At 37.1% G+C, this 72,089-nt stretch overlaps 1 long non-coding RNA gene and 1 pseudogene across 2 annotated transcripts; one reads left to right on the top strand and one right to left on the bottom strand.

Annotated features, from left to right (window-relative positions):
- Positions 1-13,058: 13,058 nt before the first annotated feature.
- LOC132679248 (uncharacterized) lies at positions 13,059-34,560 on the bottom strand. 2 transcript variants are annotated; one of them, XR_009610042.3, is made up of 4 exons: positions 34,447-34,560; positions 34,267-34,353; positions 28,604-28,756; positions 13,059-13,913 (listed from the first exon to the last, which is right to left on the bottom strand). It is a non-coding gene; the product is annotated as an uncharacterized LOC132679248 (long non-coding RNA). The 2 variants fall into 2 exon arrangements; XR_009610041.3 differs by lacking the exon at positions 13,059-13,913 and having other exon boundaries at positions 26,804-28,756.
- Positions 31,343-31,439, top strand: LOC132679964 (U6 spliceosomal RNA; annotated as a pseudogene).
- Positions 34,561-72,089: the final 37,529 nt, after the last annotated feature.

The raw sequence follows: 72,089 nt of genomic DNA, 5'->3' as shown, positions 1-72,089 counted from the left end.
TTATTATAATACAAAAATGAAGGCCTGAACTAAAGGCATAAGAAAAGAGAGAACAGGCTGGATTTGACAAGTATTTCTTGGGTAAATAGTATTTGATACTTGACAGATGTGGAGAGAGAAGTTTTCTAGAATGACTCCCATGTGTCCTTCTTAGTCATTAGGCAGATAGTGATGCCATTAAGGAGACAGGGAATTAAAGAGTATATGGTGGGAGGTGGATCAATTTGGTGTTGGACATCCTGAGTATAAATTTCAGGTTGGACATAACAAGAAAGATATATGATAGGCATCTGAAAAATGATTCTGATGGCTAAGGAAAGAGGAAAGTTCCAGGAATACATACTTGGGGTCCTTAGAACATAGCTACCAGGTAATCCTATTGTGCAGAAGGGATACACTAAAAAAGCCAACTGGTCACCAAGACAAAGATTTAAAGAGTGGCTTTATATTCCCCATCACAGATCCCTGTTTTATTTTTAACTATGAAGAACCAGAAAAGTTGTTATTGCTTCACAGTTTTTAGGACCCCCCCCCCAGGAATAAATAATCTATATAAACGATATAATTGCATCCTATCATCATGGAGTATTTTTCCCTATTAAGGTCTCCTTAAAAGCAAATAATTTTATTAAATATTTACCTTTTTAATGTATAGAAAGATTTACTTGTAAGTTGAGCATGTCATCTCAATTCATGGCATGTAAAAAAGCTAAATATTTTGGAGATATAAATTTGTCTGGATGATTCACCTCCAGTATTTTCAGGAATGATGCCTTCTGTACAGACTATATACAGGTTGGGGATGGCTGGTGAAATCATAGCTCAGGGAGCGAAAGAACACCACCATAGAGCCTAAGCCCTTGGAGGTGTCCTAGAGGTATTATTTGGAGTTGGCTTTATCTTTGGACCCTAACAAAGCATTTGATGTTCTGGGATGTAGAGGGGCCAGGTAAAGTTTTGGCCCTATCCTAACAGAACCAAGGTCACAATAGCAGGTTCACAGTGGTAGGGTTGGTTTCAGCAAGATTGTCACAAATTTACCATGGGAAAGGTGTGGGGTGTGCATATGTGTGTATGGTGGGGAGGAGGCAAAAATTCACCTAAAATACATTTGAGAATGATTTCTTCTGATACCAGTTCCAAATTCCATTTCTATTTCTGGGTGGGGCTTGGTCACTGAACAGGAAACTTGAGTGACAGTCCTCAGATTCCCGAGAATCAACAGGTTCACACTCCACCCCCAACAAAAATGCCATGCATATCATTGTACTCTGTGAAATGAACAGGAATACAGATGGAAGGGAATCAAGAAGGTCCCAGGACTTCATGCTGTGGCATGGCATAGACCACTGGGCTGTGGGTGAAGGGACAACAACACAGCCTGAGGGAGCTTGGCCAGAGGGTGCGGTCAAGTCCTGGAATTTTCCATGGTAAAGTGGGTACATTGAAGAAACAGGATTGGGTTAAAACATATGACTTCCTCTTCCTATGGGAGATCTCCAGGGTGGCCTGAGGCTAGGCTCCTGGTTCTCTCCCACTTTCTCAAGGCCCCATGCCAGGCTTTGACTCATCTGGGTCAATCTCTTATCCTCAGCAGCTCTAGCAGTCCCAATGTATTTAGAAGGGTCCTTTCCAGGAAGGGCTACACTCTACATGCATGAACACTGGAGTCTGGAGAGGCCAGGGACACTTCTAGGATTGCCTCGACTACTACAATTTTTCTTTATTTTTTCTGGCAATACTTCCACACTTTATTCACTCATATACCCTTGGACAGTCTACCAGTTGCAAGATCAGCTTTGCAGGGTACAGACACCAGCTCTACCACACCTGGAATCGTGATGATAAGCAAATCATTTTTTAAAACATTACACAATGAGCATTATATCCTAGGAAGGTTCTTACAACAGCACAAATTAAAACCTGTGGTTTTCAGAACATTTTTAGACAATGTATAAGACAGATGAAAATGCAGCTTCTCTGGCTCATTGAAGGCTGAGACTGCCCAATGTGGCTATCAAGTGGTCTTCTATAAACATTTAGGTCTTACTAGAACATATTTTGGAAACAATAACGTATATGGAGGTTAACCATTCCCACCCTGCTGCCCAAAACACCTTCGTCATTACTGAACTGCTCCCGTCTTCACATTTCAGTGTTTCCTCCTCCAAGGGTGCATGAGGACTGGCTTGGACCTACCTGTGTGAGATGGTTGTGCACCTCTTCCCAATTTTGTGTTCATTTATGTCATGTTGATAGCTTGAAATTAGCCACAGTGGAAGTATTTATACCATAGAAATCAGCAAGCCCTACAAATGAGAGCTCTTCTTCCCCCAGAGCTGTTAAACAATTACTAATACCTTTCTCTCTCTTTCTCTCTTCCTCTCTCTCTGTCTCTCTCTCCTTCTCTCTTTCCTCACGCCATCACTTCTCAATTCTGGAAATATAGGACAAACGAGAAAACTTTTATCTTTGTGCCCCTGAACTGACCATATACTTTCTCTAGATTCATTTTTCCCCCTTGGGTAGTACTACCACTAAAGATTACAGTGATGCCTTTCTCTTCCTGTTTTTGACTTGTGAGAAGAGACTTTTTTTCTTCTCATTTACTGTTCCCATGAAGAAGGAACACCATCTGAGCAACACTCCTGGCTTCCTGCTCTGCCTCCTTGTCACTTATAGTGAAAGATGGAGAATGAGTTATATGACAACATAGCATCTGTTGACCCGTGTTTCTCAAAGAGGCGAAGTACTAGGAAACTTCACCTTTTTATCCTTGCTTCTCTGCTATGGACAAATGAGAGGAAGGATTTCTAGGATAGTCTGTGCTACACACCCAAACTTGAGCTCCTTGGGCTGTCCCAAAACCAAACCAGGGAAGCGGTTTGGAGGGAAGTCAGTTTGCAAGCTGTTTTGCTGCAGACCTAAAGCCAAGTTCTCCAATTGATTTATCAAGCATATAACTGACACTTAGATATTTGTCTGTCTCCGACATCTTCATTATCAAGAGAGGAAGGAAAGAATTTAAAACTTTAAATAACCCCCTAAAAGTCCAACAACTTGTACATACTTTGAGACTGCCCCACTATCACTTCCTCTGTGTGAAGACTTCCCTAGGCAGACCAGCCAAATCTTTTCTCTTCCTGTTCAACTGTTGAAGAGTTTATTTTGAATAACTCACCCAGAACTTACAATATACTACTTTATTTATGCATGCATACATCTAACCCCTTAAGTAGAAATGGATCCATTGTTTCTTCTCATGCCTCTAGAAGGGTACACAAATAACTAGTAAGAGTGGTTCTGTCACGAGAGGCTAAAGAACATTGTGGTGAGAGAGACTTATTTTCAGTATGTCTTTTGAAGATTACGGAGTTGTCTGACATTATCTTTTCAAAAACAAATGTATTAAGAGAATAAACTCTCAAACTAATAAAAAATGTAAAATAAAACTTTATTACAACCTTCTACAAGCTATTGTTTGATCATTAGAAATGGCATACCTGTATAATACCAACCCAACTCCATTTGGAATTTTCTTATGGGACCATACTTTATTATGCCTTGAAATTTTACTGAGAAACAATTTTAAAAATGAACATTAGTTACTGTATATGCCTCTGTATTTTTCTGAAGAACTGGTACTTTTTTAATAGTCCATAGGTTGAAAATTACTCATAGGGACACCTCGGTGGCTCAGTTGGTTAAGCTCCTCACTCTTGATTTTGGTTCAGGCCATGATCTCAGGATCGTGGGATCAAGCCTGGCATTGGGCTCTGCACTTAGTGTGGAGCCTGCTTAAGATTCTCTCTCTCCCTCTACCTCTGGCCCTTGCCTGTTTGCACTGTCCCTGTCTCTCAAAACAGAATTTTTTTTAAAAAAAAGAGGAAGAAAGGAAATTACTCCCACAACTCTGAATCAGAAAAAAAAATATTTCTCCTTCTGAACTATATGGTTGCTCAAGTTATGTGAGTCATTTATCACATTAAAAAAAAAAAAGCCATACAAAATGTGGTCAATCTAAAGCCTGTGCTTTATCCCAATATGGAAAACAGATGAACATTGAACTACTGTGATCGACTCAGACCTAAGAGGCCTAGGTCCTGACACTTGTCTTTAACCTTCCTTAGGGAGTACTAATTTGATATTCATTGCTCCAAACCATGAAAGTGAAGTAATCATCATGTTTCCCTTTTTCCCTTGTGAAGTGGGAGGCTCAGAACCAAGATTTGTCTTTTCTTATGTATTTCCTAGAGTGAAATCTCTTAATACACCATTTCCCCTCTCTCCTTTGTTTTCTGTAATTATTTAAAGTTAGTATATCTGTGCTTGAAGGTGCTCTGAAAACACTTTAATTCCATTAGATTGATTGTATATACATAAGCCCAGTATTTAATTTCTCAACTTGATGGAAATAGACTCTGAGTTAGTTTCCCCAACATTAGAGCCTTTCTCATCCTCCATAGCAGGTTTCCATAAAGCATATGGTAGGAAGTCAGTAGATGATGATTTAGGATAAACAGACCTCAATACATCTCTAATAGTTTCAGTTGAACTCTAAGATCCAAAATGAAAATATAGTGATGGATTATATAGTTAAAATACAAAACTGTTTGTGAATTCTGTATTTGTCAAACAAAACTGAATTGGTAATCGTGTGTCTTTAAAAAAAAATTCATTTTGAGAAAAACATTTGCCCGCACCAGTTACTATACTCAAAACCAAGAAATGATTCATATAACCTGAAGCTCATAAAACTGACAACAGCTATATCTATTTAAGACTATGAATTGTGACTCTCATACAGCTGGAGAATGATTCACTGTAACAGTTGCTAAATACAGTAGCGGCCTTTTCCATATCAACATCATAACAATTGGTAATAACTGGGTTCACAGTGAAGCATGAGCTCAGGAAACTGACAATGTCATGTTCCAAAGCTAGATTTGTAAAGGGCGCCAAAGTGGTGTCAGAGCAAATAAATGCCAACCTGGAAATTCATCTTTATGACAATCAAATCTGCAACTTTCCTATTCTCCTTAACAAGGTCTGTAAATTTGCAATAGGTACTGATTTGCAATAGGTACTGCAATAGGTACTGAGGGAAAAATATGCAAAAACAATTCTCCAGCCTTAACGAAAATTCAATTAAACTTTTTTTGTTGTTGAAAACCTAACTGTGGCTAGACACCATATTAAGACATTCAAGGTTTACGAGAGGAGTAGGACATTTAAGATAACATGTAGAGCTTCCATGGGAAGAATAAGAAAAAAAAATAAGGAAAAAGATCAGCAGAATGCCAGAATTCAGGAGCTTATGTGAGCGTTGTTCCTCAACATACTGTGATGCTGCTGCTCTTAGGACATACCTAAGGGTCAGACCTGTGGTCCTTCTCTCAGTTTCAACTGTCCTGGGCTAAGATTATTGTTATTATTTAAGCACCTGTTAAGGCACAGGTGCTAAATTCTGACCTTTATAACCTATTGTAGGAAGCAGAAGGCAACATACTTACCAAAACTTACAAGTAACAATTCTCCTTCCTAACTAGCTCAGGTCTGCTTGAAGAACCATTCATTTTCCTCTGGCTTTCAGCTGTGGGATATGGAAAACATTGAAGCATGCTAACCAATCAAAATTCAAGAACTAAAATTCAAGAACCAGGTACCCCTATTAGATTTATCATGATCCTTGATTCACTTTCTTGATGCTTTCTTCATCAGTCCTTGCAATTTAGTTGATAGAAAAAGTATTGGTCATTCCTCTGTCAGATCAATGGTGTCATATAAACAGGGGACAGCCCCTGTGGGTTTGAACTCTGCCTTCCACACATGTGAATTTAGAGTAGTATAACCAACTGTCCCTTTTTGCCTTGGACTGTCCCACTAGCACTGCAAGTCCTGTGTCAGGTGAAACTAACTCTCTGGCAAAGCAGGAAAGCGGGGCACTCTAAATCCTGTCCTAAATGGCCCCCAATAATTCATTTTTTTTAACTCAGCCAAAACCTGCAACTAACATCCAATCACAGTATTACTGGGTTCTCGTAGGTGCCAGATTGTAACCGTTTGAGGAAGATACTATTATTAACCCCACTTTACTAATGAAGAAACTATGCATTGAGAATTTAAGTAACTGGTCCAGGTCTCCCAACTAGGATAAATTCCAGTGCTTACATCCTTAAGCAATTCTAGGGCCTAGACACAAATTAAATAACATATCAGTATATTCCTTGGTATGCCCATTTTTTTCACCGGCAAAACAAAAATGTATGCTGGGTATTGTGCTGTTAGACTGAAATAGAATGTGCTTTTCTAAGGCTAACAGAATATTTAGCATAAGTAACATTCTCAGGAAAATGACCATATCTAAATTTTCATTATTTGTTTAATATAGCCCATTTTTAAGCTATAATAAGTATTATTTTTCCAGCTATCTCATAGAACAAGGAAACAAAAAATTACTCGAAATACAATGTTCTGGGTTTTAATAATCTTTGCTTCTGTTAGGATCTAAGGTTCTAGAAGGAAGCAATCATTTCCATATTGGGACTAGTTTGTTCTAATTTTATAGCTTGAATCTTGTTTGCTTTTGCTCAGATAAAAGACCATTATCTTATACCTTTAAATGTATTTTGCACATACTGAGACAGCTTGCCATCCTGTACTTCTTGAAGGGGTGATCTGTTCATCGAGACTGTAAACTCCCTCAGGGAGAGGATCCTATATGCTGTGCTCAGTATGTTACTATCAGTGTCTAGCACAGAGTTTAGTTTAGACTGGACTCCTGGGGCACCTGGGTGGCTCAGTTCGTTAAGCGTCCGACTTCGGCTCAGGTCATGATCTCACAGTTCGTGGGTCCGAGCCCCACATTGGGCTCGGTGCTGACAGCTCAGAGCCTGGAGCCTGTTTCAGATTCTGTGTCTCCCTCTCTCTCTGCCCCTCCCCCACTTGTGCTCTGTCTCCCTCTGTCTCAAAAATAAATCAACATTAAAAAAAATTTTTTTAGACTGGGCTCCCAATAAATATGGGTTGAATAACAGAATGCCTGAGAAACTGAATAAATGGACAAACGTATAGAAGCTTTATAAACTTTGAGTCAGAAATGAAAAATAGGGCTGCTAAGAAGGGAAAAAAAAGAATTTTAAGTTGTAGAAATAAAAGTGAACATAGTAAAATAGTGTTGTAACATAAAATTAATGTTATTATTGCAGTTAACATTTATTGGGTGCTTACTATGTGCCAAACACTGTACTGAGTGTTTTTAAAAATTTAATCCTCGTAACAAATCTGTGAAGCAGCTGTTATTATTGGCCGCAATTTTACCTATGAGGAAATGAGCCTTTGAGAGCTTAAGTAACTTTCTTATGATCTCATTGCCAACAGGTAGTGGAACTGAGGTGGTAATATTAATACCACATGCTTCCACAGAATGTTGGACTTCCTTTATCATGATACTCCAGAAATTTCTTCATAACTGCCTAGTTTGTATCTGTCTTCCCCACTCTGTGAAGGCAGAGTCTGGTCTATGATACTAAACATTTTCTTCTCAGAACCAAAGAACCTGACACCCAGTAGCAGTGGCTCCATCCTATAAGTCAAATGAATGAAACCATAGTTGAAGAATCAACAAACTTCTGGAACAAGAGGACTTAAAAATTATAGAGAAAAACAATAGACTACTAACTTTCTTCAAGGGTTACAGTTTAGATGCCTATTCCCTGAGATGGTTACCCACACTTGGCGTTTAAAAAAGATCTCAGCTGTAAAATCCAGAGTGATATGTATATATGGCACAGCAAATGGCCTCGCTAAGTAGAGCAGCCAAGGGCTATGCTGTTAGAGCATGAAGGCAAGTAGCTGGCAAAAGCTAAAAATGACAACGAGAGATGTTGAGGTAATAGTTCTTATAAGCGAGGATGACCTTGGCATCAGGACATTATTAAATAAACTATCATGGTGGGGTGATGTTTTTCCCCACCCAGTCCTCGTGGAGTTTCTTCCCACCCAAATAAGAACAAAGGATAGGCTGATTTCTGCTGTACTGATCCCACCCTTTTGTAACAGAGAAGTTAGGTTCCTGGTACCTAATTAGAGTGAAGTCTGGCTAAAGGCAGGTGAGGACCAGCAGTTCTACCAAGTGGAGCTGCTCAATAGCCTCAGGAACACTTAATACACTTAGTTCAGCGAAAAGTGGCACTGAAGTTTCTTTGTACAGACCATTTAAAATTAGGTTTGTCACGAACAAGGTTAACTGAGATGTGATGGCGGGTAGGTGGATGGATGGATTCAGGTGATGACAGCAGGTAGAGAAATGAAAGCATTCGCTAAGAAAACACAAAAGAGTCTCCTGGGTGGCTCAGTCTGTTAAGTGATCGACTTGTGGTTTCGACTCAGGTCATGATCTCAGGGTTCTGGGTTGGAGCCCCACATCAGGCTCTGCACTGCTCCTGATTCCTTCTCTCTCTCTGCCTTTCCCCTGCTCACTCTCTCTGTCTCTCAAAATAAATATTTTTCAAAAAAAGTAGTTTTTAAAAAAGAAAACACAATAATCAAAGCAATTCCGTAATTCCTCAAATATGTTTTTAATGGAGGAACAAAAATAACTATGTTTGAAGTGCAAAAGCTTAGACAATTTTAGTTTTATTTCTTTTGAATGGTGTATTGGAAAGGGCTGCAATTTAGTTAGGGGGATGATGAGTTTGGTTTTAGATATAATAAATTAGGATGTGGCAAGATCTCAGAGAAGAACGGCTGGAATCACAAGATTAGAATGCTCATTAGAGACCAAGATGTGGGGTTATCACATGGATGTGATCATGAGGCCATCCACTTAGGTAAATTGGTCTCAGGAGGAGAGCAAGAAAACCAGTTAGCCTTAGGAATACCCACTGAAAATGGACCAAAGGATGAAGTGTAATTAGAGGGGTGGTCAGGGGTGGTCAGGGGTGGTCAGGAAGTTTGTTGTTTTAGGATTATGGATTCGAGTGATGAAAGAGTTTTAAGAAGGGCAATAGTCAAACTTGTTTAATATGACAAAGGAATCAAGAAGGAGAAGATTAAGAAAAGACATTTCAATTTGTCGAGAAGCAAAGTCCCTGAAACACCGAATGTGTATTGCTTTATGGAAAGCTGCCAAAAAGCAAATTAAGGGGTGAGAGGTAAAGGGAGACGGTCTGCGCACACTACTCATGTAAGGGCTTTGGGTATGAAAGGAAGGAAAGAAGTATAATGGTGGGAAATGTTAAGGGCATTAGGTTAACAAAATAAAAGGGCACTGATATAATAAAGACGAATCTAATCTTCCTGAATTCTAAGCTACTCCCTCAAAGTAAATTAGTAGCCTTGAGAGGCTCATTAACTCTGTGAGGGCACCAGGGTATTGTTCCCTGCATTGTATTGCAGTGCCTGACAAAGCAGAGAGGTTATTATTCATAGCTTTAGGACAAGCACTTCCTGTCACACTGGAGAGACTCCCTAGGAAATAAAGATACCATTATAAGAAACAGAAGCAGCAGTGTCTGCTTTTCTAGAAGGAAGATAAATTTAAAGATAACTGTCAAATCCTTTAGCAAAAAATTAATCTAGCACTATCAGGTTTTAGAACACTAGACTACTCCTGTGTCATCGTCATGCCCAGTTTCTTCACCTATAAAACAAGGAATTTGGAGTTGATAATCTATTCAAAAAAACAACAACAAACTTTTGGCTTTCAAATTCTATGTTCTTTAATTTATTTCCTCCTCAGACACCATTACCTATAAGGAAAGAAAGGGTATCCATAATGCAAAATGCCATAATTAAGAAAGAACACAGGAAGCTTCTCTCTTCTTTTTCTCTTATCTCCATTTCCCTTTCATTTTGCCCCCTTCGACTTAAAAAAGTGCATCCTGAAAACGTCATGCATTATGGATCTTATAAATATTAAAAGGTATGAAAATTTCTACAAAGCCATCATTGACTTTATACATTTTACCTATCATGTGGCTCCTAGAATTCTTGTAAATAGTATTACTATCAGCCATATGTCAGAAAAGTTGTAATAATAAAACTTGCCCTTGTGATGTTAATTTCTTTGTCCTAATTAAATTCTGAGAACAGAATGTGTATTATTAAAATAGATTTTCTCATCTGTAGGCTTCTAACTTACTCACTTACAGAGAATTCTACCTCCCCCTCCACCCCAGGAGATCCCTGTATTGTGCAAACTTCTAAGGATGCATATTATAAATGTTGGAGCCTAAAATATGCCATGTTTCCAATTCATGGCACATTTGTTAAGGGCCTATTGCCGTGAGATTTTGGAGATATCAAAATGAAGTTGGGGTAGTTAGGTATAGGAGCTAAGTATCTAACAGGAAAGAATGGCCATCTTTATTACTTCCATCCAGATGCCATCTTACAGATTAAAATGTGCTTTCACCGTATTACCCTGTATTACCCTGACCACTCTGTAAGGTAAGCATCCATCTTAGTTTCCTATCTTGCAGTTGATGCATCAAGGAAAAGAGAGTGAAAGGAACTTGCCCCAAGTCAATGACATTAGTGACTGACGGATTGAAACCTACATCTTCCCTTTCAAAATATCAAGCTCTTTCTCCTGTATATGAAAGTAGTTGGATACAAAAAAATGTTTGGACTAGATTTATGGGGGTGAAACAGCAGGGGGCATTACTGCAGGATATAATGCCAGAAAGCTAGGCAGGAACCACTTATTAGAGGACTTTACATCTCAATCCTAAGATGTTAAGTGTTGTTATTTATGTGTTGGGAGCTAACTGAAGGATTTTGAGCAGGGGAAAGACAAGGTCAGATCTCTGTTTAGGAAAAGAGCTTGATGACCACAGGTAGGCTACTGAGAGGTATGAAAGCATTGAAACCAGGCGGCAGCTCTCACCACTTGATCCAGGAGGGGGCCTAGGAGGTCTGTGACCAGTGCAGAGGCAGTGGGACTGAAAAGGAGGTTAATGATTTTAGACACGGTTTCTGTAATAGAAGGCATGCTCAACTTTGGATTTACAGGGATACTATTAGGTCTAGATTCATGTCATACATCATAGTACCCACTTTCCAGTCTCTAAAAAAATATTTAGTCCTTCAAAATATTAACGTATATGGTAGGGCACTTACAGATCACTGTTGCTAGCATCTTCCTAATGATTTCATGTAATTAATTTGTTCAGCAAGCTTTAGTACGACTGCAGTCTTAATTTTCTTCCTCTGACAATCTTCCTAAGCTCTCTCTATACCAAGTCAGGGTATGAAACCAGTGTTTTGGCTGGTGCACCGTGAGTTTCACTAAACTAAAAATCAAGACATCAGCAGGGCTGCACTCATTTCTGGAACTTCTGGAGGCTGTCCACATTCTGCAGTTCATGGCCCCCTTCCTCCATCATTAAAGCCAGCGATGGTGGATCAAACGCTTTGGATTTCTATAATTGTAGTCTCATCACAGTTTTCTGGTTCCTTGAAAGCAGAAGTGGTATTTGAGAATCCACTATCCATATGATGTCCTCTATCCATATCAGTACAACATTCCAAATATTCCATTCCAGAGTCTGTAATAAAGATGCACATTTTACCAGGCAAAGTAACCCTCCTGTGTCTCAGACACTATAACCAATATCTACACTTTCCTACATTGTGGACCACAAAATAAATTTAGATTTTCATTAAACACCTGGACAAGAGTTGCTTAAATAAATGTCCATTGGTTGAATGTAGGAAGTTAGCAGCCCAACCCTGACACCCCATTCCCAAGTATTCCCCCAAATCCCAAGGATACATTTATATGTACTAAAAATTATCCTTCATCTTCTCCCACCCTGAACTTTCTCCTAGTGAAAATGTCCTTCACTGGTTGCAGCTACCATCACTCTAGTCTTGGCTAGTACTCTCCTTTTGGCTTTCTGTGAAGATGGCCAGACTGGCCCTCTGCTGACACCTGACACAAGACTGAGATGCTGAGCAAAAAGGATCAGAGATGATGGGAGAGAAAAATGTATACTTTATAACTATTGCTTCCATACATAGCCTTGCTCAGGTACCCATCAGGTCCAGACTCCATTACAAACACAGTTCACCCCACTTCTAGGAAGTCCCCAGATGAGTTTCACTAATGATGGGACAAATTCAAACTGACAGATGTTTAGAACAGGAACAGGGAGATAGAGTGTGAATTTATCTTTTAAGAAGTTTGGCTTTCACCCTATGACTTGTAAAACATCAAAAGGTCTCCTATTTTTCTGCTGTGTGCCAAAGCATGCCTCACCCTGACAGTTTTCTCAGTAACTTCAGAAAAGTGTACATGAAAGCTCAGACAGATACCAGTAACTGAGAAAAAGTCTGTCAAAATGAAAGGAAATTGAGGAGGAGTTTTCTCCTTTCTTGGCTCCAAGAACATGTGGCCCAAGAGAGTTGTGTCATTATCATGAACTTCTCTTATTTAGTTTTATTTTCTCTTTTTTTAATGTGGGGTGTGGGGAAGGTTGGTGTACTAGTTTTCTACTGCTGCTGTATCAAATTACCACTTCCAATACCTTAAAAAATACAAACATAATAACTTATAGTTCTATAGGTTAGAAGTGCACCTTGGGTTTCACGGGGCTAAAAATGAAGGCATCAGCAGGGCCATATTCATTTCTGGAACTTCTGGAGGCTGTTCATGTACTTCAGTTCATGGCCCCCGTCTCCATCACTAAAGCCAGCAATGGCAGGTCAACCCCTTTTGAAGTAGAATCTTTCTAGCACTTCTTTCATCATCATTTCTCTCTTTGTGATTTAAAGCCAGGAAAGGTTCTCTGCTAAGGACTATAAGTAGACTGGGTCTACCCAAACAATACAAAATAATCTCCCTATTTTAAAATCAGCTGAGAAGTGACCTTAATTCCATCTGTAACCATAATTCCCTTCTACCTTGTAACATAATATATTCATAGCTTCCAGGAATTAGGACTAGGACATCTTTGGGAGTCATTGTTGTGTCTACTATGGTTGGTTAAAGACAAGGAGCTAAGAATCAGGAAGACATAGGCATTATAGTGAAAACTGGACCAAAAAAGCGCCCCACCCCTGCCCAAAAAAGGCAACAGGTTCTTGATACCATTAATCAAAAGGAAAGTTGGTACAATGTTAGAGGGTAAAAACATTTCTCCCAAATGAGAGCATGTTTATTTTTCAGTACTTTATTTAAGTTCAGTTCAGGAAAAAAGAATTTGCCTTTATTGTCCACAGTATCTGCTGCTTTTGTAGATTTCACTGGGCAATCCAGATTAGCTTGTTCCTGTGTCAGTAGCCTGTCTGCTAGAGAGATGCTCTGGTGGGAGAAAAAATATTGGCCTTAGCAAATTGTGGGCCAAGTTATCAGCACTACTTACTCTTGGTTGGGGCAGATATCTCCTTAGCATTATGCATGCTGGAACATTCCCCAACATTACCACAACTATTCAGGTTGAAGATTTTGCTACTTCCTGTTGCTCATGGATGAGAAAAATAGAACATAATCTATTGGATTTGTATGTGGTAGGCGAATACCATGGGCAAGGTGCTGTTTTCTGGGGGCAGGCAGCTTTACAGCATGATGGCAGTTAGGTCTGAATAGCTGGGTAGCAGTGGAACCTCTCTAGTGGAGCATTCAAGCTGTGAGAGGTGTAGCTGTACCTCAGGCATGGCCTTTGGCAGAGTGACTAGTAGTATGTCCTCTGCTCTGCCTGTTATCTTCAGTGCTGCCTGAACATTCATTCAGGTTTGCTATGGAGATTCCAATGCATTATGTACGGTGGGCCTAAACTCACAATGACCCAGCAGGTGATGCTGTATGAATTTAGGGGAATTATGACTGAAGCTGGCCCTAGAACCCAAGAAGGATCCTGGAGATCATTCATCAGGCAGTGGCTTGTTTGTAAGGGGGTCCACTGTTTCTGGAAAGGAATAGGGCAAATAAATCAGGGAGGAAGCTGTATACCAACTAGTACAGAAATATTTATAATTTAGCAACTGATATGGGCATATCATCTGAACAGCAGCCCTGATTTGGATTCAGCCAAAACACTGGGTAGTTTTCTCTCCAATTTTTAAAACCTAAAGGGTACCCTCCCTAGGCAAATGGGAACTTCTCATCATGTCTATCCTTATAAAGCATGCTATCCTTGGTAATTCTAAAAGAATATTCTGTTTTTATACCATGAAGAATTATGCCTTTCCTCAATAAAGAAAACAATACATACCGATAATATTTGGTAGGCTATGTCTTCAGTATATATCCTTTTATATCATGCTTATCAAAATACTTCATAAGAGATTTATAGGATTCATAATATATTTACCAGTTGATTCCAACATCTTAAAACCTTTTAAAGATTGAGGCCCAAAGGAATAGTGTGGGATGAAATTAAGATCCAGTTTTCCAAACTTCCACTTTAATTGCTATGACTATCACTAGCATATTTATTCATGCTGAAGTGACTGATGTTCCCATAGATACTCTCTCAACTTAAATAATATCTTGCAATTAAATTAGATTCTTCTATAAAACAATATCTGGTAACACATTTATATGATCATTCATAGGTATAGTCATATCTGCTAGTTGGTAAAAATAAGAGAACACTGTGAAAATCAGTGAAGAATTTCTACAAGCCATTAAGAAATACTTAGGGAAGAAACTGAGGAGACAAACAGTTGGATACGAGCATCAGAGGTGCATATTTTGCAGTGGCTTTCCTGTAAGTCCCTTGAAGTCAGGATTCATTCAACAGATTTTTACTGAAGCTACTAAGGCAGGCTGGAAATACAAGTAGGACAGGAAGAGATTATTCTACAGATATGAGGTTTCCTGATGAACAGTTGTTGATACAAGTGATAATAAATGGAAGTGGCGGGAATGGAAAGGTTTAGTAGAGGAAATGACTAGTCAAGATTTTGTGGGTTTAAATATATGATGTTTGTATTTGCACAGAATCGTTTTACACCTACATCCTCCTTCTGATGATACATGATCTTATGCCAGTGCTGGTGTGTCAATCATTAAGATTGAAATGTCTAGACTGGACTGATATTCTCAAGGTTCTTGGCAGAATGACTCACTTGGGTATGAAACCACATGCACACCAAACAATCACACTTTAGTCCACAGTGATAGTCTGGCATTTCTCGACATTTACAACGTTAGAAGTGAGTAACCACAGAATAGCAAGTTTCTATGCATGGTAATCTGATAAAATACTCAAGGAAGATGGAGAGAAATTAAAATGAGTTTATGTCTCTACCCTTCTAGTTCAAACATCCTTTCCCACTGATATGATTGGTACTTGTGGTCAAAATAGTGTCTACCACTTTTTCACTGATTAAATCACACCTCTGAATTTCACTTACTCTGAAGCTTGCAAATATATATATCCTCAGATTTAATTTTTCTGTCAAAAATGCATCTACAATTGAGACGTTTAAAAACAGCTAGAAAAGAACTACCAACTCTACTAAAAGTTCAGAAAAATGAAACACACATTACTATCTACATTCATGGAATTTGTCTCACACTCAAAAGGTTAACAGGCAAGTATAATCAAACATCAGTAGGAAAATATAAGAAATCCTTTTGAAGTTTGCAGAGAACAGCAAGCACTGTTCTCTGAAGAGGTATGGTACACAGTGATGCTAATGCATTTGGTTCAAAATTTACACAAACCGAATTAGGTTTTATCTTTAAGATGCAGAAATTAATCTGAACAAATTAATAAGTAAATGTAAACATTATGTTTTTAAAACATTAGAAAGCTAGGGAATGTAACAATAGTTACCAAGAAAAAATATATATGTGAACATGGAAAACATGTTTTTTTAAAAAGGGCATTTTAGGACAGTGAAAATACTCTGTGAGGTGATTGTGATCATATGGGTCATTGTACATTTATCAAACCCTCAGAATGTCCAACACCAAGTGTGAATCCTAAGGTAAACTGTGGAATTTGGGTAACTGTGTCAGTGAAGGTTCATCCTGGTAGAAAATGCACCATTGTGGTGAGTGACATTTATAATGGGGGAAGCTCTGCATGTGTGGGAGCCGGGAGTATTTGGAAAATGTTAGTACCTCCCTTCATTATTTGTGTAAAGCTAAAGCTGCTCTAAAAATACAAAGTCCTTTAAAGGGGGGGGGGGGCATTAGAAGTTCAGAAATGAAACAAGCTTCAGTTTTCTCTTCAGGAAAATTTGAAAGAGCACAGAAGTATCATTTAAGTATTTTCCTGTTAGAGAAAGAATAGCATTATAAGAAAGTAAACAAATATACTATTTTGAGAAGTGTAATATGCTTATGTCTTTGCATTTCCTTGTGAATAGTTGTTTCCTTAGGCAGACTTGGGATCTTGGGGGTGATTACGAGAGCCACAGCAGAGAAGTCAAGAAAGAGTGAGAACTTCCCAAAGGCAGTATGCAGACAGACAGTAGTCTTGACAGCCAGACTTTGAGAGGATTTCCTAAAATCCCTCGTTTCTGCCTTTAAAATTTCTAGAAACTGGCTTAGCAAGATTGATCATAGAGTTTTGGGGAAAAAAAAAAGGTTTTAGCCATAAAGAAAGAAGAAGAAAGAAAATCTTACCCTGTGGTGCCAAGGGTTGATGGGAAGAGAAAAGGAGGGCCAGGTAGAAGAAGGCAGAGACACACATGGCTAGATATCTCTTTTCCAGGCTGAAGTCCTAATAGGGAAAGTGTGTGAAATAAAACAAGATGCTCCAAAGTCTCTCATTAATCCGGGCCAGATGGATCAGGTGAACTTGGTGTTGGAGAGACAACCTGAGTCTGGCTTCCTCTTTCACCTGCTTCTTCTGTGTCACAGATAGCATCTACAGTGCCTGTGTTCCCTGACGAGGACATGCACAAGTAAGTTGAGAGTCTGGTTGGGGGTTGCCCCAGGAAGCTCAGAAGTCAAGGCTCAGTGGATGAGTAATCAAGTGCCTGTGAAGGTTACAGAGGGGCTGAGTCAGCAGGAAGTGGACTGTGCCCCGAGCAAATCCAGGGTGTCCAGATGTGAGTTTCATTAGCTCACGTTTCCATAGCAGATGCCTGAACACTGCTCAGATGCTCTGGAAGACCTTCCATTGCCACTGGGCTGAGGCAGCAAACAAAACCAGATACTTCACACCAGAGGTGACCCCTTCCCACAGCTTCTACAATGATCAACTAAACCACACACTTCCAAACTGTAGAAGCCTTGTTAGAAAAGGGCTCAGGAGAAAGCCTTATCTAAGATACTGTTCATCTTACCATAGATTATTATTATAGAGGATTTAGTTTGGGGATGAGACTAAATTGTTACTTTTTCTTTTAGTTCTTCCTACCTTGTAGGTGCATATGATGAAAACAATCCAGGTGTCACCAAGAAATAAAGAGGCCATGGTTTCTTTTCAAATCTGAGGATGTGAGTAAATTTGCAACTCCGTTACAACCATCTATCTTATTATTATTTACTGCTTCAGAGCTTTCTAATCTTTTCCTGGAGACCTAGATTATCACTGCCCATTTTCCAAACAAGAATCTCCTTCCTTGGCTATCATGACATTGACCTTCTTTGTCTTTTCCTGTCTATCTAGGATGCCTTGTTTCGTATGTCTTTATCTGCAGATCTTTAAAACTTAGCCACTTCTCAAGGCTCATGTTTTAGTATCACATACTGATTCATTCTGTTTGATCTTTTGTTTCATGGGAAATAGTTTCATATCCAGCATGGAGGAAAGTATTTTATAAATAATTGTGTTATGATCAATTTGTTCTATCGTCTATAATTTTGTATTGGATAATTGTTTCGCCCTCATCTTTAAATGAGTTCATGTGTATATGGCTTATCTATACTGACCCTATTTCAGTCTTTCAAGAACAGTGACTGTCATCAACAGGATATTGTGCAGTGCTTTCCATAGCATGGGTATTTATTAGAAAACTGAACTGCTTTGGTTATGATGAGTAGACCAAGGAGACATATAAGAGAAGTCAAGAAACATTTTGTTTTAAAATAGAAACAAAACACATGGGTAGCAACTAATTTAAAAGTAAAGCAATAAGAAATGCATGCTTCTTAAAGAGAATGGGCAAATACCTGTTTAACCACTTAAGTTGCATATGACCTCATGAAGTAGTCAGGTCTAATTGTAAGTTTCTTTGTTCATGTTCTTTCTTTCAAATGGATAGAGCAGTTGAGAAAACAATTACAGTAAAACAATGGCTTGTAAAACCCAGTGAGCTAGAAAATCAATTTTAATTAATTCAACTCAAAGAGTTTCCACATAACTAGCATTGACTGGGCATGTACTGTATGATTGGTAAATACGAAGAAGAAGAAAGCATGATTCTGGCCTCAAAGAACTTTAAGTTTAGCAGGGGGAATTAGGCAGAACCTAAGGCTATACAGAAGTACAAAAAGGGGGAAACTTTTATTTTTAGGAAATGGGGAAAGTTTCTCTGAGGAAATGGCCAATGAGTTGGACTCTGCAGATGGGCAGACCTTGAGAAATATTCTGAGCAGAGAGAGTCATATGTACAAAGGCATTTCCATAGAGCTTTTTCCTGCCTCTTTGCTTTTTAATATTAAGTTAATCCTCTAAATTGTAATACAAATGTGTATCAACACTGTCTACCAACATGTGTATTTATATTAAAAATGCAATCACAGTAGAAAGTTAAAGGAAATTTCCATCATTATAGCATTTTTCTTTACTGAGGTAAATTTAACATATAATTGACCATTTTAAATTATACCATTTAGAGGTGCCTGGGTGGCTCCATTGGTTAAGCATCTGACTCTTGATTTCGGCTCAGATCATGATCTTAAGGTTCGGTTTGTGGGATGGAGCTCAACATAGGGCTCTGTGGTAACAGTGCGGAGACTGCTTGGGATTCTCTCTCTCCCTCTCTCTCTGCCCCTCCCCTGCTCATTTGCTCTCTCTCAAAATATGTAAGATTAAAATAAATAAATAAATAAAATGTACTATTTAGCTGCACACAGTGCATTCACAATGCTGTGCAACCATCAGCTATCTTTCTCATTTCAAAGCCATTATAGGAAAGATTAAAATTATCTGAGTGACCATATAAAGTTTAAAGTCATTATCATCTGTCTCTCCAATTAATTGGTCCATGCTAAAGAAATGCCTATTTTTATTTGTTAGAAATTAAATTTGCCTTATTTAAATTAAATCTGTATTTTTGGGACTCCATACCTTCGGATTGTTTCACACAATTCATCAATTCAATTTTCAGTTTTTAATATTTTTTTAGACATTATGTCCATATAGCTTAGGTTATAAGGTGCACATGAACATTTTTATTCATGGCATATATGTATATGGAATATCATTCAGCCTTTAAAGGGAAAGATATCCTGACACATGCTACAACATGGATGAATCTTGAGGATATTAGATATTAGGGCAAGAGAAATAAGCCAGTCACAAAAGGACAAATATTGTCTGATTTCACTTCTGTGAGGTACTTAGAGTAGTCAAATTCATAGAGACAAGAAATAGAAGGGTGATTGCCTGGGTCTGGGAGAAGGTGGGGAGGGGAATTTTTATTTAATATGTACAGAGTTTCAGTTTGGGAAGATAAAAAAGTTCTAGAGATAAATGATGATGCTCGCTGCACAATATGAACATACTTAATGCCAATGAATTGTACACTTTAAAATAGTTGAAATGGCAAATTTTATGTTTTGTGTATTTTACCACAATTTATTTATTTATTTTTTTAATGTTTATTTATTTTTGAGACAGAGAGAGAGATAGAGCATGAACGGGGGAGGGTCAGAAAGAGGGAGACACAGAATCTGAAACAGGCTCCAGGCTCTGAGCTGTCAGTACAGAGCCCGACGCAGGGCTCAAACTCACGGACCGCGAGATCATGACCTGAGCCAAAGTCGGCTGCTTAACTGAGCCACCCAGGCGCCCCTGTATTTCACCACAATTTAAAAAATAAAAATTAAACAAAAATCTTTTCTAGTTGATCAGAGATACGTTACCCCACTAAGAGGCAATGAATAAAAAACTTTCCTACTGCCATGAGAAAACACTAGGGTAAATGTCCTTATTGTGCTATAGACCTGTCATGTTCATGGTTATATTTACAGTTTCAAGTCAGAAGCACAGAAAAATCCAAGAAATCAGTCTCGCCATCAGGAACACCCTACGTTTACTGATAAGGGTCAGCTCACCTGGGGAAAACCAGCTTCCCTTACAAGGTTTAAGTCTTCTGCTTAATGGGGACTCCTGTTTTAAAACTGTCCTCTTGAGCAAGAGATGGGCACATCCTAAACTTCTCTATCTTTCTTTGCCATTATGAAAACATCTAAATGGCTGTCTGTTAAGAAATAACATATCTTGTAGCACCTTCTAACTACTGAAAATTATTCCGAATGTACACCACTCCTGACAAAGAAAACTCAACTCTTTCTGCTTTTAAAAACAAAAGGCATAACAAATACAAAAGGCTTTTAAAAACAAAAGGCACAACAAATAGCAAAGACTCACTATATATTTTATTGTGATGACTTCGATTTCTGTTGGATTATAGTTATTGATATACATATATTCTAAACAAGCATATCATAAATTTGGGCATTTAAAACTGTAGCTGAGCATTTGGAGCAACAACTAATTTAGAAGATATCTATCAGTAATTCAAGCAACTGAGAACATACTATAAGATAAAATAATATAAAATTATAGTCTTTTAAACATTGTTTATACTGCAACTGCTCAAAGGAAAAATTATTTTTGTCAATGATCTGTTTTTACAACATGAATATTATCAAATACTGTGCCATATCACAGGGACCTAAATTACCTGAGTCAGGAGTATTTTTTTTAATGGGTATCTACTTTAAATTAACTTTAAATATTTTTTAAAAACTTTTGGGAAATATGGTATGTTGAGCATAAGTCCAGTTGAAAATGATCTCAAATAAAAATATAAGAATAGATGAAAGTATTTTTTGTTAGTGGAGGCAGTGGTAAAAATCAGGGAAGAAATATTGACTTATGTCAGGTTTATTTACTTTACTTTGTGGAGTTTTTGCCTATTCTTGGGCTTCTCATGGCCACCCCATTTAGATGTTACTCAACACCGACAACGAAGATCTGTGTGGAATATTTCCAAGCTGGCCCTTCTCACCATTTTGCCTTTCCAAATTAGGCCTCTGACAGAATTTCCCCCTTTCCAGTAAGGTCACACCACTTTCTTAGGGAGAGACTATAGGTTGCTCTTTTATGCCTTCCTTTCATTTGATTCCTCCTGTATTATCTATAGAAGCTTTCTTAAGGGGGGCCTGAGTTGTTTTCCTGGACAAAAGATGTTACTCTTTGATCACAAGGTAAGAACCTGGGATATCACTGTTCCCTTACCTTTGACTCTCGCTAAGGGAATAAGCTTAGGGTTCTCTGTTCTTAAAAGGGAAAAAAAAAATCCTCCACCCTGCATTTTATCCCTTGTGATTATGGCATTACTTTCTCTACACCATCAGGCTAACTGAAAAACTGCCTCCTATTGCTCATGGCCCAGTCACACCATGCTGCTGAAATCTACCAGTCTACTGCACACATGATCTCTTAATTTCTAAAACAGATGACTTTGGGATGCTTATCTTACCTGATGTCTCAGCATTGTCTGATTATACTATGGGCTATTCATTCCTCCTTGAGCTCTCCCCTCCTTTGGCTTTTATTTGCACCATATCTTATTTTTGCCCTCTACTTTCCCTTCTATTCATGGAGTTTTCTTCTACCCATCCCATAAATGTTCCTGTACCCAAGGTGGCCTTCCTCACAACTCAAACTTAGTGGGTTGTGTCTCCTCATTTATGTAGCTTCTTGTAGCACCAATATGCTTTGACACAAATCTGCATTTTTAGCTCAGGTTTCTCTGCAATACTGCCATATCCACAGGCTCAAGTCCTTCTGATTAAAGTCCCTACAGCGTCTCACACTGAGACTCTTCAAACCTGAAATGTTCTACTCTTTTCCCACACCTTCTTTCCTACTTTATGCTCTGAGTCAGGAATTAGGAGTTGCTGTAAATGAGCTAAAAGGAGAAAGCCAACAGAAGTTACTTATCCCTAAAAAAATATGAAATTTTTTGACATGAGCGTGCAATGGTTTCTATAACAAGCTAAAAATGTCCTTGATAAACTCGTATTTCTCAGCTATCAATTTCATATACAGATGAAATAAGGCCCTAAAATTTCATTTGATATCCTGCCTGCAAGTTCCAGATTAGGGTAATTGATTTATATGTTTTTCTAAGCAGTAGGCATTTTGCATTTCAATGAGGCTATGATAGGAAATAATTCAATAAATATGGTCTATGCATGAGTTTTCCTATCTGTGTGTTGACATTAAACTGAAGTCATGGTTGGGCACTGACACATGGGCATTTGTAGAAAGTTTAGATATAAACCAGTCTCAGGAAAATGTTTTTATGCCTGAATTTTAAGTAGCAGGGCTTTATGTCTGGAAAGTATTTTGTTTAACAGAAACAGCACCAAGTACAGTGAGGCAAAACGGTGACTGTTGACTATTCATGCTCACAGTGCTGAACGTTATGTCATGACTCTTGTGTTATATACCTTTTTCTTCACACATTAGGCCAATGTTTACCAGAAAGTGAACAGCACAGCCAGTAGATGTTTTGACCTGTGAAAAGCATTACTTAATTCTCTGAGGTCTCAGGTAAAATTTTTCAACTATGAGTTGACCTTTGGCCTGTGAAACAAGTGAACTGTTCAGAGTCGTCACCCTAAATGTCTCATTACAAAGCCTGACCTGGCACTTGAAAGTTAAAGTCAGGTTTATAAACAACTCATGACAGATTGGCAAATTAATGTTAAAGTCTCACATCATCGTGTTTTCTTTTTCTTTTGCATTTGTGTTTTGGAAGCTGTCTCTAGGCTCTGAACTTATGTGGTCTGGGTGTGAACAGTGGATATGTTCAGCACGGAATGTTGAAAAAATTCTCACCAAACAAGTGTAGCAGTTTTAATCAGAATTAGCTAAAGGGCATAACACTGTAAAAGAGAAAATGAACCACTCTTTTGCTGTCATCAACAACGAGGAAATGGCTCTAGGCAATAGCTGAAAAGTGCTTTTGAACTTGAGAAGCTCAATGATTTGGCAGTGAGGGGGATCTTGTTTGTCTTGCTAGTTCTAAAGAACTATTTATTCCTCAATAATTCCAGTAAGTAAGGCACAAAGAAAAAAAATCAATCTCATTTTTTCTAGATACCTCCCCTTATATCATTATATTTTACATCACATCCAAAATATTGTTTTTTATATACATCTTAATATGTGTTATATCTATTTAAAAGATTATCTTCATAACCTAATCCTGCAAATAAGGCAATACACGCTCTAAAGTTAAAGTTGTTTTGAAAATGATAGATCCTTGTTGTCTTAGGAAATTAAAGCAGGAAAATTTTATCTTGGTCTCAATATCCTTTTTCTTTTCTGAAATAATCATAAAAGGATTTATTTCCTTAAGAACTTGTTAACTTATCTAAACATCTGCTACTCAAAAGTGATTACTTGGGAATTTCCAGGTCACACAAACATGCAAGTCTAACGTTACAGGATTCAATTAGACAGAAACCAGTAACCAAACAACCATTTATTTTTATCTTTGTATTCCCACCAGCAATGTATGGGTTATTCCACATCTTCACCAGTGTTAGACATTTTAACTTGGGTGTGATGGTAACTCAGCATGGTTTTAATTTGCATTTCCCCAGTGGTTAATGATGTTGAACATCTTTTCCTGTGTTTCTTTGCCTTCCAAATATTCTGTCTGCTGAAGTGTCTGGTAGGTTGTTGTTTTTTCTTTATTTTCTTTCTTTTTTTTTCTTTTTTTTACCATGTTTTAATTGGGTTGTTTTCTTACTGTGGTATTTTGAGAGTTCCTTTTTTTACTGTGGGGCAAGTCCTTGTCAAATAGGTGATTTTCAGACATTTTCTCTCACTTGGTATCTTGTCCTTTCATTCTATTAGTTAACTGATTTCTGACAGATTCAAAGGCAATGTAGTAGAGAAAAGACAATCTTCTCAGGAAACAGCCCTGGAGTAAATGGACACCCACATGCAAAAATGAACTTTGATTCCTATCTCAACCCATGTACAAAAGTTAACTCAAAAGACATCAGAAACCTAACTGCTAAATTGAAACTATAAACATATTGAAGACAACAATGGAGAAAATGTGTGTGATCTGACATTAGGTAAAGACTTCTTAGATGAGACACTAAAAGCATACTCTGTTAAAAAACTGATAAACTGGATCTGATCAAAAATTTACAAGTCTGCTCTTCTAAAGAAAAACACTTTAAAATATATATATATGTATATATATATATGTATATATATATATACATACATATACATATATATATATACATATATATACACACACATATATATACATACATATATATACATACATATATACATACATATACACGTACATATACACGTACATATATGTACATATATACATATACACATAAATATATACATATATGTACATATACATACATATATACATACACATATACATATATATATATATATATATATATATATATATATATATATATATGAAGCTGAGAAGAAGAGACAGAATCAGCCAAGGAATCTACTTATAAATGGCTAATACAATAGGAAAACTCAGGAGAGTGTCCTGGAAAGGAAGTAAAGAAATGGTATCAAGAAGGAAGGGGCGATCCACTGGGTCAAATATACTAAGGGAGAGTGATTGGTTTAGTTCGAATCAAGGAGTACACACAGACAAATGTTCCCAGACTCTATATGGTCAGTTTGTCCTACTCATGACTCAGCCATTCCACCAATGTAGGAAACACAATGGCATCCCTGGCCCATTATCTGGTGAGACAAACTCACTCTTGGTACTGTAGGCTTTGTATCTGCTACACAAGGGGTTATATTCAGGCTTATGGGCACTTCAACATCAGTCATTATTATATCTGCATTCATACATTCACTCCTTCAGTAGTTACTGAGAGGCATCTCTGGGCTCAACATTGAGCACATACTCATGATGAATATATACTAGTCATTTAAAACAGGCCATGTCTGAAATTACAGAATTTATCTAAGAGAGGAGATGAAAATCATTAATCAAATGGTCACACTGGGCGAAACTATGATGTTTCTTTCTACTGCACAGTAACAATGACAAGTTTATTATTAATCCTACTATTATGAGGTACTATTAATCATAGCATTGTGAGGACTATGTTTGGAATAACTCTTTGGTCATCAGTGGCTTGTTTATATCAGTTAGAACCTCATACTGTGAATGTGACCCTGGGTATGGATAGGCCTTGGGTTTTTTAACTCATCTTTATGTTTCCAGCTGAGATTTCTTTATCCTTCCCCAAACTGAAGTTGCTATCCACCTTAATTCCATTCTCATGTATCTCCCCCCTCTTTTTACTTGATCTCTTTTTAGAATTAATAAGCCAAATATAAATATAAGGCCTAGAAAAACATTAATCATGATTAACTGAGATGAATCTGAAACATAATGTGGTTTTTGTAAAATATAAATATTCATGGGATTGTCACTTGGGGGAAATTGATAATTAATAAATATTGACAATAGAGGTGGAAAACAAAGATATGCTTGAATAAAAATAACATATTCTATTTCAGCAAGTATATCCTCATACAGGTAGACTTCTATTACTAGAGATTTTTGCATGTTTTTACCATGAGCATTTTTCACAGAGGTTGAGAACACAGATTCTGGAACTAAAATGCTTGGGCTCCTAGTTCATCTACCTACCAGTTGTGTTGACATGAGTAAGTTAACCTCTCTAGGCCTCAATTTTCTTATCTATACAGAACATATAATACTTGTACTTACTTTAAAGTTATTATGAAGATTGAGTTAATATGTATAGAACATTAGAAAAGTTGCTTGTAGATAGTAAGCTTATTGTCTATATATATACAGAGAGAATGAGAGAATGAGAGAGAGAGAGACAGAGACAGAGAGACAGAGAGAAAAAGACAGAGAAGGAGCTGAAGCTCTGGGGTTAGACGAGTAGGTTCAAAGCCTGGTTTTACTACTTACTATTTATATGACCTGGTGTAGTTAATTAACCTCTTCATGTCTATTAGCAAAACAGGACTCATAATAATAGCACTCATTCCTCATAGAGTTGCCATGAAATAGTGTATATGAAGCAATTAGCACATACAATCAACACCAGCTTTTCTTTTAGGGTTGGTGGTGAGGTATTTTCAAAAAAGTAGATGGAATCATGTAAATGGATCACAAATTATTTATGGTCTATTCCAAAATAAAGTAAGAAAAAAAGGGAGGGGGAAGAAAACTATAACCTAAATTTCCTGCATTCTAGCAATCCTGAATGAGGGTTTCCCACAGATAGTAACTTAAATCCAAAAAGAACACAAAACAGAAATGTTGACTGAATGATTTTAAGGTTACCAGAGTGAGTGAATGGCTTGTCATTAATTGGTGATCTATCCCATGATTTACTCACTGCGAAGAAGTTAGGTTTATCAGTGAAAGAATGCTAAATACTTCACTTTTGATTTAATGGCTAAAAGCAGTAAATGCATTACAACAGGCTGTCCAGATGGTTGCTTAGTGAACTCAAGAGGAAAAGACATAAGTTTGGAGAAAATACACTTTTTTTGCTGCTCTGGGGTGAGCTTTAAGAGAAATGCAGTTCTGGGAGAAACCACTGCAGCCTACAGACCAGCTGGCAGGCAGCCATAGGAAAAGAGGGAAGACTGGAGCCATTGAGCATTTCCAGGACTGGGTTACAAGTAGCTCCAGGCAGTGTGAATAATAACCACAACAATCAAAGGACAATCTATATGCACAAAGATCATGGAAAGGACTGTTATGACCACATTCATCTTTCCTGTGACACCTGCTTGTACAGATGATATCCATCATCAACAGCACCACCTTTTCAACTGACACAGCACTATCTTCATGGCGAGACCTAAACTTTTTTTAACCAAAGTAACTGAACTACTTTCTGTACGTAAGCCCAATTTCATCATGCCAGGGATAGAAATAAAGTCTTTTTCACATTTTATTTTCCATGCTGGGGTTTTAGATATCTCTTACAAAACAAACAAGTTGAGAGATCAGATGGACTAACTAAAATTTTAATTATAAAATTAGTTTTTGAAAAATACTACTTCTATTAGTAAGTTGACAATAGAAAAATATGAGGAAGTATTTAAATTAAGGAAGTTAAGATTTTTTAATCCATACTTAAAAGTTTCCTAAGATACCACAGAAACTTTTCTCCTCGGAACAAGGCTAATTTTACCATGATAAGAGGACATGATTGTGCTGAAGATAATTTGCTTTCACATTGAAAATTCCCCTTAAGATAAAGAAGATCATGTTCTGTAACTTGGACCAAGAGATGGCAAAAACTGTATTTGGATTTTGATCTTTACTTACTGTCTTGATTTAAGTGAGCAAAATGTTTTATAGAAGTGGAAATAAAAAAAAAATACCTCTTTAACTTAATATTCCATAATGATTACTAATTAAGAATCAAATACAGGAATCTCTGTTTTTCTGATAAAATAAAAGTAGATACAAATATATAATTTATAGTAAAAATTCTTATAGATCTCTTTCCTTAGACTTCTTCGTATTTCATTGTCAGAGCTTTATTATTTGTCAAATGATGGCTATTACTTCTTATCTAGAATTTACTCTTACATTGAACATTTTTTTGTTTAAATTTTTACTGGCCACTAAAGGTTACAAATTAAGCCTGCTTAATTCTTATAAGCCAGCAAAAAAACATACTTTCTCTTTCTTTATTTAGGGAAATGTCATATCAACAACTCCAATGTCATATTTACTTTATCAATTCCTTTATAATGCACAAGGATTAGTAATTTTAAGTAGGAAATAACCAGACCAAAGTAGCTTTACAGCTAAGGTTAAAAAATGAGTGTTCAAGTAAAATATGAAGGTTTCTGGACTTTCACGAACTTTTGAACCTCCACAGCTTGCCAAATTTAGTTAAATTTTAATTGAAGTGTAAATATTATTTATCTTAAAATGAAAAAGAGAATTAATACAAACTGTTTAAAGCAGGTAGAAAGTATTTTATATAATGTTTTGTTAGATATATATCAATAGGGAACAAATACTATTTTGCCTGATAACTTCATATACCCCATGCCTTTTACTTCCTAATGGTATTATGCAGTGGTCTAACAGGTAGTTCTTACAACTTGGTGGTGGAAAGGTCATGGTGCTAACAAGATTAGATTCATAGCCAATCATCTTCAAAAATGTATATGAAAAGTGAGAGAAACAGAAAGTCTGTGCACTGCAAAAAAAGAAAAAAAAAAAGAGTTTCTGGCTCTCTAAAACCCTGTGAGGTGAAAGGTGATAATCAAAACATCAAAAAATAAAATGTCTGCAAAACTGGGTTTTGTGTGAAACATTTACCTTAGTAAGTTACATTAGCAGAATTCTGTGTTAAGGTGGTGTAAAAGAGGATATGAGTGTGCACAATGGTTTTGTTAGAAACAGCATAACCTACCAGAGATATGAGTCCCACGGTTGAATTTCACACCATCTAACCAATTCTTCCTTTCCCAGGCAATGAGAAATATTTCCTACCAGTCCAATAGCCTTCCTTACCAATTTAGGGCTTTGTATTCATTCAGGGCTATGGGAGGGAACAATTAATATCCTAAAACAAAACAAAACAAAACAAAACAAAACAAAACAAATCAGTGAAATGGATGGATGGTACTGGACTTTGGAGATAATTAGAAACAGTCTTTTTCTTTCTTTTTTTTTTTTTTCATTTTTTAACATTTTTATTTTTAAGAGGCAGAGAAGGAGCATGAATGGGGGAGGGGCAGAGAGAAAGGGAGACACAGAATGTGAAGCAGTTTCCAGGCTCTGAGCTGTCAGCACAGAGCCTGACACGGGGCTCTAACTCACAAACTGTGAGATCATGACCTGAGCTGAACTGAGTCACCCACAAGCCCCAGAACAGCCTTTTTCTAAAGCCTATAAATGAAAATAATAATTAATAATAATAATAATTAATAATAATAGTAATAGTAATGTGACCTTGCTTAGTGTCACCCCTTTGAATTCAATTCCAGTGTCAAGTGACTCTTATTCTTTTCTTTCTCAAAGGAGTGTGTTAAGTCTTTTTCAAAGAAGAGAGGCCATTAAATGTATAACATTTGTTCCAGGTAATAGGTTAAGGATTCATATTCATAAGAATGAAATGCTGTGTATTGTTCAGTCTCTAGTCATTGTGTGATCACTCTAGTTAGTCTTCAAGGCTTTACTATTTTCAGGGAATAAATATTCTACCTCTCCTGAGTATCAAAGGAATAAAAGGGTAACTAATCAGCAAAGTAAATAAGTGAAGAAAATGAAAGTTCTAACATTAGCGAAGGCTGAGACAAGTATGTTTAGAATTGATTCAAATTAGAGCCTAACATATCAAAACCTGTGATATGTAGCCAAAGCTGTATTTAGAGAAAACTTTTTCATCTTAAATGTATTTATTAGAAAATTATATTTAAAATCAAAGAACTAAGCAATCAGTCCAACAATCTAAAAGAACAAAAATAAAGCCAAGAAAGGAATTAAGATACATATAATTGATGCATCAAGCAAATTGAAATAATTGACATAATTCAAAAAATAAAAATAATTCCATGAAAGTTCATATGAAACAGGCAAACCTTTGACAATTACAATTAAGAAAAAAGGCATAGATTTTAAAAATAAGACTATCTTCAATTATATCTACACAAGATTTAAAAATTACTAAAATTGGCAAAAGAAGACCTGGAAATCTAAAAAGACAAAAAATAGTAACAGATATTGAAATGGTAATGAAATAATGACTTGCTCCCTACTTGTCCTCACTAATAGCTCCAGACTCAGGTTATTTTATAAGCGAACATGGACAAATCTTCTTGAAACAGGAAATTTCTTTTTTAAACAAGCAGATCATAATAAATAATAAATAAATAATAAAATGGGTGTGTATGTGGTTCAGTTCATTAAGCGCCCAACTCTTGATCTCAGCTCAGGTCATGATCCTGTGGTTCATGAAGTAGAGCCCTGCCTTGGGCTCCACATTCTCCAGGCTGAGCTTATTTGGGATTCTCTCTCTCTGCCTCTCCCCAACTCAGGCGTGCCTCATTCTCCCTCTCAAAGAAACTTTAAAAATAATCAAGTGGTAACACATTGAATCCAACAATGCACTGTAAAAATAATGCAGCATGACCAAGTAGGGCTTTCTCTTGGGAATACAAAAATGGCTTACCACTAAACTCGTTCAGTGGAATGTACTCTATTAGTATATTAAAGGAGGAAAAATCATTGGATCATCACATTTGATTTTGAAAAGTTATCCTAAATTAATTCAAGATGTTTACAAAAATTTTTAAAAGCTTTTTGTAAAATAAAAAAAAATATGTAATTTCCTTGATTTATAAAAGGATCTACCCAAGTCCCTCATCAAGCCCTATCCCTAGTGATGAAATAGGTTTATATGGACAAGAAGAAGAAAACTGTTCAACTTTTAACTTGAGGTCCCAGCCAGTGTAACAAAACAGAGAAAACAACTCAAATATTGGAAAGGAAGTTATAAAACTGTGACAATATGCAGATAATACAAGCATTTATATGAAAACCTCAGTGGGGTAGATAAGGGAATTTAATCAAGATGGCCAAATACAAGTTCACCATATGATAACCTGTAGCTTTTATTCATAACAGTAAGCCAATGAGAAAATAAAAGAGAACAAGAGGTCTATTTATAATATAATAATCACATCAAATACTTGGGAATAATCCTACGATGACTTTACTGGAAGGCATAAAAGGGGAAAAGTACTTTGTTCATGAATGAGAAGGTTTAATATTTAATGATGTCTGTTCTCTCAAAACAAACTATGAATTTAGCACAAGACTAATAAAAAAGAGAATTTTTTTAACCAAAATTTAAAACCTGTCCTAAAATCCACAAAGAAGATTGAATATTTAAAAATCACCTGGGGCGCCTGGGTGGCGCAGTCGGTTAAGCGTCCGACTTCAGCCAGGTCACGATCTCGCGGTCCGTGAGTTCGAGCCCCGCGTCAGGCTCTGGGCTGATGGCTCGGAGCCTGGAGCCTGTTTCCGATTCTGTGTCTCCCTCTCTCTCTGCCCCTCCCCCGTTCATGCTCTGTCTCTCTCTGTCCCAAAAATAAATAAAAAAAAAATAATAATAAAAAATAAAATAAAATAAAATAAAAATCACCAAGTGCTTGCTTGGGCAGCACATATACTAAAATTAGAACTATACAGAGAAGATGAGTATGGCCTCAGGAAAAAAAAAAAAAAAAACAAGATAAATGTATAAAAGAAAATGAAGGGATGGCCTTGACTGCTACATATAAAACATATTATAGGATTATAGTAATAAAAATATTATAGGGGCGCCTGGGTGGCTCAGTTGGTTGAGTGTCTGACTTCAGCTCAGGCAATGATCTCGTGGTTTGTGAGTTAAGAGTCCCACGTCGAGCTCTGTGCTGACAGCTAAGAGCCTGGAGCCGTGTTTGGATTCTGTGTCTCCCTCTCTCTGCCCCTCCTCTGCTCATGCTCTCTCTCTCTCAAAAATGGATGAACATTAAAAAAATTTTTAAAAAACTTTAAAAATATTATATTAGTGGGATAGGAATTGATAACTACATCAGTGGAAGAGGAGTTTAAAAATAGAGAAAAGCATATGCTAATTTAAGATACCATAGAAGTGGCATTTTAAATAAATGGAGTAAGAGGTTCATTTTTTAATATGAGTTCTTGGGAGAATTATCTACTTATTTAGAAAGATGTTTAGAAAGTTAGCTCATATCTCATATTCATAAAGACAAATTTCAAATGATTATAATCTAAGCATAACATTATAAGAGTATTACACTAATAGTATAATTTTTTTTTTCCTGTTGGGATATGGAAGGTATTCTTTTATTTTTCTTAATGTTTATTTATTTTTGAAAGAGAGAGAGCACAAGCAGGAGAGGGGCAGCAAGAGCAGAGCAAAGGATCTGAAGTGGGTTCCATGCTGACAGCAGAGAGCCCAATGTGGGACTCGATCTTATGAACTGTGAAATCATGATGTGAGCCGAAGTCAGTTGCTCAACTGAGTGAGCCGCCGAGGTGCCCCTGGAAAGTATTCTTAAATAAAAAATTTCTAACAGGGAAGAATTGGAAGTGAACTCAACGTCTATGTATAAAGGGACTCCTAATCTGTGGTATGGAAAGTAAGACATCAATTTAAAGGAAAGAGGCACTGATAAAGGGAAAAAAAAACCAGGTTTTGGTATCATGGTAGGTATGATACAATTTTTATTTAAAAAAAGACCAAAACAGTACATTTTCTCTACAATTATCAATTTTTACAAATGCATAAAACAAAGTCTAAAAGTACCCACATTAACCTGATGGCAATCGTGGGCCGTGTAGAGGGGGACTAGAATTTAATATTACTATCATAGGTATTTTAGCGCTGTAGATAATACTTAAAGTTTAAATAACGATATCTAAAAATGGATAGGTTATAGGTAGGTAGATAAGTAAAAAAAAAAAAATCATTGTGGGGGGAAAAGGTGATAAATCCACAATTTCTACAAAGGAAATGACAAATATGAAGATCAAATGTTATTGGAAATAAAACAGCTATCTGATTTGACAACTGTGGGGATGAGTTTGTTTTACGAGTTCAGCTAAAATCCTACAGACTCAAGCAGTTTTAATTTTTTCTGTTTTAGTAAAATAAAACGTTTTCAAAATATTCCAAAGGGTAAATGATTTCTTTCCAAAATAGTTAAATGAAATAAGCATGACTTATAGTGCAAATCAAAATATTTAAATCATGCCATTTCTGTGGTATCGCTGGAGGCAAACTTTTTATCCAAATGTTCTTCTTTGTAGCTTAAAACATAATGTTAACCTATGGTCCATATTATTTTAAGTATATTTAGTGCCTAAATAAGTTCTAGGAATTTCTCTGCTCAAAATTAGCCAATGTTGACCTTGAGGGATTCAAAAGCAATATTAACCCAAGGTCACTGAAATGGCCCTAAGAAAACAATTTTCCTAAGTGTAAACATATAGACCAATCTTATGCACATTTTTAGAACTACATGTTCTTTTTTAACTGTTGCTGGTCATTTTGTATATGTTTGAGCTCTACCAGGAATCCTATTTTGATCTCCTCATGCCCAAAAAAGATAGAAATAAGGAAAAATAGAAAGGAAAATAAAAAACGACTGTGACTCAGAGCTTAAATTGTATTAAAATTAATGCCAGTAAAGATTTTTTGGGAGATAGTTAATACTGGTGGGAAGGAGAAGGGTCTTCCTAAATACTGCTATGGGGAGAGCAATTTAACAATGTGGGGCAAGAACCTTGACAAATATTCATATAATTGCTCACACTGGATCTATGTCTAGGCATTTATCCTAAAAAAAACTGCAGCTAGATAAAAATTAATATCCTATTATATTCATCATAGGATCATTTATAACATCACAGGCAAACTAAAATTCCAGCAATAGGGCCAGCAATAGGGTACTTTTGGATAAACAAACTATGATACATCTGTATGATAATAGATTATTATCTATGCAATAAAATATCTTTGAAGATGAATTCATGACATGAGAAGATGCTTATATTTATCAAAAAAGATACAGAATTTTATTTATAATAATGAATACACACACACATACAGTATGTATGTGTGTGTGTATATATATGTAAATACTTGTATCTATCTATCTGCCTACTACCTACTTACCTACTGACCTATATTTGAAAGGAAGGAAATAACTGCCAGTGACTCCTGGCAATGGAGGTAAAACAATGTACTTTAATCTTCTCTAGCCCGTATCAATGCTTCAGCCTAATTTGTTTTTTGACAGTAGGTACTGAAAAAGTGAAAATCTCCTTATTGTGTAAAGTGAAAAATAAGAAAAAAAATTAACAATAGCCCAATCATTTCTCTTCTAGTTTCCCATCCCTGGTTCCCAGGGGAAGATTCTCTAAATCAGCATATTCTTTATTCAGTGGGTATGCATGGGCTCTTCTTGTTTGAAGACTTCACTGCTGTTGCACCTTTATTTCTATTTCTTTGTTTATTATAAGTGGAGAAAGTATTGTGTACTCTTCCCCTAAAGCACAAACCTGACACTGTCCAGCAGAAGGTGGTACTGAAGTCTGTGAGTTCATTATCACCTTGAAAAGCAGGCTGTAACCTCTAGGCTCATCAATCTGCGAGAAGGAGAGAGAGGAGAAGGAAGAAAATATGTTGACAGGTAAGAAGAAACTCAGTCTCAAATGGTGTGGAATGAGTAAGATATTCACCAGTGTGGTCTTCTCATCGACTGGGGCTCAGCTGGGACTATAGCAGGTCCAGGCCACCAATTTCACTGCCACCACTGTCACCTCCCACTCCAGCTTCTGTTTATGAGAATGAGGCTAGTTTCTCAATGGTCCCTTACCTTCAAGGCTACTACTTCCAAAATGGGGTGGGACTATAGCCTTTTTGGTTTGTTTGTTTGTTTGTTTGCTCAGTTGCTTAGGGAGATAAGATTTGACAATTTTGAAATCACATTTACCTGTCCCTATTGATCTGACCACTACAACATTTTTTTGTGATCAATTCTAATTTTTAAACCAAAACATGCTTATTACCATGTGAACTCTGAATATCAACATGACCTCTGCTTCTGCTTCTCTTTTTTCTAATCAGAGTGGGCTACCTACTTTATTTAACCTCATTTCACAAAGGTTAGATAACCACAAACAGAACTTTTTTTAAAACTCTGCTTTAGGAATGGACTAACATATTTGTAACATTTACATTTAAGTTTTTGAATTGTGGGTAAATTTTATTTACAATTTTTATTTTCCAAATCTTTTTATAATGAGTATTACTTGTATACTAAAAGGGAAGAGAGAAATAAATATGCATTGTGGGTAATAGCTGACCTTTGTCTAAGCTATTTTAACTACCTTTAAACCAAATCACATTTACTGGTGGGAAAAATATATATATGTAAGGTGAGCCACACATACAAAAAAATACTGTTGGTAATTTAACTCTCTATGGTTGATATTTCTATACTCTGCTTTTCGTAATATCATGTCACCAAATTCTGTGTCTTCTGGTCTTTCGGGTTTCTGCTCAAACCTTCACATATCACCCTAATGCTCTCTCTCCACATGTCTACTAATCTAGTAGCTATCACCCTGTACATTTCTTCCATAATTCTCACCATAAAATCTGTAATTATTTTATTTGTTTACTTATTTTTCTGTCTCCTCACACCTGTAAGTAAGCTTCCTCTGCAGGACATAGGCGGTGGGTCCTTTTTCTAGAATACTGCCTGACATAAGAGAGTACACAACTGATATTTAAAGGGTCAATGATTAAATACATCATATTTTTAATAATTTTTCTAGTTTTTCTTTTACAACCACAAACCAGAATAGCTCCCAAGATGGTGAGAAGGTGACTAATTTTTACTCCAGTGATAGCAAATAACTAGCAATTTTGCTTATATTTCACATGTGAACCATCACTTTTCCTGAAAATGAGTAAAAAAAATAAGATTGGGATCATGTTGTTTTCACATACTTTTAAATTTCTGCATGCAACAGTATTTCCAGCTCCAGCTGGAATAGAACTAAAAGTACTGGAATATTATGAGAAAAGCTATTCCTGTACAATGTCCAATCTGATTTTACAAACTACATATGTTTGGAAAAGTTGTAGAGAATATGAAAGAGATTTTAGATGCTAATGCCACAAATATCTTGGGACTAGTCTCAAAACTTGACCCCAAAAAGTCACTTAATATTTTTGCCTTTCATACTGTACAAAATGTATTGCACATGCTGTATTTTAAAATAAGTGATCAAAGTAGTGACAAAACAAACCATTACATATAGTGCTTTCTATGTGCCAGGAACTGTTTTTTTACATGCTTTATGTGTATTATTAACTCCTCTAATCTTCTGCATAACCTTATCACATAGGGATTATTAGCCTCCTTAATTTACTGATGTGGAAACTGAGGCAGAGAGTAAGCATATTAGAGGGCAAGAAGCATCTACAGCAGCGCATCTGAGTTTCCCTCACTAAGCACAGCGCTCCACTTTATGAAGCACATTTTTCCCTTTCCAGAGTGACTGCTGGCTGGCCCAAGGTCATGTGGCTCAGTAGAGCCAGGATCGAAACACAGCCTGGCAACAGAGGTTTCCTCCTAGCTCTCTATGTTGTAATGCTTCTCAAAAGACCTATAATGGGTAAGACATATTAGAGGAGCTCAATCTGCTATCATTTACACACAGGAACCTGTGGTATGGATAGGAAGGACACTGGAGTTGGATTTAAAAGTCTTGGAATCAAACTCTGAGCTCTATTCTTGAAACTGTCGCTCACGTAGCTTCAGTTTCCTCAACTCTGAAGTGGCGATGGAAACCCTCCACTGTTGTGCTTTTATGAGCAGCAACTGATTCAATGGGTGGCATATGCTGCATCATTCTGGAAGCCTTAAAGAATGATTGAGTCTTGTGAATTGGGGCTGCTTTTTATTCCTTCTATAAATAATGAAGCTCATGAAATTATTTAAGCAAGTGAGGGACATCAGATAGTCAGTTCAGCTGATCTCAAGTACAAAACCAAGACTCTTCCCTGGTCTTTTCTACTTAAATATCTAATTCGACAAATCTTTCAAATATACTTAGGAACCAAACCCTGAGCACGTTCTGTAGAGAGTAGCAGGAGGAAAGGGTATGGTCACTGTTCTCACAAGTCATGGACAGCAAAGGAGATAAGATACCCAAACCAAAGCAGATCATGATACATGTTGTCAGAGAAAAAAAAGTTTGGTGAAATCAGAGGAGGAAGGAGCACTTTTGGGTGGGGAGATTAGAAAAGGAGACTTCCAGTATATGAATATTAGCAGAAAAGAGGAGTAACATATACTAAAAAAAATTAATTCTCTCTGAATCAATTTTCACCTTTCATCAAACATCCACTCTTTTTAAGGCACTGTGCTAACAGGGGTACCGAGGAGAGGAAGACAGAGCTTAGACTCTGGGGAAGATGGTCTGAGTTCCCTCTCCAGAGTAGTGCAATGCCCAAAGGACATCCATAACTAAAAACTGTACTCCACAGAGGTGGAGAAAAAAAGGAAGCAAGTATAATGTCGTATGGATATCGATGAGGAAGTATTTAATTCTGTCTATGGGAGAAAGAGTCCAGGGGGAGCTACAGTAAGGGATGGTTGAACAGTCTCAAATGAAGCTTGAGTAGGTCATTTCTAAGTAGTTAAGAGAAGGGAAGGATAGTTCAAGCAAAGGACACAACATGACCCTTGATTTTGGATGTTTCTCCTGTCATGTATATAGAGAATCACAAAACTGGGGACATGGTAGGTGGAGGGTAACTCTCAGTTCTCCTGTTTTCTTTCAGAATTTAACTTTTGTTTAAAAAAAATGTTTTTAACTACTTGGCTTGATACCAGTCTCTTCTATTTGAGCACTGATCTCATGAGCAGTTAAACAGACTTGGTTTCACATGTCAGTCTCTGCTCTCCACCCTCTACAGAATGTCCCAGAAGGTTGGGACAGGAATAGAGGGGAAAGGATGCTTTTAAGCAAAGGAGGATCAGGTTCAAAATGGCTAAATGGGATAAGAGAGGGAGACAATGAATTAAGTTTTAAGAAGTCTGTATTATAAGACATTTCTAACATATAGTACACAGAAGAGTGTGAGTCCTTTTTATTCCCTCCTGTATTATTTTGAAATACATTTGAAACCACACATCATTTCATCCATAAGTATTTTAATATATATCTCTAAAAGCAAAAAGACTCATTCTAACACAAAAAAATACAATTAACTCACCTACAAATTTTAACAATATGAACCAACTTTGTAAGATTTTTGAGACTGAATAGCTTATACAACATCAAGTTATGATCCTCTAAAGAGAGATGAAGGTGGTTAGTGCCATCAATGTGTGGGAAATGCCAAGTATTAGGAAATAGGTGACATCTCCCAGGAGGCAAACAATAGATAAATACATTAGGGAAAACATTTGAATAAAAGCCATTGATAGGAAGAGTTTGAATAACATGAGATCTGGGAGGGCTGGAGGAATCAAGAAGTCTCTCCACTTGTGAATACAATGAGGGAGGCTGGGCCTTGAAAGAGGATGGAACATAAGTAGGTGGGGAGAATGGTGGCTTTCATCTGTGGGAAGTGGCCTGAATGTTTTAATGGATCTTGACTGGTACAAACACACACCTCCCAGGAAAGTAGGGAAATAAGGTCACCTAGGTAGAGGAGACAACAATATGTATTCAAGATTTCCCAGGAGTTGAATTGCATTCACTGTTTCAATAAATGTAGGTTGAACGTGGAGACCATGCTAGGAGCATACAAAAACATGACATCAGACCTGTTCACAAGTAGATTTAGGTCTAATGTGGGAGTCATAAAAGCAAAAATACCACAATAATTACAAATCATTTAATAAACATTTATTGAACATCATCTATGGGTCAGATACCACCAGATATAAGCTTCAAATACAATGATAAATAAGCCATGGTCCTCAAGAAGCCATTGAACCATAAATGAGTTTTGATTGGATGCTGCCACGAGAAAAAAGTATTTTTAGGGGAAGTTATTTTTCTCTCTGCACAAAGAATCAAGTAAAGGATAGTCTGAGTCAAGAAGACAAAGTGGTAAGTTGAAATAAGGTATTAGCAACAAAAATGGAGATAAGGGGATCATACAAGAGATGTATGAGTGGGGAAAAAAAATAGCAGGAGAAACTGAGCAAATCATGTCCAGAAGTCTCAGGTGGGGATTGTGTATTCACATGTGTGTGTCTGCACACAGGCGTTTCAGGTGTGAGCCATTTCACTTCTCTTTTCAAGTGTATGAAAATTTTCTCTGGTACTAACATCGAGCTGTAGAGAGATCACCTTTCTTTGACAGAAAGAAAAATTTAGTTTACATGTGGTGAGGTCCCAAAACATCCTGCTGGGGACATGGGATTTCTTTGTAGAAGGGTAACTTCCCCACTGCTGATGCCTTGATGTGCCAATCTGTGCTCCTCAAATGTGAGTGTTAAACTTAATAAAACAAAACAAAACAAAACAAACTGTTTTTTGGATATCAGTATTAAGGTCCACTTGGAGCGAATGTTTCTTAAATGATTGACCAAAGTAAACTCTTATGCTCTCCACGTGCTCACTTGGAGTCAGCAAACAACACATAGATCAGAACAATCAGTAAATTATTTCCAAGGATTGGAAACAGAAATCCTCAGATGATTCACTGATGATTCAGATTTCTGTGTATCGCGTCTACCCTACTTGTTGCCAAGGGAACTAGGGGCCTACTTCCTACCACACCACAGCTATTAAAAGTACCAGCAAAAGCCACAGGGGAGTAACTTCTCTCCTCTTTTATTAAAAATGACTAACAGACTACATGTCAGTTACACAAAGTAGATTTGTATTTTATCCATGGAGGTCATATCCATGAGGTATTGAGATGCCAGGTTATTATTCTATTTATCAACTGCTTTTGTTCTGCCACTTTCCTCATGCAGGAAGAAATTTCTATCAAGAACTAAAGATGCCAATAGAAAGCACATTTTTCCTTATATAATCCAGGCTGATGTGCTTCTGTAGTAGTAGCCATGGTCTGTGAAATGTGTGTCAACCTCAGCCAGGGTTAGAAGCCACAGTCATACTGCCAGCCTGGTCTGCTCCTCTGGGTCATGAGTACAAAAGAAAGACAGAGACAGGGAGAAGGAGATAGGCTGCCTTCCACAAGAGGGTACTGTACACGTTGTAGCTTTGATCTGTTGATCATTCTCTGACAATCACCATTATGAAGCAACATAAAAATGTCATTATAGTCAGATATTTTTAAGAGAAAACCAGCAATGGATGGATACTCTTGCACAGATAACCTAAATTTTTCCCTTTAATGTGTGCTTTGAGCTCAGTTCTCATCTGGAAATAGGGCATGAAGCCTGCCTTTATGCACAGTTGTCAGGAAGACAGATGCAGGACATAAGTTAACAGCACAAACAAGCACACTCTATGCTCACACAGAGCAGGATCTCCCATCCATTAGGAATACTTGGTAGGACAAGACAGTTGAAAGCATCCCAGGAATAATTCTTTCATTTGCCTTAAGGCTTGCTAGAAAATCTGTAAAGGAAGGACATTTTCTCTTTTCAGATGGACACATTTTGTCTCTACAGTTCCATAGGGCCAGAGAGAAGCTACCAGATATTCTTACATGAGCCTCACCTAAGAGGTGTCAGACACCTAAGTGCTTTTTTATGCCTAAATTTATACAATATTAGAGCTCTTCTGCTCTTTGAAGGGGCAATATAATTATGAACTTATCAATGTAAATTTGTTAAATGGGTAGTAAATGTTACTTGTAATAAATGGTGATTTTTTTGAAGATACAAGCTTGATCACACCATATTTTCCCTCCTTAATCTATCCTAAGGTTCCTATTTCTTAGAAACCTTATCAGTGAATGAAATCCAAGCTCTTTTTCATGGGATGCAGAGCCTTTCATGGTCTTTTCTGACATCTTTTGGTACTTGAGCAACACAGAATTATTTATATCTCCCATCTCCTATCACTGCCCCACACATCTGTGATTTGGCACAAAGACCTTGCTAAACTTGCCATGTCTTCACTCTCTTCCTATGTGATAGTTTCATATTTATTCTCAACACAATTCAAATATCAGTTGCTCTGCTGGGTCTTTCCTGATTCAAATGCTATCAAAAGTAATTCTTACATAGGACCTCTGGCTTTGTCCATATTTAATTATACTTCTAATACTTATGTAACTATTTGTTTACGTGTACATGTACTTTTTCTTCTGTTACACTGCACCATCCTTGGGAGCCAAATCCATATTATTATTTTTTAGCACTTTGCACAGTACCCAGTATACTTTAAGCTCTTTGTAACTTTTGTAGAAATCTTTTTCCATTTGGCAAACCTTATGACAATTGTCAGAGGAAAGTTCATTTTAAATAAATGCAAATGTTAGAAATGTTAGTGATACATTAAATAAACACTGCAAATGTTAGGAATAAATGCAAATGTTAGAAAATGTTAGTGATACATTAAATAAACATTGCAAATCTGTGCCTTAGAAAAGAACTGTGTCCAGAATTCCTTGCTGGCTAATTAAGGAAAAGATCAAAGTATGTAAGTCAGGTAGATGGAATGTAAATTAGAGATATTTTTTCAACAAAGAACAATGACAGTGAGGCCCCCTCCCAATCTCTGATGTTGGGACTAGCTGGTGGAAAACTTGAGGTGTCATTTTTCAGAATGTTCCAAGGACTCTTAATGGAACCAATATTAATATCTGTCCAAATGTCTGATTCAAAACTATGGAAGTTTTGCAACAAGACCATCCGGCAAAAACTGTGAAGGAAGGGCTCATTTTATCATATACAGTGTTTGTTTTTTTGTTTTGTGTTGTTTGGTTTGGTCAGGGTAGTCACATGCCAGAGGCCCAAGTATTTGAGAAGTTCACAGCCCTGGAGCAAAAGATTAATGTGAATTGACAGGGACAGATGAAGCAGGAGGGTCTTATTTTAAAACAAGAGTCTTACTGCACTTCTTCTATGAGATCTAAGGTATCCATAATGCATGGCTTACTGTAAAGGAAACTAGAAGAAACACTGGGTACTGTGACTTGTCATCAGCAACTGAGACCCTACCTGGGAAATGCTGGTGTAGCACAGCGTTGAGGTTCCTGGAGTTAAAACCAGAGTCACATCCATTAAAATGAGAAAAGTTAGGACATGCTGAAAAAGCTCCCAATATAAATAGCATAATTGGGCCAAATGCTAGAGCAGGGTCAGGAAATGAAGAGAAACCAGGCTGTAATTGGGAGGTACAGGGATCTTTCAACAAGCATCTAGATACTGACTAGCCTTTTTGTGGGCAGGTAATGTTGGTATAAAGTGCTTGGTAAATAATTGCAAAATATTCTCCACTTCCCCTAGAGGAGTGAAAATTTTCTTCAAAAAGAAGAAAGAAAAGAGAACTTATTTGTGCCAGGGTTTCTAAATCCTCAGTGGAATTGCTACTTGGAATTACTGCCTACTTTCCTGATAGTGGTACTCCTGGACCAACCCCATGGAGCCTGGGTTTTCACCAAGCTGAAGTCTGACAGCCCAAAGTGAACATGAAAAATGGAACACAGATTTCAAGAAATCCATCAGACAATTTGAATACGTGGAAATGTTTGACCCGTATAGAGCTTCCCTTGTCCTCCTAACATCAATGAATGGACTTTTGTTCTCCACTGGGATATGTTCCTTTATGGATGTTGTCATCTGGATGTTCCTCTGCCTACACATTTTCTGGACAACATCCTTGTGCATTTGGCAGTCAAGACTCTCAGGAACTCTTAGGAGGAATACGTAAAGACATGGGCTGGCTTCCGATTCTGAAACAAGAAGGCATACTCACTTTTCCCTGCTCCTGAGTGGCATCTTCCCCCAGAAGATCACCCAGCAACAGTAGGTAGCCCGAGGAAGTAAGTGCCTTCTATCCCCACAAATGGCATCACAAGGGATTGAGCAATAACCCTAACGGCACCAAAAGAGTGCAGCTGACAAGAATAACATTTCAAGGGCCCAGAAAACCAAAATGTCATTGGAAATAGAGCAAAAAAACAAAAACAAAATCAACAACAACAACAACAACAAAACAGGCCAGAACCTATATGTCCAGCGTAAACAGCACAACTGCCTTCTGAAACAGAAGGTATAACTAGGATCAAGAGTCTTCTAACATAACAACCAAAATGTCCAGGACACAAGAGAAAATCACCCATCATACCAAGAACCATGAAAATCATAATCTGAATCAGAAAACACAATCAAGTGGTGCCAGGGACAAGATAAATTAGACGATGGAACATCTGACAAGGTTTTTAAAGCAGCTTCAAGAATCAATTACAAGTCCTCTTGAAATAAATGGAAAAATATAAAATCTTACAAAGAAATAGACGTTATGACAACCTATGGAAAAGGAAAAATTATTTGCATGTGATATATCTGATAAGGGGTTAATATCTGAAATATACAAAGAACTCATGCAATGCAACAGAAAAGAAAAAAAAAATCCCCAAAATAATCCAATTAAAAAATTGACACCACATAAACAGACATTTTTCTGAGGAAGGGATATGAAGGGCCAGCAGGTACACGAAAAGGTGTTCAACATCACTAATCATCATGGAAAAGCAAATCAAAACCACAATGAGATATCACCTCTCAGAATGACTATTATTAAAAATATAAGAGATAGCAAATGCTGGCAAGGATGTGGAGAAAAGAGAACTTTTGTGCAATGTTGACGGGAATAGAGCTTCCTTAAAAAATTTAAAAAATAGAACTAGTATATGATCCAGCAATCCCACTTCTGGGTGTATGTCCAAAGGAAAAGACAACACTGTTGAAGAGTTATCTGCACCCCCATGTTCACTGCAACATTATTTACAATAGCCAAGACATGGAAACAACCTAATGTATAGATAAAAGAGAAAGGAAGTGGTGATATATTATATATATAATTATAATACATTTAATGATATATCAATTTTAAAATACCAATATATATCAAAAAATACAAACTTTTTAAAAAAAGAAGTGAAAACAAAGAAATAAAAGTTATAGAAAAGAGCTGGGTGAGTTCACACAGTGCCATTTCCAGACGAAATTCCATGACTCTGGTTGTGTTTCAATTCATCATAAATATTATACATGGTACTAACAGTTGTGAACTGGAATAGTCCTGGGACAAACAAGGATATGCAGGGGCTCTTACATTTCCTTAGGTGTAATCAGTATTTCACCCACCCCCCTACTTTCCCTATTTGCCTCAGTAAATTAAACTCTTCAGGAAAGGTCAGATTATAGTATTCTGAGAAATAAAAATAACATTTATTCATGCTCTGTTCTGGGATTACCCAACCCAACCTGACTTGTTATTATCAAAACTAGCATCTATAATACTGGGAAATGAACCATCTTTTTATAAGAAGTTCCTGGTTTATCTCTAAGTCTGCATCTGGTTTCAAGATAGATGGCCTTAATGAGATCAAGTATTCTGAATAGAAATTGCAGTTACAGCTGATAATCAAAATGGCCTTTCAAGTTCAGAAACACTACCTTGCATGGATCTGCCCTAACCGCCCCATCCCCCCAGCATGTACTAGGTGAAGTGAATTTAAATCTCAGAACAATTTAATTTTTTTTTAATGTTTATTCTTGAGAGAGAGAGACAGAGCACAAGTGGGGGAGAGGCAGAGAGAGAGGGAAACACAGAATCCGAAGCAGGCTCCAGGCTCTGAGCTGTCAGCACAGAGCCCAACGCAGGACTTGAACTCATGAACCATGAGATCATTACATGAGCTGAAGTCAGACGCTTAACTGACTGAGCCACCCAGGTACCCCAAATCTCAGAACATTTTAAATTCACATCTATTACTTATCAAGCAGTTAAAACTGACAGACACCCAAAAATGTTAGTAAGATCTCTACGCACTGGCAAAGGCTTCTTGCCCAGGAAGATCCTTGGGGGGAAAAGGAAAAATTCAGCCAAACACGGTTACAAGTGACCAAAGCAAAATAGGGAAATATTACTACATACTGCATAATACTGCATTGTTGGTATGACAAGTCAGGTAAGGTCACCCAGAAAGCTAAAGCACCTTGAGATCAAATGGAGTGGTGGATGAGGGACCCCAGAAAATGATCTTAATTGTTGCTGCTGTCTACAGTGGATTTGTGGCCTGAATGGAAGGGCCAAAGCGAGAAGACAGCAGCAGGGACAACACAGCAAATCATTATTCAAATCAAGATTCTCAAGCAAAGCTTTGGTGGTGGGAAGCCAAAATCCTTATCTATGGATAGCTTAGTTTTAACTATTCTGTGTCATTTCATGTCACTGGAAGAGATACTTCTATTATACTTTAAGTCTGCTCTTGAAATAATGTGTTGTGACATAAAACTCAAACTCAGATGTACCAAAGGTCAGACTTGCTCAATTTGCCCAAAGGAAAGATGATAATGACAGTTCCTAGAGAGGTTTTAATATGTCAAATGTAATTATATTTCAGTCAATTTTTCAATATTTTTGAGCATTCTTTGTACAAAGTTCAATGTAGAGCACTTTAAATCTGTATTTTCATGAAGCTGTTTTACTGGTGTAAGTTTTAGCTTTGACTTAAAAAGAGAAGCACAGTTCTCAAAGATCAAAATAGTTCTCATATGAATCACTTTTTGATTCATGAGCATCCATGTCCAGTCACAAAATGTCCATTCATTACAATCTTATATTTTCATGTTCCTTCTCTTGTTAAAAGTATTTTGAAGTATGACCAAAGAGAAATAACCCATAATCAAGTATAAGTATGACCGGCCATATAATCAAGGATAAACATAAACGAGTTTGTATTACAATTAAATAATTTTGAAATGGAAACAAATGTAAAGATAAATGACTAGGCTAGACAATACAGTTTGGCATATGGCTATCAAAAATCATTTTTTTACACATTATGAGAAAACTAAAATGACCAACTATAAATACTATTTTAGTTTTTCCACAATCAACCACTTTCAAAATATTTAATATCTGGAGAAGTTAGACAAGTTAACACAGTGTTTCATGATATTGCTTAAACCAAATACTTAAGCAAACATCCAATGTTAGAAGAGGATACTTGCTTTATTTCACACATGATATTTTTAAGTAAGATGTTTCTTTTTCTTTGAAACAGTGTATGTTTTAAATGGCCAGACACGATTGCAATTTATGTTCCTAATCAAGCTCTTTAAGTATTTACTTCAGTTGGAACTCTTTACATTTAAGCAACTTTGTTTGATTAAGTTCTATGTGAGGAAACCTCTTATTTGTTCTTTCTCCATAAAAGGACCAGTCTTTGATAAACAGTTTTGTCTCTTATCCTGGGCTGTAATCATAAGTGTTTACTGGGAAAGTAAAGTCTCTGAGGTTTTCATGTAGAGATGGCTTTCAAAGAGTGCAAATTGTACTCTGCCTAGGACCGTACGTGTCATCAATAAAAGATAGAGCAAAGAGCAATTTACTTTGATGGTTTCATTTATAGCTCTTCTGCCCTCCATTTGTTCTTTCAGGTTTTCACTGGCTTCATTACTGTAGTCTGCAGCCTGCTGGTAACTCAAGAATACCAATAACCAAATGTTAATTCATTTAGTGGATTTTCCAGTCTCAGGGGACACTTATATTTTAGCCTAATTTGCAAATGACTCCTTAGGAGATTCATTTATAATACTTGAAGACAGCTGTTTGTGAAATTTGTAATCCCAAATATTATAAATTTCAAATGTTAAGGGAGAGGAAGCCTTGTGATGTTGCAGAACTCAATTCAGATCCTGGTACTACCTCTACTGGCTATGTGATATTGAACAGGTTAGTTAGCCTCTCTGAATCTGTTGTGTTGTTATTGTTGTTGTTTCAAGAATTAAACACATAGGGGCCTCTGGGTGACTCAGTTGGTTGAGCAACTGACTCTTGGCTTCAGCTCAGATCCCAGGGAATGGGACCGAGCCCTGCATTGGGCTTCATGCTGAGCATGGAAACTGCTTAAGATTCTCTCTCTCTCTCTCTCTCTGCTCCTCTACCCCACTTGTGCTCTCTCCTAAAAAAAAAAAAAAAAAAAAAAAAATTAGATATACAAAATAAAGAACACATTGAATATATTAAGTGTTCAATAATAACAATGGAAAAATTGCCTGAAGGAAAAAAGTTGGGATAGTTTAGGGTTTGTCTGCCTTTTTTATTTCTGTCAGCTCCTTACCCTCTGGGTACTGTGATGATGCTGTCCCTAAGAGGATATTGCTATTTTCTCATAGAAAGAGAAAAGGAACAATTCAAAAGCTCCTCTGCCAGCCTGTTTTCTGCAGGAGTCTGCCAGGCTGCCTGCCAGCTTCATATAAAGCCACTCTGCTCTCTATCCACCCAGGTTGCTCAGCTTTCACATTAGTTCATTGGCCTTATGCTTCTTCTCACCCCCTTACATAGACTCTGCAGCATTAAGTTGGCGAGCAAGATGGCATCATCTATGGTTTAGCTATCTTCTTAGGAATGGGAAGTCTCAAAATTTGCATTGGGGTAACTTGATCCCTGGAGCCATGGGAGGCCATGCAAGACTCCTAAGTGAAAAGTGCTATGAAGAGTCTTGAATTATACATCATGTCCGAAATGGTGTGATCATTAATTTTTCTTTAAAATAAAACTACTAGGGGCGCCTGGGTGGCTCAGTCAAGGTTAAGCGTCCGACTTCAGCTCAGGTCACAATCTCGCGGTCCATGAGTTCGAGCCCTGCATCGGGCTCTGGGCTGATGGTTCAGAGCCTGGAGCCTGCTTCCAATTCTGTGTCTCCCTCTCTCTCTGCCCCTCCCCCATTCATGCTCTGTCTCTCTCTGTCTCAAAAATAAATAAACGTTAAAAAAATTTTTTTTAAATAAAAATAAAATAAAATAAAACTACTGTTGGGGCGCCTGGGTGGCTCAGTTGGTTAAGCGTCTGACTTCAACTCGATCTCGCAGTCTGTGAGTTCGAGCCCCGCGTCAGGCTCTGGGCTGATGGCTCAAAGCCTGGAGCCTGCATAGGATTCTGTCTCTCCCTCTCTCTCTGCCCCTCCCCCGTTCATGCTCTCTCTCTGTCTCAAAAACAAATAAACATTAAAAAAAATTTTTTTAAATAAAATAAAATAAAATAAAACTACTGTCTCTCAGGATATTTAGTGTGAATTTTAAAGATGTTTCAAATAATCACTCAAAATTTTTAGAAAATAAAATATCTATTCTATTGCTGAATGCAACTCTCTTCTTAGAGGGGGAAAGGAAATACACATGCACACACACACACACACACATATACATATATATACACACACATACACACCCACACCTATACACATACAATGTATACTATATATAATGTATACTATATATACAATGTATGCTATATATATAATTTATACTAAACATAACATAAATATATAAATATATTATTTTTGAAACATATGTGGCAATGCTTTCTGTCAAAGAGCCCACTAGAGATTACTTTGACCTGGAGGTGGGTGGGGCGGGGGTGGGGGAAGTGGCAAAAAAGGCTTTGGGTGATATTCGGAGGAACAGCTACTTGGTGGTGGAATGCATGCCATCACTTCAGTCACTCCCACTGTTGTGATGGTACAACCACAGGGTAACACAAACACCTCACCCTCATACTGAAGGAACCTGCCAGTGGTTTGGGGGGGGGGGGGTGGGGCACAGTCTGAATCTTAACTGTTTTATCTTCTCCATTCCTTAGTATAATTACTTCCCATATTTTCTGTATTACATGTACACATACGAGTTCAGCCTTTCTTTTCGGAGAAAGAAGACAGCTGGCTAAAATGACTACATCCAAAGAGGTAAATTTCCTTCTTGTGTTTACTCATATGAAATCGGCATTCCAGGAGCACAAGAGACTTTACCCAAAATAGAAACACAGAAGAGATACAAGACTCAGACGTGACTATTTTCTGTCATGTCTACTACATATTTGTCTGATACATGGCCTACAATACTATATGACATAAAAAGATCGCAAAGCTGCAAAGCCACAAAGCCGCAACGTCGCAAAGCCTAGAGTACATGACAAATTGGCAGAGTTACTGGGAAAACAGCCTTGATGACATCTGGATGTCTTTCAAATACGCTACAGCACATCAAGCAGACAAAACTTTCTGCTTTGTCTACTTTGGTTTAAAACCATTATATTTTACAAGGATTAAAATAAATACAGTGAAGGGGCGCCTGGGTGGCGCAGTCGGTTAAGCGTCCGACTTCAGCCAGGTCACGATCTCACCGTCCGCGAGTTCGAGCCCTGAGTCGGGCTCTGGGCTGATGGCTCAGAGCCTGGAGCTTGCTTCTGATTCTGTGTCTCCCTCTCTCTCTGCCCCTCCCCCGTTCATGCTGTGTCTCTCTCTGTCTCAAAAATAAATAAACGTTAAAAAAAAAAATTAAAAAAATAAAATAAAATAAAATAAATACAGTGAAAAAGAATGAACACAAAGAATAGGTCACATTGAAAATACTCATAAAAACTTTTACAGAAACACTGTCAGGCATCTACATTTTCACATTCTGAAGACTGAAGTTGAATTTAATACAATTCAGTAGTAATACTAATAGACCATAAAATAACTGCACTAAATAAACTCTTCCCATTTGTCTGTAGAGTTCAAGTTCTGATAACAATAGTTTCTGAAGAAAGGCAGTTAGCTGAGAAATCCACAGATTTGCAAAGCTCATGAGTCTGAAGGAATTACTGGGATAAATATACAAATGACACTTTGCCAATCAAATCTAAATAATAAAGCTTGGGGTGCCTGGGTGGCTCAGTCTACTAAGCATCCGATTCTTGATTTCAGGTCATGATCTCAAGGTAATGAGACTGAGCCTCGCCTTGGTGCCACGCTGGTCGTGGAGCCTGGTTAAGATTCTCTTTCTCTGTCTCTCTCTCTCTCTCTCCCCCTTCCATCCCTCCCCCACCTGCTTGCACATGCATGCATACTTTAAAAAAATAAAATAATAAGTAAATGATAACCTTAATGCAAGTATATGCATAATGACTTTTCTAACTTTGTCACCCTACTGTGCATACTACTTTGAAACTATTTTTCTCACATAAGGCATCCTTTTAAATTATGGTTTTTAAGGGGTGCCTGAGTAGCTCAGTCAGGCAAGCACCCAACTTCAGCTCAGATCATGATCTCACAGTTTGTGGGTTCAAGCCCTGCATAGGGCCCTGTGCTGATAGCTCAGAGCCTGGATCCTGCTTCGGATTCTGTGTCTCCCTCTCTCTCTGGCCCTTCCACACTCTCTGTCTCTCTCTTTCAAAATTGAATAAACATTTTTAAAAAAGTTAAAATTATGAATTTTAAAAATATAAACCACAGTTACACTTAATTTTAAGCTATTATTAACTGGCTAGTTGTTTTTAAAATTTTATGACTGTATATAATCTTTTGATCAAGTTTTAATAAGTGAATATTTGGGCATATGTCTCATGATTCCTATTGATTAAATTCCTGGCGATGGAAATGCCAGATCAAAGGGTGAAGGCTTTTGAAACATTTTGCCAAAATCTCCAAAATGGTTGTGTCAATAAACACTCTCATCAGCAGTACGTAAATATACACTTACGATATATTCCTCATACCTAAATGCTTTGTATTCTCATCTAGATAATCTCAGATAGTACCTTTGTAGACAGAACCTCTTTGTCTACTAATCAAAATGTTACTATGATGACACCTGCAAAGGTCAATAATCAAAATAATAAACATATGCACAAGAGGTGCCAACTCATATTACCCATGCAGATAGAATGCTATCAAAAGCCTAAGAAAGATCTGCAGCTATTCTCTGTTTCTCCTGGAGGATAAACCCTGGATAAAGATTAAAAGCTAGTTGTGGTATGCCTGGGAGGCTCAGTTGGTTGAGCGTTCAACTTTGGTTTATGTCATAATCTTGTGGTTCATCAGTTTGCACCCCGCATGGGGCTCTGTGGAGACACCTCAGAGCCTAGAGCCTGCTTTGGATTCTGTGTCTCCCTTGCTCTCTGCCCCTCCCCAACTCATGCGTGCGCTCTCTCTCTCTCTCTCTCTCCCTCAAAAATGAATAAACGTTAAAAACATTTTTTTTAAAGTTAGTTGCTTTGTAAAGTTGTTTTCAGATTTCATTACCTAAGACATGCAGATGTAATGAGTCATCCCATCAGATGAACATATAATAGGTTGAACGTTGGGCGAGAGTGAGAATTCAGAGGAAAGAAAAATGATCCCTGGGGTCAAGCTGTAAGTACTCTCTTGGCAAAACTTTATGTCTAGATGTGACAGGTTTATAACAAGACCTGTTTAAAACCTTAAGTACAGGTTCATTCTGACTATAGACTCAAAATCATAGGAAATCAATTATTCTCAAGTGATTTGTTTTCAGATACATTCAGATTCTTTTCTGGTGGAATGATTAATTTTTAATCTTTGGTATAATGGAAAGAGCATGGGGAAAAAAAAGTCAGAAAAATTTCAGTACCCTAGCTCCACTACATATACTAAATGACTTGAGGGAGTGAGCACACTTTAATAACAATAGCTAATTTTCATTGGGCACTCCTTCTATTTCAGGCCTGTCTGTGTGTGTTCTTGTTTAATCCCATAACAACTGTAGATCATATTCCGTATCCATCTTTCTTTGTAGATGGCAACATTGAGGCTGTGAGTTCACAGGCCTTGTCCAGAAGGACTTAGTCATTGAGTGATAGAGACCCACTGCCTGTGTGCCTCCAGAATTCATGGGTTTAACTGCCACTCTATTGTTTAAGTTGCTCATCTGAAAAATGGGGGCATTTAGGGAGACTAGATGTTTCCTCAAATCTACACTAAGTCTAAAATTTTCTTTTGCTTCCTTTTTCCTTTAAATAAAAAAAAAAAACTATTCTTCTCTTCATAGAATCAATAAGGTTGAAGGCGTCATTTAAACCTCCCACTTATATTCATACTATTTAACAAAAGTTAACAGAATTATTGAGGTATAATTCACATAAAGTGTACAATTCGGTAGTTTTTAGTATAGTCACAGAGTTGTGCAACCATGAACATTTAGAGCATTTTTATCACCCCAAGAAACCCATCAGCAGTACTTACCCATTTCCCCTCCACTCCCTATTTGAAACCCAGCCCTAGGCAACTATGATCTATTTTCTGTCTCTATGAATTTGTCTATCTTCAAAACTTCACATAAGTGGAATTATACAATATATGGCCCCTTGTGGCTGCCTTTTTTTCACTGAGCATACTATTTTCAAGTTTCAGCCATGCCATAGCCTAAATCAGTACTTTTTCCCTTTTATGCTACATAATATTTCATTGTGTGGGCATACGACATTTTGTTTGCCCCTTCATCAGTTGATGGATAATTGGGTTGTTTCCAATTTTTGGCTTTTATGAATGTTATTGCTAAAAGCGTTAGTGTACATGTTCCACATGAGCCTAGATTTTAATTTTCCTCATGTAGTAATCTATGAGAAATGGTGGGTCATGTGATAACTCTATGTCTAACATTTTGAGGAAATGCCAGAGCCTTTTCTAAAGAAGCTGCACCATTTTAAACTCTCACCAATAGTTAGAGAATTCCAGTTTCTTCACATCTTCCCACTACTCATCATTGTCTTTGTGATTACAGCCAGCCTAGTCGGTATAAAGTTGTAGCTCATTACAGGTTTGATTTGCATGTCCCTTATAGCTAATAATGTTAAGCATCTTTTCATTTGCCTGTCTACCACTTGTAAATCTTCTCTGGAGAAATCTCTATTCAATTCCCTTGCCCATTTCTTGAGTTGTCTGTATTATTGAATAGGAAGCACTCTTGATATATTCCGGAGACAAGTCTCTTAAAAAAGGTATGATCTGCAAAATTTTTCTCCATTCTGAGTTGTCTTTTCACTTTTTTTGCAGTGTCCTTTGCAAGACAAAACCTTTCAATTATGATGTCTAATTGATGTATTTTTTTTTTTCTTTTGTTTCTGGTGTTTCGTCTTTTGATTTTTGGTGTCATATCTTAGTATTCATTGCCTAATCCAAGGTCATGAAGATTTACTCCCTCATTTTATCTTAAGAGTTTTATAGTTTTAGATCTTACATTTAGGTCTCTGGTCCATGTTGAATTAATTTTTGGATAGGGTGTTAGATAGAGGTCCAACCCATTCTTTTGTGTGCTCATATACAGTTGTGCTAATTCTTTCCTCATTGAATTGTCTTCACATCCTTGTTGTCTACCTTGTTTTTGATCTCCAATTTTTCATATCTGTTTATTCACTTTGCTTCCCATAGCACTCACTACCTAATTGTAAATTCCTTGAGTTGAGGGACCATGGATTATACATATGCATGCCCCACACCTCAATACCTGGCAGACTACGGAGTCTGTAGTAGACACTTAATAAACACTTCACTGATTGGTTGGTTGTTCAAAGGAATTGAAGATACCCAAGGGGTAAAGGAAATAAACCAGGAGTTTAAAGAGATAAAAGTTATACATCTCATCTTACATTAATGTATCTCAACTAATATTTGGAAATGCCTAGTTAACTAATATTTGGAAAACAATTCAAATTAATATTCTATTAAGAATCATTTTTATATCATTATATTCAAATACATTACTATGTTGGTAATATTTGCTATTATGGGAATTCCTTTATAAAGCACTTCCTCTCCACAATCTGTTGAAGACATGGATTCAACTTCTTTCATATACATTCTTGTTTTAGCATCATTATACAATTAATTACATTCTTACTCTAGTCTCTCTTGTGTGCCCACTAATTACATACCCAATAGCATGTAGGTAATAATTATTCAATATATTAAGCCAAACAAACCACTTACAGACATCAGTTCAAATTAAAAGAAACTAATTGTAAAACATTATGCCTCTTTATTCATTGCAAACACATCTCTCTTGTAGATACTAAGTTCATAATGTGAAATTCAGAGAATTTGACAAGTAGAAAAAGAAAAAGCAAGTTTCTGCCTGACCTATCAACATGAAACATTTAAAAAAAGTTCTGGTTTTCCTCCATTAAATGAATATTAAATTAATATAATCTAAGACTTATTTTTTTAGTTAAGGTTTGCAAGCAAGTCTCTAAAAATGCAAATTGCATAATAGACTCTTGGATTTTTCCTGTCCTTTTCCTTTATTTTATCAATCTTGCAAGAAACATCATATGTCTTTCAGAGCATTGAATTTAGTGGAGATGTTTCTGAGAAAAGAAAACAAAATTATGGAAACATTTGGAAAGAAGTTTGAGAAATTAAGGCTCTTCTTTTGTTACTTGAACCAGAAGACTGTCAAATTTGAAATACTGGCTTTCATTTTATGTGCCATTTTTTAAAATGTCAAAATATGCAGAAGTACAGTTCTGTGGAATTATGTAGGCAAATGTAAACACAGCAAAGTACAGGAAAACAACACAGAGACATAGAAAAGACCTGAAATCCTAATCAGTCTACTTATTTAGGCAATTCCTTTTTGTTAGACATATAGGTATGCTTGCATGTATGTATGTATTTTCATCTAGATCTGAAGAGACCAAATGAGGAAACTATGATGAAATCCTTGAGCTACATCAGGAAATACAAATAAAAAGAAAGTCAATGACCTAAATATTTATTAGGAAACTCTGTTCAAGAGTTGGATTCAGGGGCGCCTGGGTGGCTCAGTCGGTTGGGCGTCCGACTTCGGCTCAGGTCATGATCTCGCGGTCCGTGAGTTTGAGCCCCGTGTCGGGTTCTGTGCTGACAGCTCAGAGCCTGGAGCCTGTTTCAGATTCTGTGTCTCCCTCTGTCTCTGACCCTCCCCCGTTCATGCTCTGTCTCTCTCTGTCTCAAAAATAAATAAACGTTAAAAAAAAAAAAAAGAGTTGGATTCATACATGGCTCATATTTTCTTTGGCTATTAATTTAATTACCCTTTGAACTAGCTTAACCATATCAAGTAATCATCAGTCCATAGCAAGTAGCTAATGGAGACCTTGTCCAAGGTAACTGAATCTTGTAGGAAGCAAACATTATAGTGGGACTTAGGAAAGATTAAACTCTTTGTACCTTGTCAAAGCAATAATTAAAATGAATGAAATGTGTTTTTATAAACACCTGTCATTTCAACAAGGAATTTTACCATTTGCCAGTATCAAAAAGCTCATCTCCTAAGATTAAAAAAAAAAAAAATTTTAACTTGGATAGTTTCAGTTGAGAAAACAGTGTTTTTACCATTTGTCTGGTTTGTTTGTTTGTTTGTTTGTTTTTTGTTCTTTTTTTTTTTTTTAATCCAAGAAGAATTCCCAAGCAAGTCATCCAAAGGAACATGTACTTTGAGGAAATTTGGCAACCATAGTGCATTTTACCCACTGCCCAAACTCATAGAAACTTCAGGAAAAGCCACTTCTATATTTTTTTCTGATTTTTATCTGTTTTAGTATCTAATCAAGATTACGATTCTTATTTATTATCTTCCCCTAGAATTTCTACACCAATCTTCCGATTTCAGAAGGTGAGTAAATATGCTTCAATCTTTGAAAGGCAAACCTCAATTTTTATCTAAATAATTAAAAAGGTGTAACATTAAAAACTAAAAGGTACTTCCCGTTATTGCTTGTTAAAGTATTGGACTTCTGGGTCGCCTGGGTGGCTCAGTCAGTGGAGCAACCAATTCTTGATTTCGGTTCACGTCACGATCCCAGGGTTATGGGTTTGACCGCACCCGCCCCCCCCCCCCACCATGTTTATATAAAATGGAGCATTATTCATCCATAAAAAGAAAGGAAATCCTCCATTTGTGACAACTTAGATAAACCTTCAGGGCATTATGCTAAATGAAGTAAGTCAGAGAGAGAAAGACAAATACCATATGATCTCACATATATGTGGAGTCTAAAAAAACTGAACTCACAGAAGTGAGAACAGCCTGGTGCTTGACAGGGGCTGAGGAATAATAAGGTCAATGGGAAGATGTTAGTCAAAGATTATAAACTTTCAGTTGTAAGATGAGTAAGTGCCAGGGATCTAATGTACGGCATGGCAACTACAGTTAACAATACTGAATTGTAGACTTAAAAATTGTCTCGAGTGTAGATCTTAAGCATTGTCATCACACACACATGATAAACTATGTGAAGTGGCAGATATGCTAACCAACCTTGCTGTGGTAATCATTTTAAAATATATCCATTTATCAGATCATCATGCTGTATACCTTAAACTTACACAATGGGATCTGTCAATTAAAACTCAAGAAGACTGGGGAAAAAAAGTTAAATGTTTTGAAAAGGAAATACTTTTCAAAATTTAATGAAGTCATTTTTAAAAGCAGACAAAAGCCTGAGAGGGCTCTTATTAGCAATGTTTCACTATACTGAACATCCAAGAGAATAATTTTTCTGATTTAAAATTATATAAAAAATTCTCCAATGCACAATTACACTGAGAAAAGGGAAGACAAGAAAAATACATGTTGTCATTTGAGTTAGATATTAAACCAAATCTTAGGAGAGAGTCTCTGTCTTCTGAAATGCAGTCCAACGCAACATCAGATTCAATGCACTCCACCAGCCTAAAATGGCTAACTTAAAATCTCCTCAACCTTTGGACTGGACTGAATTTCTAATTAATAAAAAAAATTAAGTTTAGATTTAAAAAATACTAAGAAGCAGTCATGAGAGAAATCCAGAGCTCTGTTATCTTCAAGGAATGACATGAAAATGATCCATATTGTTTTACACTAACTGAGGTTTAAGTGGCATGATAACCATTGTGGTGCATAGTTTTAGATTGGATCTTGATTTTGGACAAAACCAGGGGAAATTGGAGACATTTGATTATGGCTAGGTATAAAATGAAATTAAGAAATTATTAATTTTGCTAGGTATAAAATAGTCATTGTGGCTATGTAGAAAGATATATTTAAAAAAATTTAATATTTTTATTTTTGAGAATAGAGCACAAGTGGGGGAGGGGCAGAGAGAGAGGGAGACAAAGAATCTGAAGCAGGCCCCAGGCTCTGAGCTGTCCTCACAGAACCCGACACAGGGCTCAAACCTGTGAGATCATGACCTAAGCTGAAGTCGGACTGACTGAGCCACCCAGATGCCCTATTTTATTTTATTTTATTTTTTAAGAGCTAAATACTGAATGCTGTATTGTGATATATATTCTTTTAAAATATTTCTGTATACAAAATTATTTTCTTAAAGAGAGATTTAGCATGATCCTTCTTGATAAGACTCAAGCTTTCTTTTCTCATTTCATCCAGTCATATGGTGAAATAATAAATATCACCTGTGTCGTTACCACCATTTTAAAAATAACTCTCTGAATCTTTTGGAATAAGTAAACACATTTTAACATGTGAGAAAGCCTTGTTTCAAATCAGTAATATTTTTAACCTGAAGTTCTAGAATGAACCTCAGGATGCTGGAGAAGCACATGTTTGTGTGTGTGTGTGTGTGTGTGTGTGTTCATGGGAATACGTATTTATCTTGGATGAGTTTTATAGCTTTCTTCAGGTTGTCAGAGGGACATGTGACCCCCCCAAACATTAAGAGTGTTAAGAGGTTTATTAGTTTTTTTTTTTTTTTTTTTTTTTAAAGTACCATGAGAGAAACCGAACGATCTGCGTTCCTATTGTAGGTTTTGTCTATTTCGATTCATTTCAGGCTTTTTTTTATTTTTTTCAACGTTTTTTTATTTATTTTTGGGACAGAGAGAGAGAGAGCATGAACGGGGGAGGGGCAGAGAGAGAGGGAGACACAGAATCGGAAACAGGCTCCAGGCTCCGAGCCATCAGCCCAGAGCCTGACGCGGGGCTCGAACTCACGGACCGCGAGATCGTGACCTGGCTGAAGTCGGACGCTTAACCGACTGCGCCACCCAGGCGCCCCGGTTTATTAGTTTTTTAACACTCACTGCTGTATAGCCTTGAAATGAACAATGCTTAGCTACTCTAAGGGTCTTTAAAATAATTGAATCAAATTAAAATACTATACGTGAAGCTCATGGTTTTCCTTGTTGAACTTCTGCCCTCTTTATAGATGATGTTTCCATTTATATTTCTCTGCTGCATGCTAAGGATTAAGTAACTCCTGAGGGTTATTCTTTCATATACGTTCATATATGTTATAAACTATGCTTAATTTTCAGACAATGGAGGGATGACAGTTGATTAAAGGGGCTTGTCTTTGAGGCTTTAGAAAAGAAGGATCATTTAATTCTAAACCATTAGCTGGATTATGTATCTGGCATTAAAGCCTGAACATTTACTAGGTTTTAGATTAAAGTAAACTTCCATAGACATACTAAAGGCTGGGCCACCAGAGGCAATTTCTATAGGGATAGGACTAGTGTTAATGGAGAGAAGCAAAGACATATGTGTGGGGTTGGCCTCATGGCATGCAGCCTGAGCAGCTGCAAAGGGCTCCATACCAAAAAGGGCCTGGTGCTTGATTTCATGCTTCGCTGTCACTGCTGTGAAATTCTTGGCTAAGTTTTGATCGAGGTTCTACATTTTCATTTTGCTTTGGGCCCCACGTGTTATGTAGCCAATCCTCTGTATGTGGCTTGGCCCTAGGCTTATCTGTGGAGCTGACTCTAGTTCTGTTCAACTTGTTTCTTGCTCAGCTACTTCTACCCCCCATTTCCTTCCTGCAGATAAGGGTTGGGGTTGAGCTGCTCCAGTTACTACAGCAGCACAAAAGCCATGAGCAAGCACATATGAGGATTGGGGAATGTGTGGTAGGGTGGGCAGAAAGACCTAAGTTGAGCACAAAAAGTGCATCTAAATGTTAAACCATTAATGTCATGGTAACTTCATTCAATTTATAAAACTTTCATTGACAATTCAATGCAATTTTTGGTAATCCCCACCCTTCTATTGCCTCTCACATCCCTGTGTTAGAAGAGGGCACCTCATCTGTCGATAGAAATATTCTCATGGGCCTTCCATGCACTAAAACTAAAGACGGTACTGAAGCATGCTCAATCTGGCGATTCTTATATTTTCTCTCCAAAAATTTGAAAGCCCTGCTTTTCAAAATACAGTTGAAGAACAACAGTGGCAACATTTTGAGAAGTCAATGTTTAAAGATTTGTTTGTACCAAAAAATAAAATAAAAAATAAGGATTTGTCTGTATCAACAATGTTATGTGGGGGTTGGTTTGGTTTTGTCTTGGGTATTTTTTTTGCAACAAATTTATAGTTTACCAGTGCTGCTTTGTGGAGTTTTCCTGCACACAGCCTGCTCAAGGAGTTCAGAGGCACCCAAAACAAAGTTCACTGGCCTCTTGTCTGATCCTGGTGTCATTATGATAAATTCCATTGAGTTTTTCAGCAAGGGAACTGCTTGTGATAAATGAGGTAGACATTTTTATTTTTTTCCAAGGTGAACAATAGTAGCAATAGTAATAATAATAATAATGGTAATCATAATTATATATGGTAAAAATCATTATTATTACATAATATTATTATAATGACTAATTACCATCAATGAGGTGCTATGCTAAATGCTTGATGTGTTGCATTTCGGTTAATGCCCCCAGCAAGCTGAGAAGTAGGGTAACTGAATCATCCACTATTTGTAAAAGAGTAAAGTGAGATTTAGCAAAATGAAGTGCCCAAGGTTATGTACCTAGTAAACAATGGAGTAGAAATGTGAACTTAGGCTAGAGGAATCCAGAGTCCATACTCTGAAACACTGGGCTACACTTCCTCCACCAGAAGAACCATTGGAGATCCACAGTCATTAAGAGTAGGGAGGTTCTGTTTTTGTTTGTTTGTTTGTTTTGTTTTGTTTTGTTTTTCATTTCTGTCTGTTGAGTGAAACAAACCAACAAATCCTGCTTTATAGTCAGGATTTTAGCTTTGGAAATTTCATGGTCAGCAGACAATCATTCTTCAGGTAGGATTTCAAAGGATCATAAATTGTGCACCCTTGTTGTTGACTGTCATGAAAGGGAAAAGAACGGAAGGAGAAAACAGACAAGGCTAGGAAATCTATTGTCTTTCTGAGAAAATGGTGTACTGTTTCTTATTTTCCTTAAAGCATCATATCACCGATCTCTACTGTTCGCATATGTATGCAATTTAAAATATGACATTTTAAGAAGTCTGAACACCTATATTATTATCTTTGTGTTTAATTACCTGGTTGTTTCAAATTTTAAGACTGATTTAAGAAAGCACTAAACATGCCAATATTGAAAGTCACACAAACATCTCTGATAAAGAAAAAAAAAAACTATGTATATATAAATAGTATACAATAAAGAAGTCTCATCATTATTCAAATGCAATCTCAAACTCTCTAATAGAGGATTATCTTCTTAAGATTTTACTTTATCCAGACAAGAACAAAAGTAAATTTTAAGAAAATTTCCTGGGAGGAAAATCTGATTTTAGAATTTTGCTGTAACTGTGTTACTGATGAATGTGGAGATGGATACAGCCATAATTTCTCAGCTCTCATTCTCCTAATTACCTACCAGCTCTGTACGTGAGCACATCTAAGAAATGAGACACCAAAGAACAGGTTTTGGGTTTTTTTGTTTTTTGGTTTTTGTTTTTATTTCCCAAAGTGCTCTACAACACATACTCCAAAAATCCCATGAATAATATGGATCTGTACATCGCTATGAGGAGAGTGAGAAAATTCCTTCCCTTCTCATCCTATGAAGACATAAGTAATTCTCAAAGAGCAGAAAACTCCATGCAATACGAAAAAGAAAAATAACGTCAGTGGAAACTCAGTTCCCCATGGAAAATATTAACAAGGGCTTATGGTACTGACCAAGTTTTTTAAAAAAATAATGGCAAATGTTATCTCCATACTATGTATTTTTTAAATCGCTATGTATATTAAAGACAGAATATAGTAATCAGTTGAATATATCTTATGTATATGACTCATAATTAGGGATCCATGGCAGGTTTCTTGAGGCTTCTTTTTGTACAAACTTAGAATCATCTCATGATTTTTGAGAAACTAATCCAGGGACATTTGTCTTGCTGCCTCCAAAAAAAAAAAAAAAAAATCTCTATTACAAAGGTAGGCTTTAGGGATACAGTTTTTGATTTCCAAAGTTTGAATTTGTGATTATGATCTCCATTCGGCTGACATCTTTGTTTACATGATGGCTTCCATAAGTGTAAGTGGGTACGGACAGAAGTATAACTGCTTTGTATAGACAACTAGATGCAGTAGACCAGGTTCACATTATGAATTTTGACACTGTACCACTTTTGAATATTATTGCTACTTAAGTAACAAATTCAAATTTACTAACTTTAGTGCCACTTCAAAACTGGTATGAGTAGATCATATAACTGCAATATTCTTCACACTCTGAGTCTGTTAGAACCTGCCATCCACACTGATTCTTCCACGAAAGTCATCAAATGTAAACAGAAGGGAGTGTGTGGGTTGGAGAAGGGAGTGTGTGGGTGGACTTCCAAGATGGAAGTCTCCAAAGGCAGCTGTGTCCTCTGATATAGAAGAAACATAGCTTAGCCATGCTAACCTGATCATCCTTGCTGAAACTTGATTCCATATTATCCACCCACGGCTTGTCCCTGCCTGCAGCTCTTTGTTTCGTGATTGTATGTTTTCCCTTGATCCCCATTAATCCCATCAGTTTAAGAGCACCATTCCATCTTTGGCCAGTCACTCAGGCCAGGAAACCTTTCTTTTGCCTTACCTACCACACACCAGTCAAGCATTGGGTCCTGTATAGATGCCTTGTAGACATTTCCCTATCAACCCTTTCATTTCAGCCCATGACTAACCCTCCCTGTTTCTTATGTAATTTCTTGCCTCAGCTATCTCAATATGTCTTCCCAACTTTTTCTCAACCCCAACCTTTTCATTCTCTAGTCCATTGTCTACTTCCTTATCACCATTAACTTTCTAAAATGTACATTTTATGTCTTTTTAATAACTCCCCTTTGCTTTCACATTCCTTGGTAAGGAATCTAGTAACCCCTATAAACATGTATCCTATCAAACAGCTGTAAGAAATCCATGGTCTCCATGTAAGGTTTACAGTTTTCTTAGCAAGCAGATTCCCTCTCACAGCATGCTAGGAAGTACAATGTCCTCACATCCTCTATCATTTCATCACGTCCTGTCTTCACATTCCACGCTTCTCAGGCTCAGCTCAGGCATTCTCTGTGATGTCTGTCCCTGAGTTAGGTATTCCTTTATTTCTGCTCCTAGATTGTCTTTCTTTAAGGCTCCATTTTTGCTTGTTTTCTTATCTGTGTGCACATCTAGACATAAAGAAACTATAAGTTTCTCAATGCAATCTTGTTCACTGTATTATATATCCCATACCTAGCATAATACCTGGAGCATTAAAAAAAAAAGCCCAATATGTATCTGCAGAATAAAGGCCCAAATTTATGACTTCAGCTACGTGGTCCCTACTTCTAGTTCTCAAGTTCCACGGAAAGCAAAAGTGAGGGTAAAGGGAAGGAATCCATTGTGCGGTAGGCACTCAGAGGTACTGTTTACGTATTTTCTCTAGTCCTGAGAACATCCTGTGAGGTAGGTGTTAGGTAGAATTCCAAAGAACAGAGGAATAAACTCAAGTTCAGAGGCATTGAGTTATCTGCCCCAGGTCACCAAGCTGAGAGTCAAATTACGGATTTCTAGGCGTCCAAAGCCCATGTCCTTTCCACTGCACTGTGCTTCCTTAACAATCCCCTTCCCCCACTTAAGGACAGAAAAACATATTTTGGATTAAAGCTGAAACTATTCCAAAACAGTATTTTCTTCTTAAGTAATGTGTAGTCAAGCTTCTTTGCCAGATTGTTTAAGTGATGATTGCATGAGATAACCGGAGAAGCATGGGAAATGATGTAATCAAGTTGACATTTGTAGACTGAATTAGATTAGATCAGTCAGTGCCTTTGAAATGCTGTTGTATCATTTTTACTGACTTATTTTGCATGATTAACAGGTAAGCGATAATTACAGATCTTTTTCTAGTTTGTGAGACATGAACACAACTTGCATTTTTCATCAGTGGTCAGTTTTTCCTTTGTTACTTATTAATTATTATGAAGCATTGATATAAGAGCTCAGTCACCTCCAAGGAAGCTCTGTGTTTGCACAAGCCCTTAAAAACATGGATCAAGCTAGGTAAACTGTGGAACGTGATCTTACCTTTTATGACTCTTTCATATTCTAATAAGTAGACAAAAGAACAGAATATTTCATTATTGCATCAAACCAGTGATTAATTCAAACAAGAAGTTTGACGCCTAAAGAAATCCCACTCAATGGGCCTTGGCAAATGGAGGATGGGACACTGTTGCCCATCTTGAAAAAATACTTTAATGATTACCTGTCTGTCAGAACTCCTCAGGCTCTTGCCATTAGTAAAATTCCCAAATCCTTTAAAATACAACCACACATTGTTCAATTTTCTGTGTTATTCATAACAAGATGGAACACAGAAAAACACAAATAAGAAAAATAGGATTATGTAATTGCATCATTTAGAATAAACATCTTTTGTTATTTGTATCCTTCCAGGTTTTTTCTTCCCTTCTATTTTGCCAAAATATGTCTTTTCTAAAGATGCCATAATGCGCTTTTTAGGTCAGTTAATTTTCTTTTTTTTTTCTTAAGATTTTTTTTTAAAGTAATCTCTCCAACATGGGGCTCGAACTTACAACCCCTAAGATCAAGAGTCATATGTTCTACTGACTGAGGCAGCCAGGCTCCATGGTCAGTTAATTTTCACTTGGCAACATACTATCGTTATTAATGTAGCATTCAATATCCTCCTACAACACTGTTTTATAGGCTAAAGGTTGCATAGTATTTCATCATGTGAATATGCCATTATTTATTTAACCAGTTCAGAATTACTGAGAATTTAGATTATTTCCAATTACTTTCTATTTTTTAATGCTAGAAAAAAATTTCCTGTAATACATCTTTGTATTGACAGGGCAGACTGGTCAATATTCTCTTGACATAATGTCTAAAACTTTGTGCACTGTTTATTGTTTCTGGCTTACTTTAAGTCTTGTGCTAAGTTTCCTAAGTATAAACCATCAGAGCTAATTATACATTATTTGATGTAGACGTCTGTATGTGTGGGCATGTGTATATTTAACAGAGTATCTTTTTTTCTTAGCATTTTAGATATCTAGTCCCTGAAACAGTTATGGAATAGCAATTTCAGCCACATGTACTTTTGCTTTGCTTTTAGCCACATGTACTTTTGAAGTTCTTAGGCAATATAATTAAAACAATGCCTGGACACAGTAGATACTCAATAAATATTTAATGATGTATTAATTATATTAAAACAAAGTGGCAACTAACTATAAAATGAGCTCCTTCAGGAATACCATAGTTCTCATAGGTCCATTCATTAATTCTTTTACTTACCACATATTTTATGAGAATGTACACTCTGCCACTGATTCTTTCATTAAAATTAAGTTGTACAGTAGGGAGAAAATCAGCTGGTATAGTACGATGGGACACTTCTTTAATGGGAGTATAAAAGATGCCATGAGGGAAATTTGCCATAAGAGAAAAACAAATTAAAACACTAATAAGAGGGGTGCCTGGGTGGCTCAGTCGGTTGACCATCTGACTCTTGATTTTGACCCAGGTCGTGATCCCAGCATTGTGGGAATCAAGCCCCACATCTGGCTCTGCATGGAGTATGGAGCCTACTTGGGATTCTCTTTCTCTCCCTCTGCCCCTGCCCCTTTCCCCCAACCTGTGTGCATGCTCGCACTCTCTCTCTCCCTCGCTCTCTCTCAAACAACAACAACAACAAACAAAACAAAAAACAATCATAAGATACCACTACACACTCAAAAGTATGTCTAAAATAACCAAAGGAGAGATAATACAAAATGTTGGAGAGGAATGGTGGCAAACAGAGCTCTCCTACACAGTTGGTGGGAGTATAAATTGGCAAAGATATATGAATATTTGTTTGCTAATATCTACTAAAACTGAAAATTGGCATACCCTTTGCATAAACAATTCTGGAAATACACTCAATAGAAATTAATGTGTGTGTGTGTGTGTGTGTGTGTGTGTGTACATACACATATAACCAAAAGACATGCACAATGTTCTCATGAGCCATATTCATGACAGCTCAAAGTTGAAAACAATATTAATGTCCATCAAGAATAAAATAGAAACATAAATCGTATATATTTCACAAAGATCAGATGATAGCATAAAGACGCTATGTGTTATGGATGTCTCTTAAAAATAGGGTTGCCATGTAAAACACTCTTAAATATTGTTTATATAAATATTATTCAATATAAAATACAGTTACACACACCCAGCTAAACATTACATAATACATGGCTATAGTAAAAAATGATTTATTAGAAATTCAAATTTAATTAGCCTGTGTTTTTACTCTCTAAATCTGGCAACTGTACCTACAAAAAGCACTGAATTAAAGAAGCAAGACACAAGAGTACATTCTGTGTAATTACTCTCACACAAAACCCAAAACCAGGTGAAAATGGTTTCATGGTGCTATGAGTCAGTTTAGTGGTAATTTTTGGAGAGAGGTAATGCCTGGGAAGGGGCGTGGGGGTGATTTGGGAATGAGTAATGCTCTATTTCTTGACCTGGGTGATGGTTACTTGTATTTACCTTGTTAAAAATTGAGCGGGCACATTTGGACGTGTTTTGTTTTACCTTTTGGAGCATATATTCTACTGAATTAGTTTAAAGTTTCATGATCATATGTGTATGCCACTAAATATTACTCTGGAGGCGAGTTGACAGAAAATTTGAAAGAAGCCAGCCTGTTGCTAAGAGGCTGATGTACTAGGATAAGGGTGTGAAATGCTGCCATGGTTCTAATTATGGAGAAGAAAGAACAGGATGTACATTGATTTTGATGGTAATATTGGAAAAACTTAATAGAACATTTAGGAATAATTAAGGAGTCCTAGGGCATTTGGCACAGAATATTAGGTGATCAGTCGTTGGTTCACCATTTATGGCTGAAAAGCTTAGCTCTGTACAACCGTAAAGAGCTACTACGTTCAAAAATCAGACATCATAGATTTGTATACTTATTAAGGAAAATATCTGGTGAATTGTGGTACATTTTATTATTTTAACAAAATCTTCATATTAAGATTTCTTTCTGAGAGATTCAAGTAAAGTAGGAGGGCATACTGTTCTAATTCCCACAAATGTTTCATTTTGACTAGTGGTTGCCAGCCCTGATACCGTTCTTAATACCCAGATAGAAAACAGAAGACGGATTTACATAGGTTTGTGGGGAGGAGAAAAGAACAATGAACTCAATTTTCAACTATTATACCTGAAGTTCAAGGAATATTCCATTAGAAATATGCAGCAAAAAGAATCCATGGGTTTGAACTACCGCAGCCCTGTCTGGGATAGTAATATCAACTTGGAAATCATCAGTGTCTGGCAAAGAGTTAACGGACACTGAGCAAACATAACCCAGCAAAAGTTGGGAGCAAGAAGCAAAGGTGATCAAAAGCAAATTGCTGAACAACTATGTCATTTAAAAATGACAGTGAGTATGAAGAAGGCTCAAGATGTGTGGCCAGACAGGTATGGGATAAAACTATGGAAATGGTGAAGGAAAATGGTAGAGGGTACTGAAAAGTGCTCTTGGGCCTTGGCAAGGGCAACATCAGTGACATGATGTAAATAGGAGCCAAGTGAGCAGATTGAAACGGAATAGGAATGGAGAAAATATCAATTTTTTTTTCCTAGAAATTGGGCTATGATTCGAAAAAGGTAGATGAAAGACTCAAACAGAGTGATGTCTTTTGTTTGTTGGTTTGGTTTGGGTTTAAATGAGAACTTTAAGCATGCTTATGTATTGAGGAGAACCAGTCGTTGAAGGCCTTGAAAAGAGAGATTGAGAGCTGATCCAGGCCTTGGAGTAAAATGGGAATATCTTAGACCCAAAACATAAAGAAAAAATTGATTATGAAATCGGACACTTCATATTCTGAGACTGGACCTAAGCTATATGCATTTAATAACATGTGTGGTATGAAAGAGGACAGTCAAGAGAATTGCTAAAGCTTCTGTTTTGTACAAAAAATTATATGGGAGTTTACGTGGTAAAAGTGAGAACAAGAACACAAAATGCTGAGCTTAAAAGTAGTGGTAAAAGTTTAGAGGAGCTATGGAGGGGAGTAGGAGGCTAGAGTGGTCAAGCAAAATATAATAGATCTGCTAAGGGGAGGCTGCCAATTACCTAAGCTTAGAGGTTACCCATTTTATTAAAACCAATGCCACAGTGGTGTAGCTGTTTCCAGAAATGCTTAGCAGCTCAGAAGTGGCGACAAAGTATTGAGATCCTCAGCGAAGGATTCAGTGTGCGGAGGACACAAGAATTTCAGAGTGTCGAGGACTGAGGTATTGAGGAAGTGATCCTGTGGAAGATCGGAGATCAAGATGTGAACAGACAGAGGAAGCGTCATGGGAGTAGGCTGTGTGAGAGCAGAGGAAGCAAAGGATGCTGTGGTCAAATGGTCACTTCTCACATTCATAGATTTTGAAGATGGAGCTGTTCCAGCTAATTATATGTTCCAACAAAGGGCCTGAGAATTATTGCTGAGATGGAGGAAATGCTACATGCAATAGATCATACAAAGGTACTATGAGGTTATAGAGACAAAATGTCCTCAGAGATGTTTAGGCCATCCCAAAATGATGGCTACAGCTTTGGTGGGGATAAAGGTTATGATCCAGGTGTCAGAATGCTCAGAAGGACGAGGAGGTCAGTGGGACCCAGTGAAGAATCTGATTCACCATCATTGAACTAGTTGAGTAGAGTATCAAAAGGAGTGGCTGGTGCAGAAGAGCTGAAAGAGAAGAGCCTGGAATCAGGGCTGTGGGGCCAGCAGTATGCGGTATTTAGAACATTTTCAAAGAGGAACTCCATCTCAGCAAAGCTCCAAAGAAAGTTGTACCCCCTGGGAAGACTCAGAGTTCATAGAAGGCAATTACCTGGATGGAGCACTCCGCAGAGAGTGGGAGGTATGAAAAAGTTTATTTCCAATGCAATAAGGGCTTAAAGTATCATGGAATGTAGGGATGTCGGCAATGGGAACACTGTAGAGTAATGTGGCAGGGAATGAGAAAAGAGACTGCAGGAGATGTTTTCTTGCAAGTACCTGGCAGCTTTTGATCTTTATATGCAACTGAGTTCTAGTGTCATGGTAGGAGTGATGACATATGGTCGGTCGTGAAGCAAAACCTCGGCACCCCTGAGGGCCAACTGTTGTCAGTAGGCCCTGATAGGAGAACCAGAAATGAAAGCAGTAAGTTCAGAGTAAGTTCGGGATTCTCTCCAGTATCTTCTATTTCTATATCTTAGCCATGGAAAATTAGAATTGATATTGAGAATGATTACTCTAAACCTGGAGAAAATTCTCAGTGATCAAAGAAAGATTCAATAGCATTCTTCTAACAACAAACATTTATAGATCACGGGTTGTTTTTTACATTGAACTTGCTTAAATAAGAAAGTGAACAAAAAATTTTCAAATCAGCTTCAAAAGCAAGGCTCAAAATAAAATATTTGGAATACCCAAAAAACTCAATTATTAAAAAGACCATTTTATTTAAGAAAGTTCAAATATGGATGAGATTTCTTAGTGGGAAACTAAAAATAGGTAAAAGCATAAAAGCCTGGATGAAGCTTCTTTTGGATATGCCAACAAAGTGAATCACTTCTATTACAATGGCTACTGAACAGTGATGACAGAAAGAATTTGTTAAGACACCACCAATTGATAGTGGGCTGGTGATTATTTACCTGAGAATATGGAAACCCTAAGTTGGAATACAGAATTCCCTGCCAGTTTAGAAGAACAAGGAAACTTCCTACACCTACTCTCACACTCGCAGGAGAGAGCACTTTGAAAATATTCCACCTTCATGGTAAAATGTTTGCCATAAATGTACTCAGAATGGAATTGGAATTTCAAGTGTACTTCCACAAAGAGTTATGCCTTGCCCTTGCGCACACACATACTTACACATACTCAGATTGAAGAATTACTTCTTCAGTCATCCCTGATTAATATCAACCAAGCCATATGCTACATAATTGGGAAACTTGTTTGGGAAAATAGTTGTAAAAAGGCCAGCCTTATAGCTGCAAATCAACAATGACATGCGTAGCTGTGAGTCCAAGATGAAATTTAACAACTCGATGTGAGTTCATTTAAGGTCAACAGTGTCTTTAATTCTGAAGACAAGTATTTCCACCAGGGCATATCCTCAAATTCAGCCTGCCAAATTTTGTACCTAAAACTGATGCATTCAGAAATCTTAAAATATTTCTGTCAGAAGAAAATTTGAAACAACCTCTCTCTCCACTTCTCTCTCTCTCTCTCTCTCTCTCTCTCTCTCTCTCTCTCTCAATTAAAGTGAAGGCTAGAAAAGTTAAAAAGCTTGCTAAGGTCATGACATGAATTAGCATTGACTTGGTAAAAGGGAAATTTTTTTTTTACTTTATTTTTGAGAGAGAGTGTGTATGTGTATGAGCAGGGGAGAACTCCAGAGGGAGAGAGGGAGAATCTTAAGCAGGCTCCATGTTCAGTGAGAGGCCAGTGCAGAGCTCAATCCCATGACCCATGGATCTTGATCTGAAATCAAGAGTCAGATGCTCAACCGACTGAGCCACCCAGGTACCCAGAAGGAAAAATTTTAATGTAAAGGTACACACTACTTTGGCACCAATCAACATCAAAGTCATTGTTTACAGTATCTTGAAGAGGAGAAGATAAAGTTCAAGAAAACTTCAGGCTTGAAATCTATTTGTGCCACAAACTCTCAATTGGAATGCCCTAAAATTAGAGTATTTTGGCTAACTAACTTTTGACCAAAAACAGTATTTGTTTCAACTCTTCATGGCGGAAAGGTTTTCTTCAAGAAGCTAGGGTACTTTCTGGCATTTAGAAGAAGACTCTGTTGTATCTCAACAAATAATTTCCCTACTTCTGAAGCTAGAACCCTTTTAATTTTTGTGCCTTGCCATGTCCTTTTAATGTTCTTCTTTGTCTGGTGGAATGTGCCTTCTCATCCCTGGAACTCAATGCAAAGAGGAAGCCCTGGGATGCCCTATCCAGATGTCATTTTACCACATGAGCTCATGCTTTACCAGTAGTTCTCCACATCTAGCTGCTGCACATTGAAATAAATTGGAAACTTATTAAAAATTAAATAACCGGGCATGGGAACACGTGTCAAATACAGGGCCGTATACATTTGGTGCAGTCAAATCTTGCACCCAGCATTTAGAACAGAGCTGTAGACTAATCTCTCCCTCTTCACTCCAAAGAAAATGCAGCATTTGTATTGGGTAGCTTTTTAATTTGTGTTTTTTTTTAATTTTACTTGTTAATTTTCAAGATATCACATGGAGAGAAACTCAATAAAACTAAGCAATGCTAAGGTTCTAGTAGTAATTTAATTCCTCAATATTTACTCATTCCAGGATAATTTGCAATCTAGCAGTTAATCTGCAAATGGCCCAACTTTTAATTCGAAGAAATAAATCTCTTCAATAGACTTTTAGGCACCAAAACAACCAGATGGGTTGATATTTGGAGAAAAATGATTTATACCCCATAGACTGTCCTTCCGGCCAGCTCTGATTTTGATGTTCCTTGGAGTGATCACTCTGAATGGTAGTTAATATGCTACCAACAGTTTTACATACTAATTTATTCCCATCCTATCACAGAAGATATTTAAGTCTACTTTTAAGGATCCACAAAATATATTTTAAAATATATAATTTAGAAATGAAAAAAAAAAAAAGGACATAAAATGGAGCCAAGACTGAGAAGGAAACAAAAGGCAAAAAAAAAAAAAAAAAAAATGCCAAGTACTACAAGTTTTCATGTCATTCATTCATTCACTCATTCATTCATTCAGAAATAGTAACTATCATTGATCTGGCAATCAGCTCGGTGGCTATGCAATGACATGGCTGTTTGCTTGAGATGTCTATTCTGATGATTGATGCCTATGCCTTCCTTTAATTTAATATTTTGAATATTACTCTCTAGCACTGGGAGTGTGACAGAGAGAAGACAAACAGGGACCCTCGCCTCACAGGCTTCTAGAGTTTCTAACGGAGAGACATGCGTACAAGCAGCTAAAACAGAGTATGGCTAAATTAAGTATAATGTATTAGAGAAACAACAAACAGAAATCAGACAATAGCAAAGGAAACACAACAATACTATAAGTCAGAGAGATGGGCAGAGACCGTGAAGGGCTTTATGACATTTACAAGGAAGTTTGGACTTTATTCTTACGGGGTTTTAAGCGGGAGCATAAACAAGTGGATTTGCATGTTAGAGAGATCGCTGTGGCCCAAGCATTGAACAGCTCCTGCTGCCCCCACCTGGTCAAATCCCACCAGTTTAGATCTTGCTCGGGACTCCTCTGGGCAGTGAAGCTAACTGTGAAAAGTAATGGTTCACGCTGTATCTCTGGAGCTAGAATGGCTGAGCTCTAATCCTGACTTGGAATGAGGAGAAATGTTAACTTACTATGGACAAGAAATTTTCACTTCCTTTTACTTCAATTTCCTTATATGCAAAGTGGGGTCGAGTCCCTACCTTACAGGTGGTTGTGAGGAATAAAACAGAAGGGAAATAAATCATCTAAGAAAAATGCTTAGAACCTTCTCTGGCATATGTTGACACTGCTCACTTTATGTACAACTTTTTTCAACTTTATGACAGCACTTTAAGAGGGGGAGAAAAAGATCATTGTCCTCATTTTAGCACATTCAAAATGTCTCATTAAGCCTTTCACAACACCGATTTTTAGATTTAGTTAACATTCTTTGTTTTTGCTATTCCTCTTTATTCGTCTCTGTTCTGATCACATTTGGTAACCACAATAATTTTGTCTTATGGCTTTCCTTTATTTTATTTTTTTAGATTTCTTCAGCATCAATTTGAGAGTTTCACTTACTAACATGTGGTTTATGTTAACTTCCTAGACGGAGTCTCAATGGGTCATCCTTAAGTGCTGGGGCCTCTCCCTTTAGGTAGAAAAATGAACTGGTGTTAGCACTTCCTGTGTATCTATAGTAACAGACACAAGATGAGCCCTGTAGCGTCTTCGATGGAGTATTTCAGGCCACTGCAGTAGAAGGCAGGGCTGTCGCGATCCCCCAGTGCAGTGGCCTTCTCTGACCTGAGGTTTTATGCAGCTTCTGCAGAAGGGAAGGAAAA

Source organism: Panthera onca, chromosome A2 (assembly GCF_046562875.1).
Source record: "Panthera onca isolate mPanOnc1 chromosome A2, mPanOnc1 haplotype 2, whole genome shotgun sequence".
Classification (NCBI taxonomy): Eukaryota; Metazoa; Chordata; class Mammalia; order Carnivora; family Felidae; genus Panthera; species Panthera onca.
Note: the sequence above shows the minus strand (reverse complement) of the source record. Positions and strands in the feature narration are given on the sequence as shown.